General features: G+C 42.5%; 2 long non-coding RNA genes across 2 annotated transcripts in view; both read left to right on the forward strand.

Moving 5' to 3' along the window:
• Positions 1-32,751: 32,751 nt before the first annotated feature.
• LOC116560043 lies at positions 32,752-43,950 on the forward strand. Its single transcript, XR_004272758.1, has 3 exons — positions 32,752-32,764; positions 38,176-38,178; positions 43,848-43,950. It is a non-coding gene; the product is annotated as an uncharacterized LOC116560043 (long non-coding RNA).
• A 20,329-nt stretch (positions 43,951-64,279) lies between these two features.
• The window catches only part of LOC116560044, a 97,824-nt gene continuing 90,014 nt past the window's right edge, over positions 64,280-72,089 (forward strand). Inside the window, exon 1 of the long non-coding RNA XR_004272760.1 lies at positions 64,280-66,908. This is a non-coding gene — a long non-coding RNA (uncharacterized LOC116560044). The remainder of the gene's footprint in view (positions 66,909-72,089) is intronic.

Raw genomic sequence — 72,089 nt, forward strand, 5'->3', positions numbered from 1 at the left:
ACCATAGCTACCTGCTAAAATGCAAGATGCAGAGAGTCATAGATGGGCTTTGAGTTCATCCGAGCCGAAACTATTCCAGTGGATAGGTAAAACTCTGCCTGTCCTGAAGACCCATGAAAGAGGCATCAGTGCCTCCATTCTTTCACCACTGCTTATGTATACATGTCTGTATGTACACAGACCTGCATCCAAAAGGAGATTTGAAGTGACTTATTCAAAAGATAACATAAGCCAGAACTAGGTAAGATAAGAAGCGTTAGAGGGAAAGGGAAAGGAAGCACAGTGCTGGGCACAAGGTGGTGCCAGGAATGACGCAAACACAAAATGCACTGTCTTAGTCTGGGCTGCTGTGACAAATGAACCATAGGCTGATGTCTTGAACAACAGATGTTATTTCTCACGGTGTTGGAGTCACCGAGATCAAGGTGCTGGCAGATCTGGTGTCCAATGAGGGCTTGCTTCCTGCTGTGCACATGGCTGTCTTCTTGTATCCTCATGTGGCAGAGAGCAGAGAGACAGAGCAAGCTCACTCATGTCTCTTCTTGTATGGGCACGAATCCCATTTCACCTCCAAGTACCACCACACTGGGGATAAGATTTCAACATATTAATTTGGGGGACACAAACATTCATTCCCTAGCATGCAGGATCAGATCCCAGGCACTTAACGAAGTTGGGTCATAAACCTAGCCCTAAGCTTTTGAGCAGAGAATGAGAAAAGGAAATAGATTAAGATATACTGTTCACAAGAATCATAAAACAAACAGGACACTGTTGATTTAGAGTAGCTCAGATGTGTTTCCAAGTTCTAGCCACTTCCCACGTCACCTCCAATTCCTGCAGGTCCTTGCTGGCTCCTGAAGCCTTGTCGGCCAGCACCTCCCTGCTTCTCCATGGTGTTTCTCAGCCCCCATCTCCTTTATTGTTCCTGGAACATGCCAAACTGAGCCTGACTTGAGGCCTTTACACCATGTTTTGTCTCTCCCTGGAATGCTTGGTCCCCACGTCTTCACATGTCTAATCTGCCGTTCAGGTCTTGGCTGAAAGTCCCATCTTCAAAGAAGTTTCTGACTTCCCAGGCTGAGAAGCCCCCCTTTCCTTATCTCCACTCTTGTCTTGCTTCACCTTCCTCATTTTTGTTTTCATAACAGTTACTCACCACATAAAATTCTTTTACTCGCTTATTTAATCATTTGCTTGTTGTATATTTCTTCCATTATGTGAGGCCCATAAGCACAAAGACTTCCAGGGCACTCTCTGGCAAATAGCAGGATGCTCTGTAAATATGCACTGAATAATGAGCACTGAAAACTAAAACTAGGGAAAAGTTTTTCCAAAGGGTCCTCATTAAAAGGGATACTGAGCAATGTAGTGGATGTATCCTTAGCATCACCCCCACAGCAGACACAGCAAAGAGTCCCCAGTGATTCTTGTTTTGTTTTAATTTCTTTAGAGACAGGGTCTGTCTCTGTTGCCCAGGCTAAAGTGCAGTGTGGTGATCATAGCTTACTGCAACCTGGAATTCTTGGGCTCAGGCGATCTTCCCAACTTGGCCTCTTGGCCTGCTGAGTCACTGGGACTATAGGCGTGCACCACCACACCCAGATTTTTCTTTTTCTTTTCTTTCTTTTTTTTTTAGACAGAGTCTTGCTCCATCACTCAGGCTGCAATGCAGTAGCACGGTGTTGGCTCACTGCAACCTGAGCATCCCAGGCTCAAGCAATTCTCCTACCTCAGCCTCCTAAATAGGTAGGACTACAGGCAAACCGCTCTGCCTGGCTAATTTTTATATTTTTAATAGAGACAGGGTTTTGCCATGTTGGCCAGGCTAGTCTCCAACTCCTGACATCAAGTGATTACAGGCTCACACATGTAATAATCCCAGCCTTGGCATCCCAAAGTGCTGGGATTACAGGTGTGAGCCACCACACCCGGCCTAAGCCAAACATTTTTTTTTTTTTTTTTTTAGGGACAGGGGCTCCTTTTGTTGCCCAGGCTGGTTTTGAACTCCTGACTTGAAGTGATCCTCCCACCTTAGCCTCCCGAAGTTCTAGGATTACAGGCATGAGCCACTGCACTCAGCCCCCAATGACGCTTAATTAGTCTCAAGTCAGCTCAAAGCAGGAGGCAGCCAAGACTCACGAGAGTAGTTCTGTCTGCACTTTCTACTTTCCCTCTGTCTGTAATCTCTTGCTGCAACTATTCTATTATACCATCTCAATAGATTCAGACAACAGTAGGCTGCTATCACCTGACTAAAAGAGTTCATTTTATAGAGGTTAACAATGGCATCAATTTGCATTATTTGGACGGTTCACTGAATTAATAAAAAGGTGGCTTTTTGGAATATATTTGAAATAAGTATTTTTATTGAGTAGACAATAATTGATATAATTGCTAATACAAGCAGATCTCTTCTGATCTCATTCAAGTTATTCAAACAAAACATTATGAATTAACTCATAACCTTATGTGCAAATTTGTGTTTACTAAACTCACTGACTATACTATATGCTAGTAGGGATTAATATCTTTTTCATCCACTCTAAGATAGCACCAATTGTAAGCAACTCACATATTGATAAGAAAGAAAAACATCTAGCAGTTAATATTATAAGGCTCAGTTTTAGGATGTGTCTCAGTACCTATAAAAATGATAGGAGCTAACATTTATTAAACATCTATTATCACTCAGGCACTGTGAGCTAAGCATTTTACATAAACATTCTCTTTTATTCCCTGCAAAATACAAGGGGAAAGGCACCTTTATAATCTCCAGTTTACAGATGATGAAGCTGAGGGTAGTTATCGCAGTTCACAAAACTGGTACGTGACAGAGAACTAGAGTGAACTCAGAACTGCCTGACACTGGAGCCTGAGTTCCAAGCTACTGTGTTTAGAATACCTTCTGTCTTAGTCTGTTTTCTGTTGCTATAGCAGAATAACTGAGGCTGGATAATTTATAAAGGCAATATATGTATTGCTTAGAGTTCTGGAGGCTGGGAAGTCCAGGGTGTAGGGGCTGCATCTGGTGAGGGTAGATGGTGGGCACTCTTGCTGGTGGGCACTCTCTGTGGGGTCCTGAGGTGGCTCAGGGCATTGCATGGTGAGGGGGCTCATGAAAAATGTCCAAACTGGCTTTTACAACAGATCCACTCTTGTGGTAACTAACCCACCTCCTCCACAACCCATTAATCCATTAGCCCACGAGTGGATTCATCAATTTGTGAGGTTAGAGCATTTATAACCCAATCACATCCCCAAAATCCCATCTCTTAACACTGCTGACGTGAACTTTGAAGGTACACATTCAAACCATACACCTTCTACAATCTGATTTACTCTATTGCTTTTCTTAGGTGTATCACCTTGCATCAGGCATGTGGAACCTTCTAGGAAGGCTATTTGTCTACTGAAAGGGTTCATCAGTCAGTCTAATGGTGCATGCAAAATAAAAACAACCTAATTCAGTTTTTCCTCCTAAGTGTCAAATTTGTAAAGCCCTATACATTTTTTAAAATTAAGAACATAAAAATTTATTGAGTATGGCAGAGGCATTCTAGAAGGGCAGCTACTCTGAGTGATGGCACTGATTATTAGAGCAATATATCGAGAGAAACAAACCCAGTGAAGCCTTGGACCAACTTGCTCATTGTTTACAGACAGTACCAAGAAAATGTTTAGCTCCAGGTTTTTTAAATGATGCAAATTTCTGGAAGGTGATGTTCACTCCAATGAGAAGAAACTATATTTAAAGGCAGCCGATTGGCCTTCCTCTTTGTATTTCCTTGATTTATTTGTTTCCATTGCTCATAAATAGCTGGTGTAGGGATTCTCACATACTCCACTAACTTGTGCCTTACAGACATTAAAATTGATCAAGTATTCCATAGGTTTAGAGGTTTGCAATTGGTTCCTTGACGAGGGTCGCATATTAGAATTACCTGGGAGCTTTCTCAAAATATGTGTACACGGGCCCTCCCCTCAGCCTACTTACATGGAGTTCCTAAGAATAGGCTGAGGGATGTGCATTTTAAAATCTCTCTTCTGGATAATTTTGATGCTAGCTCCAAGTTAAGTGGTCTGGTATTAACTTTCATCAGAACCAAATTTCTAAAGAAAGTTGTGCCTAGAGATGCCACCAAGCTATCAGTCAAAAGACCTGGCTCTACCTTTCTGGTCACTCATGATCATTTTCTGCATCTGTTTCTCCACCTGCAAACTGTAGAAATTGCCAATAAATCAATCAACAAGCCTTCAACAAATTCTCACAGTATGCACAGAACCAAATTATAGTCTGGCAATTGCTGCATACACGCATTCTCTCTTCTGCTTAATGACCTTGCTCTCTGCTTAAAAGGAAGAATTCATTACCCTTAGACTGGGAAATTGTAGCCTGGATCCACTTCTCCTGCATCACTCCAGCTACAAGCCTCAAAAACTCACTCACATACACAATTTCCAATGGTATCTCCTCACTCCCCAGCATAGTAACAAAAAGTCTATGCCATGATCTACGTGATCTGCTCCCCTCCTATGACCTCCCTGATTTCATCTCCCGCTGAGTTCCTCCTCAGTCACTTGGCTCAAGCCACACTTTGCTGTGTTTAGATTATGCCAGGCTTGCTCCTGCCTCAGGACCTTTGTGCTTGTTCTTCTGTCAGAAGAGCTTGTTCCTAGATCACCACATGTCTCTCCCCATCACTTCCTCCCGTGCTTTACTCAAAGTGCTCTCCTGAGTGGGGCCTTCCTTGGCCATGCTATCTACAGTGTCAACCTCCAGCCTGGCAATTCACATACTTCTCACCGGTTTTAACTTTTCTCCCTATCCCTATCACCACCAGCCTTCAAATCCCTTTCAAAATGTGAAAAGAGAGAAGATGCCTAAGAAAATGCAATAAAAACAAAACAAAAAAATTAGGCAAAACCCTAACCAAAAACCCCGCAGGAGTTTGGCATTCAGTCGTATAATGAACAATAAGAGGGGATAAAATTCTGGCCACGGGCAGAGTAAATCCAATAAGCATGAGGAAGAAGATAACAGAAAGGATATTCATTTCTATGAATAAACAGGTTTTCTACTTTCTTTCTTTCTTTCTTTTTTTTTTTCGAGACAGAGTCTCACTCTGTTATCCAGGCTGGTGTACAGTGGCGTGATCCCAGCTTACTCCAACCTCCGCCTCCCGGGTTCAAGCAATTCTCCTGCCTCAGCCTCCCGGGTAGCTGGGATTATAGGCATGTGCCACCATGCCTGGCTAATTTTTGTATTTTTAGTAAAGACAGGGTTTTACCATGTTGGCCAGGCTGGTCTCGAACTCCTGGCCTCAAGTGATTCACCGGCCTTAGCCTCCCAAAGTGTTGGGATTACAGGCATAAGCCACCACGCCTGGCCAATTTATGTGAATAAGCAGGTTTTCTACTTTCAACACTGCTTTATTTTTTTGCTTAAATTATTCTAGCTTTGGCCATTGGGAGCTCTTTCACTTTCCTACTGTGTCCCTTTGACATGCATAGCCCTATTGATGTGGGTTTGTTTGGTTTATATGTTTGTTTGTTTTTGGTTTTGAGCACTTTCTTACTTTCCGGCACTACAAGATGTTTTAAGCTTGTCTTATATATATTCTGCCCCGGTCAAATTCTAGAATTTAAAGTATGGGAACACATCCCAAAATAAAAGCACAAAATCAGATTTTATGAAGACTGTTGGGAGTAGCAAAGAGACATCGCAGAAAATGGCCAACACAAGGGCAGACATAAGGGTTCAGTAGTGATACTAGGGTTTAAGTAACAAAATAAACAGCGACTTTCCGTATAAGAATGCAAATGCAATCTTGTGGATTTCCCAGAGACTTGGTGGACGATGTCTGGTGACTGCAACGTGGCTGTGGGAGGGCATGCTTTTGCAGATTTGCTGGGCCCAGCAGATACGGCAAGTCCTGGCTATCCATGAACTCAAGCATGGAAGCCCAAAGGGGACATTCAGGGGAAAGCTCAATACGAGAAAAACCAGTACAGGTAGTAACAACATGGCAGGACTGAGAATGATGCTACCTTAATGCAGCATAAAGATTACAGATGTGGCCAGGTGTGGTGGCTCACGCCTGGAATCCCAGCACTTTGGGAGGCTGAGCAGGTGGATTAGATAACTTTAAAAGTTATCTGGAACTGCTGTGGGAATCTCACCGCTGTCGTAGTCTCCGTAGGTCCTTGGCTCAGGGGTCATTTCAGAAGTGGCAAAGTCTCTTCAGGCTGACCACAGCTTTCTGGTCCCCTCTGTCCCTGGGGTGCATAAGCATTTGAGGTTTTGAGAAGAAGATACACCGGCCAGGGATCTTGTCATGGAATGTCAACCACCCTGCTCCTTGTGCAAGCTGCCTTTTTTTTTTTTTTTTTTTTAAAATCTGCCGTCAGGGGGTACAGGGAAAAAAAAAAAAGGTAAGCACTCAGCATGGGTATATGATTGGGGATGGTGCAGGGGAGATTCACTTATGGATTCATAAAGATAGTGAACAAAGAAAAGGGACAGAGATTATTCTATGGCAATAAAGTAATTTATATTTGTTTTGCTATAAAATAACTATTTTTCTCTAAATCTAATCTTGATGTCAGCCAAAAAGTCACCTCTATTTATTTATTCAATCCTCAAGATATATTTATAATCTCTTGAGTGCCAGTTTGGTACAAAGCACTTTTCTGGGCACTGGGATATATTCTTGAACATGACAAGCTTCTCAACCCTTCAGGACAGTTTGGGACATTGGCTGTGGTGACCACAGCCTGGCAATCTTTCTTCCCCCACTAAACCTAGTGATTTCCTCTTGAGTATAAGACAATACTACGCAAAGAACTGGATAGAGACTTCATGAAAGAGGAGCTAGGTGAATGCAGGGAAAGAACTGGAATATTGGTTTTGACAGGTGCAAACTTGTGCCATTTTAGTGTATGAGTGAAAGAGCTGCACACTCATGTGGCTAATTCCACAATGGCATGACCTCTTCCAACCCACTGTGAATACTCTTTGCAAATTTTACATGGGCTTACACATTAATTTTTCAAGCCATCACCTTGTTTTTCTATTACCTTTCCTCCAAAAAATCCCCCCAAACAAAGGAACAAAACCTCTAAAACAAGAAAGAGGAGGGTCTATTTCCTCTTCATGACTTTGCCTTTTCTTGCCCTTCACATTGGGCCTCTGCCGCAACTGGCAGCAGAAATGCTGACCTATCATGAGAAAGGCTTTTCTGTGGGTCGTGTGTCCCTGGTGGCAGTGACAGCAGCAGTAGGAAGTACAGGAAGCCTCATGAGATGGCCTGTTCTTGAACACTTGCCAGCCTGCTTCTGCAGACTCATGAGGTTACGAGAAACACGCAAGTTACCGGGGAGGTTGTTGGAGCAGAGCCCCAGTTCTTAATTGTGTGAGGTTCACCCACAACTGGCACAGGGCACAGCCGTGAGAGTTCCAGCCACAGCCTGTGGCCCTGGTGCTACGTGTTGAGATGCTTCTGGTCTGAAGCACCCAGGAAACCCAGGTTATTGTTGGCAGTGAAGGGCACTTAAGCGAGGCTGGCTCTGCTAGTGCTGTGACACGTGGGCTCATGTAAGATGCTGCTACTGAAGCCGTGCGAGGTCACGTGAGAGGGGAGGGATGATGACCCCTCCCTGTTTTTGTGAGGCAAGAAGGTGGCTGATTCTGAGGGGAAAGGGAAGAAGTCTGATTTATAGACCAGAGTTGACCTCTGTGGAAGACTCAGGATGGGGCCCTGTGACTACTGTTTTGCATTTCTGGGCAATTTTGCTAACTGCTGACATATGAATACAAGCTGTGAGATGAAGACGCTGGCCCCAAGTCACCAAACTGCCAAAAGTTTTGTCACTTATTATTTTTGAGATGGAGTCTTACTCTGTCACCAGGCTTGAGTGCAGTGGTCACGATCTTGGCTCACTGCAACCTCCACCTCCTGGGTTCAAGCAATTCTGCTGCCTCAGCCACCTGAGTAGCTTGGATTACAGACAAATTTTTGTATTTTTAGTAAAGATGGGGTTTCACTATGTTGGCCAGGCTGGTCTTGAACTCCTGACTTCAGGTGATCTACCCACCTTGGCCCTATGTGCTGGGATTATAGGCGTGAGCCACCATGCCCAACATTCATCACTTATTAAAAAATGGAAAGACAGAAAGAGAGGGAATAAAGGAAAGAAGGGAGGAAAGAAGAAGGGGAGGGTAAGAGGGAAGGAAGGAAGGGAGGGAGAGAGAGAGAGAAAGAAAGAAAAAGAAAGGAGAAAGAAAAAGAAGAAAGAAAGAAAATTCTTCTGTCAACTATTGTTTTCTGATACAGCAAGCTCCATTCTGAAAGTGTTGCATTAAAGGCAAACCAGAAGGACTGGACCCAGGCCTAATGCTCCACCCCATGTAACCCCTACCAGGTGTGTGCCCAACTACAGTACCCTTTGGTTTTCTGCCACATCTGGTCATCTGATTGCACACCTTGAGAGCTGGACCTCTGGGATGGTTTGGCTCTGCCTTTCGGACACAAAGGCACTAAGCCGGGCCGAGCATCTAATGTGCCCAGCAGATGCCTTCTTCCAGCAACACTGGTAGGTAGCCTAATTTGGAGGGAGAATGAGAGCCCGACCAATCTATGGCCAAAGACTAGAGATAGGCCTTGGGCCAGTCATGGCTCAGGCCTTGGATTCTGAAAACCCACTCTGCCACTCCTCTCTCCTGGAGGGGAACCCACCCCTGGGCTGGAAATTTGAAGAGCAGAGCTGGGGATTGTGAGGCTGGGTGGATGACAGCCCTGGAACTGGGCCTGTGAGTCAGGAGACTCAGAGTGGGGCCCAACATTGTTGTGCTCAGTTCAGAATGATCATCTGACTCCCATACTGGGGATGCTGATAAGGCCCTTAAACTGCTGGTGGGAGTGGCGAGAGGCTTCCTGGACAGCTGGTAATTTGGACAGAAGTATTAAATAATTGAATTTCAAAATGTATTTGATGATATAGATGCTAAAACACTTAATTTGTCTTTTTAAAGCAAGCTCCGACGTCATTATTAAGTGGATTCTCTTCTCTCTGCCCCCACCTTACACGGCTGGCTTGGGGATTTACTCATTTACACACTCCTTCTCAATCTGCAGTCAAGTTCTAACAGGGAGCCTTTCTTTAACAGACACCAATGCAGCTAATACTAAATTAGCTAAATTAAAGGTGTATTTTTAAAAAAGCCATTTTCTAAAGCCTGGGTGTGATCCATTTATTTAAGATAAGAGGAGGTGCTCAACTTCTGTTGGGTGTGGGTGGAAGATGCAGAGTTTATCAGCTGTCTCCACCGTCATCAACCAACAAAGACAAAAAAACACATAAGACACCCTGTCATGTAGATTGCTTACAGGCTGGCCAGGCAGATAGAGTCTTCTTTTTTTTTTTTTGTCTTTTCTTTTTTTTTTGAGACAGAGTTTCGCTCTTGTTACCCAGGCTGGAGTGCAATGGCGCGATCTCGGCTCACCGCAACCTCCGCCTCCCGGGTTCAGGCAATTCTCCTGCCTCAGCCTCCTGAGTCGCTGGGATTACAGGCACACGCCACCATGCCCAGCTAATTTTTTGTATTTTTAGTAGAGACGGGGTTTCACCATGTTGACCAGGATGGTCTCGATCTCTTGACCTCGTGATCCACCCGCCTCGGCCTCCCAAAGTGCTGGGATTACAGGCTTGAGCCACCGCGCCCGGCCCTTGTCTTTTCTTTTCTTTTCTTTTTTTTTTTTGAGATGGAGTCTCACCATGTCACCCAGGCTGGAGTGCGGTGGCACGATCTTCATCACCGCAACCTCTGCCTCCTGGGTTCAAGCGATTCTCCTGCCTCAGCCTCCTGAGTAGCTGGGATTACAGGAACATGCCACTGAGCCTGGTTAATTTTTGTATTTTTAGTAGAGACGTAGTTTCATCGTGTTGGTCAGGCTGTTCTCTAACTCCTGACCTCAGGATGCGCCCACCTTGGTCTCCCAAAGTGCTGGGATTACAGGTGTGAGCCACTACATCCAGCCTAGAGTCTAGGCAGTATCTTTAGGGCTGTTGTTAAAAGTTGCTTTTTTGTTTTCCTTGAGATAAAATCCTCTTATCAGTAATACCGTGGTCATGAAAAGGCTAGAATAAAAAAATTAAGTCCCTGCTCACCACGAATATATTTCCAAGCAATGGCCAAAGTCACAATCTTTTCTGCGATAATAATGTTGGGATGGTATAATACTTTCACCAGCTTTATCTACTCTGCTCCTTACGATGGCCCCCCGTGAGGTAAATTAACCCAGTTTTACTGTCCTCACTTTTTACTATCCTCACTTTCTGGCGTGGATCAAAACTCTGCAATATGCTGATGAATCATGTGCCTTTTGAAAAACAACGGCAGACATGGTACTGGACCAGAAGCTGTGATCGAAACAGAATGCCTGCCCATGTGACACCAAGTGACTGTCAGAACTACTCATTTTAAAAAAATTTGTTTTTCTGAGACGAGGGTCTCACTCTATCACCCAGGCTGAAGTGCAGTGGCGCAGTCACCATTCACTACAGCCATAACCTCCTGGGCTAAAGCGATCCTCCCACCTCAGCCTTCAGAGTAGCTGGGACTACAGGCACACAAAACCATGCCTGGCTAATTTTTTATTTTTTGTAGAGACAGAGTCTCACTCTGTTGCCCAGGCTGGTCTCTAGCTCCTGGGTTCAAGTGATCCTCCCGCCTCGGCCTCCCACAGTGCTGGGATTACAGGTGTGAACTACTGCACCCAGCCAGAGCTACTCTTCCTGAACTGGGTTCTGTCATATCTAATAGTCCTAAGGTCGGATGGGCCCAGCAAATTTCATTATACAATAGAAGTAAGTGGCATACTCTTGCAACTGAGCACAAGCAGGAGAGGGGACAGCAGACTACACAGCAAAGAGCTCAGAACCCTGGCACCCACCACTGTTACACCTGCACCCAACCTTCTTCTAACACCCGTGGCTATATGGGCAGTTCTCAACCAGCAGCTAAAGGAGAATCAAAAAGCCCAAGCTTGCTTTATGGATGGGTTGGCTTGGTATTTGTGTGCAAGTTAAATGTTGATGACAGCTGCACTTAGTGTCACTCAGGCCTGACCTTGAAGTAGACAGGGGCAAGAGAAAATCCTCCTGGTGAACAGAACTTTGAACAATGCACATGCCTATCCACTTTGTCTAGAGAGAGAAGTGTTTGAGGTTGGAATATATATAGACTTGTGTACTGGAGTATAACTCAGTCAGAGGTTTGGGGTTTTATTTTCCAGAAACCAAGCCTTGTGCCCTGGGGCAGGTTCCCTTAGCCCAGGACTGGCTTGGCCCCTCTCTGGGGCCCTTGCTGTACTCAGAGGGTCCCTCATAGGGTTAGGTGGCCCACTCTCTCTTTCTAGGGAGCTGATGGACCAGGTTGGTCTAGAGTCCATAGCTCATATAGAGAACATGTCACAGATACCTTCGGAAACTCTATCCCCAGCTCTGGGTTAGGGCACCTCCCCGCACAGACTTCTGAGAAGCCTGAACAAGGCCCTGTCATTTGCTATACTAGAATTAGCTAAGAACAATACAGATCTAATGCAAACATATTTAGGGGCATGTGGGAAGTAGGTTTAAATTTGCATTTATTTATTCATTTTTAATTTTTATTAGTTTTTTGAGATGGGGACTCAGTCTGGCTGGAGTGCCGTGGTGCAATCTCAGCTCACTGCAGCCTCTTCCTCCCGGGTTCAAGCAATCCTCCTGCCTCAGCCTCCCGAGTAGCTGGGACTACAGGTGCGTGCTACCACGTCCAGCTAATTGTTCTGTATTTTTGACAGAGACCAGGTTTCACCATGTTGACCAGGACGGTCTTAAACTCAAGTAATTCATCTGCTTCAGCCCCCAAAGTACTAGGATTACAGAGGTGAGCCATCGTACCTGGCCTAAACTTGCATTTAGCTTTGGAGGGAGGAGGAGAAGGAGATTTCCCAATTAGCCACTTGATTGGTGATATAACTTAAACATTTCAGATTGCAATTCAGCTCACGGTCAGATTAAGGGAGAATGAAAAACTTATGCTGAGATCGTCCAAGAAATGTATTTAACCAACAAGCACCATTTCTTTATCATGGAAAGACTGGCCTAGGAAAGCCCAGACCCTTTCGTCTGTGGTTCTGCAGCTGCCTCAACATTACCAAGCTACCAGGAAAGCATAAGAAAAAAAAGAGCTCATCCTGGAGGATGACGCCCTTGTTGCCATGAATTCTTATAAAATTAAACTGGCAAAGAAACATGCAAGAATCATGATCACGATGATAGTAGTAATATATAAAGCAATACTGTAAAGTAAAATCGCTGTCTGTGGTTGTCGGCCTTTACTTTATAGAAGAAACACTTGGGGAGATTTAAAAGGCAAAAACACATGGGCTCTATTCCCTGAGATTCAGATTCAAATGCTGGGGAGAGAGGAGCTAGGCATCTATGTTTTGTTTTTTAATTGATGAATAATAGTGTTAGCAGCAGTGAATCCCTACAAATCTGCAGCAACCTCAGTTCTTGCCTCCTCAGAAGAAAGAATTTGACCCAGGGGCATACGGCAGAGGGAGACACTCAGGCAAGTTTTACAGCAGGAATGCAAGTTTATTAAAAAGTTTTAGAGCAGGAATGAAGAAAATACAGTACACTTGGAAGAGGGCCAAGTGGGTGAGTTGAGAGATCAAGTGTGCAGTTTGACCTTCAACTTGGTGTTTTATATGTCGGCACACTTCCTGGTTTGTGTTACATCTCTTCTGATTCTTCCCGTGGGTTGGGCTGTTTGCACGTGCAGTGGCCTGCTGGCACCTGGGAGAAGCCACATGCACCGTGTGTTTACTGGAGTTGTACACATGTTTGCTTGAGGCTTTCTTCCCTTACCTGTTGGATATTCTAAAAGAAGGTCATATACCCGTTAAACTCTGCCATTTTGCCTCTGAGTGCGTATGCTTGAGCTCCTGAGATCTTATCAGGAAACTGCTGATCACCAGTTTCAGGTGTTTTCTACCTATTGGGAGACACTGGCTGCAAGCAATTGTTATTGGTTTAGCCACCATCTGACCGTCACCTGGTGGTCACCTGCCATTCCTGATGTGGGGGAAAGTGAGGGGGCGCCTTCTCCTGCCCTTTTCATGTCTGCATAATTACCTACTGCTATAACAATAGTTGAATAATTGTACCCGTAGTTTGGGGGACCATGTGATATTCTGATACATGTATGTAATGTGTCATGAGCAAATCAGGGTATTTGGAGGTCTATCACCTCAAATATTTATCTTTCCTTTGGGTTGGGACCATTATAATTCTTCGAGCTATGTTGAAATAGATAAGTTATAGTTAACTATAATCTCTCTACTGTACTATCAAATACCGGAAGTTATTCCCCCAATTGTATTTTTGTACTCCTTAACTGACTTCTCTTTACTTCCCTGCCCTGCTTTCCTTTCCAGCCTCTGGCAACCATCATTCTACCCTCTACCTCTATAAGATCCACTTTTTTAGTTCTTACATATGAATGAAAACATGCGATATTTGTCTTTCTGTGCCTGGCTTATTTCGCATAACATAATGACTTCCAGTTCCATCCGTGTTGCTGCAAGTGACAGGATTTCACTCTGTTTTTATGGCTGAGAGAGTGGTATATACACCATAGTTTCTTTATCCATTTACTCATTGATAGACACAGGTTGATTCCATATCTTGGCTCTTGTGCATAGTTCTGCAATAAATTTGGGAGTGCACATATGGCTTTGATATACTGATTTCCATCCTTTTGGATATATACCCAGCAGTGGGATTGCTAAATCATAGGGTAATTCTATTTTTAGTTTTTTGAGAAATCTCCATGCTGTTTTCTATATGGCTATATTACTTTACATTCCCACCAACAGCATGCAAGAGTTCCTCTTTCTCCACATCCTTACCAGCATTCATAATTTTTTATTTTATTTTTTAATTTTTAAATTAATATATTTTTTTTTTATTGTACTTTAGGTTCTGGGGTACATGTGCAGATCATGCAGGATTGTTGCATAGATACATGGCAATGTGGTTTGTTGCCTCCATCCCCCCATCACCTATATCTGGTATTTCTCCCCATGTTATCCCTCCCAACCCTTCCCCCCACTATCCCTCCCCTAGCCCCCCAACAACTGACCACAGTGTGTGATGCTCCCCTCCCTGTGTCCATGTGTTCTAATTGTTCAACACCTGCCTATGAGTGAGAACATGCAGTGTTTGGTTTTCTGTTCTTGTGTCAGTTTGCTGAGAATGATGGTTTCCAGATTCATCCATGTCCCTATGAAGGACACAAACCCATGGTTTTTTATGGCTGCATAGTATTCCATGGTGTATACCTGCCACATTTTCTTTAACCAGTCTATCATTGATGGACATTAGAGTTGGTTCCACGTCTTTGCTATTGTAAACAGTGCCACAATGAACATATGTGTGCATGTGTCTTTATAATAGAACAATTTATAATTCTTTCGGTGTATATCCAGTGATGGGATTGCTGGGTCAAATGGAATTTCTATTTCTAGGTCCTTGAGGAATCAGCACACTATCTTCCACAATGGTTGCACTAATTTACACTCCCACCAACAGTGTAAAAGTGTTCCTATTTCTCCACATCCTCTCCAGCATCTGTTGTCTCCTGATTTTTTAATGATCACCATTCCAACTGGTGTGAGATGGTATCTCAATGTGGTTTTGATTTGCTTTTCTCTAATGACGAGTGATGATGAGCATTTTTTCATATGTTTGTTGGCCTCATAGATGTCTTCTTTTGTAAAGTGTCTGTTCATATCCTTCGCCCACTTTTGAATGGGTTTGTTTGTTTTTTCTTGTAAATCTGTTTTAGTTGTTTGTAGATTCTGGGTATTAGCCCTTTGTGAGATGGGTAGACTGAAAATTTTTTTCCCATTCTGTTGGTTGCCGGTTTGCTCTAACGATTGTTTCCTTTTCTGTACAGAGCTCTGGAGTTTAATTAAATCTCATTTGTCTATTTTGGCTTTTGTTGCCAATGCTTTTGGTGTTTTAGCCATGAAGTCCTTGCCTATGCCTATGTCCTGAATGGTTTTGCCTAGGTTTTCTTCCAGGGTTTTTATGGTGTTAGGTCTTATGTTTAGATCTTTAGTCCATCTGGAGTTAATTTTAGTGTAAGATGTCCGGAAGGGGTCTAGTTTCTGTTTTATGCACATTGCTACCCAGTTTTCCCAATACCATTTATTAAACAGGTAATCCTTTCCCCATTGCTTATTTTTCTCAGGTTTGTCAAAGATCAGATGATTGCAGATGCGTGGTGTTGCTTCTGAGGCCTCTGTTCCATTGGTCTATGTCTCTGTTTTGATGCCAATACCATGCTGTTTTGACTACTGTGGCCTTGTAGTATAGTTTGAAGTCAGGCAGCATGATGCCTCCAGCTTTGTTCTTTTTGCTTAGGATTGTTTTGGCTGTGTGGGCTCTCGTTTGGTCCCATGTGAAGTTTGAAGTGTTTTTTTCCAGTTCTGCCCAAAGTTCTGAAGAAGGTCATTGGTAGCTTGATGGGGATAGCATTGAATCTATAAATTACTTTGGGCAGTATGGCCATTTTCATGATATTGATTCTTCCCAACAATGAGCATGGAATGTTTTTCCATCTGTTTGTGTCCTCTCTGATTTCATTGAACAGTGGTGTAGCTCTCCTTGAAGAGGTCCTTTACATCCTTTGTTAGTTGTATTCCTAAGTATTTTATTCTCTTTGTAGCAATTGTGAATGGGAGTTCACTTTTGATTTAGCTCTCTGTTTGTCTGTTATTGGTGTATAGAAATGCTTGTGATTTCTGCACATTAATTTTGTATCCTGAGACTTTGCTGAAGTTGCTTATCAGTTTCAGGAGATTTTGGGCTGAGATGATGGGATCTTCTAAGTATACAATCATGTCATCTGCAAATAGAGACAATTTGGCTTCCTCTTCTCCTAATTGAACACCATTTATTTCTTTTTCTTGCCTGATTGCTCTGGCTAGAACTTCCAATACTATATTGAATAGGAGTGGTGAGAGAGGGCATCCTTGTCTGGTGCCAGATTTCAAAGGGAATGCTTCCGGTTTTTGCCCTTTGATATTGGCTGTGGGTTTGCATGATATTGGCTGTGGGTTTGTTGTAAATAGCTTTTATTATTTTGTGATACATTCCATTAATACCTAGTTTATTGAGGGTTTTTAGCATAAAGCGCTGTTGAATTTTGTCGAAGGCCTTCTCTGCATCTATTGAGATAATCATGTGGTTTTTGTGTTTGGTTCTGTTTATGTGATGGATTACGTTTATAGACTTGTGTATGTTGAACCACCCTTGCATCCTTGGGATGAAACCTACTTGATCATGATGAATAAGCTTTTTGATTTGCTGTTGCATTCTGTTTGCCAGTATTTTGTTGAAGATTTTTGTGTTGATGTTCATCATGGTTATTGGCCTGAAGTTTTCTTTTTTAGTTGTGTCTCTGCCCGGTTTTGGTATTAGGATGATGTTGGTATCATAAAATGAGTTGGGGAGGATTACCTCTTTTTGTATTGTTTGGAATAGTTTCAGAAGGAATGGTACCAGCTCCTCTTTGTACATCTGGTAGAATTCGGCTGTAAACACATCTGGAGCTGGGCTTTTTTCGGTTGGTAGCCTATTAATTGCTGCCTCAACTTCAGCCCTTGTTATTGATCTATTCAGGGTTTCAACTTCTTCCTGGTTTAGTCTTGGGAGAGTGCAAGTGTCCAGGAATTTATCCATTTCTTCCAGATTTACTGGTTTGTGTGCATAGAGTTGTTTGTAGTAATCTCTGATGATAGTTTGTATTTCTGTGGAATCGGTGGTGATGCCCCCTTTATCATTTTTTATTCATCTATTTGATTCTTCTCTTTTCTTTTTTATTAGTTTGGCAAGCAGTCTATCTATTTTGTTGATCTTTTCAAAAAACCAGCTCTTGGATTTGTTGATTTTTTGAAGGGTTTTTTGTGCCTCTGTCTACTTCAGTTCTGCTCTGATCTTAGTTATTTCTTGTCTTCTGCTAGCTTTTGAGTTTTTTTGATCTTGCTCCTCTAACTCTTTCAATTTTGATTATAGGGTATCAATTTTAGACCTTTCTTTGCTCCTCATGTGGGCATTTATTGCTATGATTTTCCCTCTAGACACTGCTTTAAATGTGTCCCAGAGATTCTAGTATGTTGTGTCTTCATTCTTGCTGGTTTCAAAGAACATCTTCATTTCTGCCTTCATTTCATTGTTTATCCAGTCAACATTCAGGAGTTGTTCATTTTCCATGAAGTTGTGCAGTTTTGAGTTAGTTTCTTAATCCTAAGTTCTATTTTGATTGCACTGTGGTCTGGGAGACTGTTTGTTATGATTTCTGTTCTTTTGCATTTGCTGAGGAGTGATTTACTTCCAATTATGTGGTTGATTTTAGAGAAAGTAAGATGTGGTGCTGAGAAGAATGTATATTCTGTGGATTTGGGGTTGAGAGCTCTGTAAATGTCTATTAAGTTCGCTTGGTCCAGATCTATGTTCAAGTCCTGGATTTCCTTGTTGATTTTCTGTCTCATTGATCTGTCTAATATTGACAGTGGAGTGTTAAAGTCTCCCACTATTTTGTGTGGAAGTCTAAGGCTCTTTGTAGGTTGTTAAGAACTTGCTTTATGTATCTGGGTGCTCCTGTATTGGGTGCATATATATTTAGAATGGTTAGCTCTTCTTGTTGTATGGATCTTTTTACCATTATGTAACGCCCTTCTTTGTCTCTTTTGAATTTTGTTGGTTTAAAGCCTGTTTTATCAGAGACTAGGATTGCCACCCCTGCTTTTTTTTTGCTCTCCATTTGCTTGGTAAATCTTCTTCCATTCCTTCATTTTGAGTCTATGTGTGTCTTTGCACATGAGATGGGTCTCCTAAATACAGCACATCAATGGTTTTTGGCTTTTTATCCAATTTGCTAGTCTGTGTCTTTTGATTGGGGCATTTAGTCTGTTTACATTTAATGTTAATATTGTTATGTGTGAATTTGATGCTGCCATTTTATTACTGGTTGGTTGTTTTGCCCTTTGGTTGGCATAATTTCTTCATTGTGTCATTGGTCTTTACCATTTGGTTCTTTTTTGAAGTGGCTGGTACTGATTTTTCCTTTCTGTGTTTAGTGCTCCCTTCAGGAGCTCTTGTAGGGGAGGTCTGGTAGTGACGAAATCTCTCAGCAGTTGCTTGTCCATAAAGGATTTTATTCCTCCATCATGTATGAAGCTTAGTTTGGCTGGATATGAAATTCCGGGTTGAAAGTTATTTTCTTTAAGGGTGTTGAATATTGGCCCCCACTCTCTTCTGGCTTATAGGGTTTCTGCTGAGAGATCTGCTGTGAGTCTGATGTGCTTCCCTTTTTGGGTGACTCGACCTTTCTCTCTGGCTGCTCTTAGCATTTTTTCCTTTGTTTCAACCCTGTTGAATCTGACAATTATGTCCCTTGGGGTTACTCTTCTAGAGGAGTATCATTGTGGTGTTCTCTGTATTTCCTGTATTTGAATGTTGGCCTGCCTTGTAAATTTGGGGGAGTTCTCCCAGATAATACCCTGAAGAGTGTTTTCCAGCTTGGATTCATTCTCCCCGTCATCTTCTGGTACACTGATCAAACATAGTTTAGGTCTTTTCACATAATCCTATATTTCTTGAAGGCTTTGTTCATTTCGTTTGACTCTTTGTTCTCTTTTCTTGCCTTCTCATTTTATTTCATTGAGTTGATCTTCAATCTCTGATATCCTTTCTTCTGCTTGATCTATTCCACTATTGAAACTTGTGTATGCTTCATGAAGTTCTTGTGGTATGGTTTTCAGCTCCATCAAGTCATATATGTTCTTCTCTAAGCTGGTTATTCTAGTTAGCATTTTGTCTAACCTTTTTTCAAGATTTTTAGTTTCTTTGCATTGGGATAGGACATGTTCCTTTAACTCACAGTAGTTTGTTATTATCCACCTTCTGAAGCCTACTACTGTCAATTTGTCAAATTCATTCTCCATCCAGCTTTGTTCCCTTGCTGGTGAGGAGTTGTGGTCTCGTGGTGGAGTAGAGGCATTCTGGTTTTTGATGGTTTCATTCTTCTTGTGCTGGTTTCTTCCCATCTTCTTGGATTTATATAGCTTTGATTTCAGGTAGTTGCTTTGGGAGTCAGCCTTTTCTTTGTCTGCCTGCAGAGGTGCTGCTGGGCTGCCACGGATTCAGTAGAGCTGCTGCATCTTTTATTTACTCAGGAAAATTGGGCCGGCTTCTGCAATGGCTGCTGCCCTTCCCCTCGCTGAGCTAGATCATTCCTGGTCACTCTCTAACTGATGTTCTAGGTGAAAAACTCTGGAGTGAGAGTTTTTAGCCTGCTGGGCTTTGTGCAGGGGGGACCTGTCCTGCCGTATGGCCTGTTTCCCTGCTTTCAGTTCCCCTTCTTTCTGGGGGCCAGGTGGCTCCATCCAGCCGGCTTTCTGGCTTTTGTGTCAGCCAGTGCTTCTGTCTAGATCTATGCTGATGCCTCAACGCTGGCTGAAGTTGCTGTTCTGCCTTGTTCAGACAGCTTGCTGAGGGTTTTCAGCCCTGTGAAGATCTATTCTGTGGGTTGTAGAGGACTTCAGTGGAGCGCTGTATCCAAACCAAAGTCCCAGAGGGGGAGATCCCCCAGTCCTCTGGTCAGTTGCATGCACCTCCTGGGTGGGGCCATGCCCCACCTTGCCTCAACTTGCTCCATTTGGTTTATACCCACTGTCCAGTCAGACCCACACAATGAACCTAGTACCTCATTTGGAATTGTGGAGACCACTTGGCTTCTGCGTCTCTCACTGGGAGCTGCTTTCCGGAGCTGCCTCTTATTCAGCCATCTTGGGATACCCCCAGTATTAATTATTTTTATTTGACAGCTCTCACTCTGCAGCCCAGGATGGAGTGCAGTGGTGTGAAGATGGCTCACTGCAGCCTTGACCTCCCAGGCTCAACCCATTCTGCTGTTTCAGCCACCTGAGTAGCTGGGAATACAGGCAAACACCACCATGCCCAGCACATTTTTGTAGAGACAGGGTTTTGTCATATTGCCCACTGTGATCTCAAACTCCTGGGCTCAAGTGATCCACCCACCTCAGCCTCCCAAAGTGTTGGGATTACAGGCATGAGCCACCATACCTGGCATATTTTATTCTTTTAGAGACAGGGTCTACCTTTGTTGCAAGGGTGGAATGCAGTAATGCAATCCTAATTGACTGCAGCCTGAAACTCCTGGCCTCAAGTGATCCTCCTGCCTTGACTTCCCAAAGCACTGGGATTACAGATGTGAGATACTATGCCAGGCCTATTTTTTTGTTTTTGGTAATAGCCATTCTAACTGCAATAAAATTATATCTCAAATTATGCAAATTAATCAATATCAAATTGATTTGCATTTCCCTAATGATTGATGTAGGGCATTTTTAAATATACCTGTTGGCCATTTATATATCTTCTTTTGAGAAATGTCCATTCAGGTCTTTGCCCATTTTCAAATTGGATTATTTGTCTTTTGCTATTGAGTTGTTTGAGTTCCTTCTATTTTCTGGTTACAAATCCCTTGTCAGATGTATAGTTTGCAAATATTTTTCTCCCATTTTGTAGGTTGCCTTTTTGCTTTGTTGATTGTTTTCTTTGTTGTGCAGAAACTTTTTAGCTTGATGTAATCTCATTTGTCTATTTTTGCTTTTGTTGCATATGGTTCTGAGGCATTATGCAGATAAATCTTTGCTCAAATCAATGTCCCTTTGCTCAAACCATTGGGAAAATAGCATTTCCCCAATGTTTTCCTTTTAGTTGTTTTATAGTTTGAGGTCTTACACTTCAGTCTTTAATCCATTTTGAGTTAATTTTTGTATATGGTAAAAATGAGGATCCAATTTCATTCTTCTGCATATGGATATCCAGTTTTCCCAGAACAATTTATTAATGAGGCCATTCTTTCTCCAATGTATATTCTTGGTGTTTTTGTGAAAAATGAGTGCATGGATTTATTTCTGGGTTCTCTATTCTGTTCCATTGGTTCATGTGCCTGTTTTTATGCCAGGACCATGATGTTCTGGTTACTATAAAACATCTGTCTTTCTAAAAAAAAAAAAAAAAGAAAAAAAACCAGAAAATTTAAAGTGCAGTCTGGGTAGGAAAGCATTGAACCAGACTTTTACCTATTATGAGGTGATTCCTGTCCCCATAGAAGAAAATACACTGGTTGTGACTGGGGATGAGGTAGGAGGCAGAAATACAAAAACCATCAGAAAGAGGCTCTACAGAAACCAGATAAATGAAGGCATATTTTCAGTGACACTCTATGAGTCTCTATATTCAACAGACTCTGTATCTCTAGATCCGGTGAACTTTCAACACACACTATTGTATAAAATCCACATTTCAAGCATTAATGCCAAATTGTTTATTAATAGACTATAAAAGTAAGGCTATTGTTTCAAAAATTTCTTTGATTTGAGTTTCTTAAATGGGCAAGAACATTTCCTATTAGAGCTTTGTTCTGTTTCTTGCATCAATGAGTTAGTGAGTTATTTAACTGAAAATCTTTTTTATCTTTAAAACAAAGATAATGATTATTTTAATAACTTCAAAGGTAGCTGTGAGACTAAATTAGACAAAAGCACTTTTCAAAGAGCTAAACATTTATACGTAGTACTATTATTATTTACTATTATTGCATTACATTTTTATTCCACATATGACTTGGTCCAGTGGGCCTTAGTCTTGTTGTACAAAGGGAGAATTTGGGAAATTGCTCTTGTTATTACAATCCATCTTCCGAATGTCCTTACTTTTATTTTGGTTAGCATCCTTATCTCAGTAGCAAAAAACTAGCAGAAGTGCTAGCTAGGTGACCTTCACCACGTGACTCACAAAGGCAAAGTATTTTAAAGGGTTCTTCTCTCCTAGGTTATTTAATAGTACTTTTTCTGACCCCATCTCTACTCTCATACTATATAAATCCCCATTTAAAGGCCCAAGGAGAAGCCAGTGATTTTAGCACACATGAGCTGTCCACAGAGGTCTGTTGTCAGCACAGAGCGAGAAGGTGAATATGAAAACACTTTGTAAACTGTGAGGCGCTGGGCATGTTGGCGATGATGATGGTGGTGATAATGGAGTGATGGTGTTAATGTCAGTGGCACACACCAGTTTGCTAATCCTGCATAAATACGTGGAAACCTGAACTACTGGTCCTTACTAGACTAACAGATGTGCCAAGGAGATAAGATAGCCTCAGTAAAAAGGATAACTCCTGTGGAGCGAAGCCAGGGACTGACTGGCTATGACAATGATTTGCAGGTCTCCCCCCATCCCCCTCAAATCTAGGAAATGCCAAGCAACTTCCATAGCAGTCTCCACTGGGTTTTCTTCTGCATGTTTCTTTTTAGCTAGTTCACTTGAAGCTTCATTATACGTGTCTTTTGCTTAACTAAGCTCCTCCTCCTGTACCATCTGGGCAGGTTCCGCTCCGGAGACCTTAGGATGGGATGCAAACATTGTCAAAGGGTGGAGTGCAGGAAGGCAGGGGCGGCAGCGAAGGTCTGTTTACTGATCCTCAGGAAAGGTTCATGAATGACTTGTTCTTACCACCAACGAACTGCCCATTCTTTCACAGCTAAGTGCTCGTGAGAGAGCCGCACATTTGAGTGGAAGTCTGCGGGCTAAGACTAAAAGCCAAGGAGCCTTGTTCTGAGTCACAAACTAACTTTCAATGTGACTAAGAGCAGGTTAGTCTTAGGTTTCTTCTCTCTTGGTAAATGGGAATAACAGTACCTATCTTTCAGAAGTTATAACCTAGAAGTTTTTAGGTTGAAATTTTGCTTACAGTTGTATTTTGTTTTAAGATTTTTAAATAATTTAATGCTTTCAGCAGGACATATACTCAGACACAATCCTCATCATTCACTTCCTATTATTTTCTCAAAGTATTCTTCCAAGTCTAAGGTTTATTGAGGGGATATCTTGTAATAAATGGAATGCACAGGGGTTCATTCACTCCTTAAGCCAGCATTCACTGCTTACCAAATTCAGGAACCTAACCCAGCTAGGCCCTGGGGCTGTGGGGAGCAATGAGATGCCACGGCCACCCTGGGGGAGTTTCCTGTTTTGTGGGGAAGGCAGGCACAGTAAAGCACTGGAGATAGCAAACTGACGCAGGAACAGAAAACCAAATACCACATGTCCTCACTAGTAAGCGGGAGCTACGTGATGAGAATTCATGAGCACAAACAGGGGAACAACAGACACTGGGGTCTACTTGAGGGTGGAGGGTGGGGAGAAAGAGGAGCAGAAAAGATACGGTCGGGTACTGGGCTTAATACTGGGTGATGAAATAATCTGTACCACAAACTCCCATGGCACGAGCTTACTTATGTAACAAAGCTTCGCATGTACGTAACCCTGAGCCTAAAATGAAACTTAAGAAAAAAAGCACATGCGGGTCCCCCAAGTGCTCGGAGCAGGCAGCTGCAATTCCATTTTGGTTTGAAGATTTAAAAGATTTCACAGGGGAACAGGAATGGGAAAAATTGAAAAAATTGGGTTACAAAGTAAACCAATGTGAAAGATGTATTAACCTTTCAAAGAAGTTCACATGTATCTATATATTTTCAAATATGAGAAGTATCATTATCTCTATTTCAAATATGGGGAAAGATGGTATTAAAAGGATGTGAACTTTATATAAGGTCAACACAAAGAAAATCTTGGGAGCCTAACTCCTAGTGAATGCTCTTTACATTATACAGTGCTCCTCAGTTCTTGTACTTGCCTAAAAGCTTCCTTGACTTCTTCACTTCTCCTGTCTTTCACATTTGTAGATTACCCTTCCCTGGGAAGACTTTTTTTTTTTTTTTGGAGACAGAATCTTGTTCTGTCACCCAGGCTGGAGTACAGTGGCATGATCGTGGCTCACTGTAGCCTCAAACTCCTGGGCTCAAGTGATCCTCCCACCTCAGCCTCCTCGGTAGCTGGGACTACAGGTGAGTGCCACTATGTTCAGTTAATTTGTTTTGTTGTTTTGTAGAGATGGGGTCTCACTATGCTGCCCAGGCTGCTCTCAAGTGGTCTCAGCTCCTGGCTCAAGTGATCTTCCCACTTTGGCCTCCCAAAGTTTTGGGATTATAGGTATGAGCCTCTATGCCCAGCCTCCTCTCTTTTTTTCTCCCCATGCAGATGTGGCCCAAGTTCTGCCTTCTTTCTTTCAACTCCATCACCTTCCTCTGAGTATTCCTTTCAGGCTAAGCAGGGTGGCTGGCTGTGAAGTCAGGGAAAACAGTCACTCTCTGTAGCATCACAGCTTGTGGGGGCCTATGGCCATCCCCCGCCGGTCTTATCTCTGAGGATTCTTCTGAGAAGTTCCATAGCTTCAGCAGCAGGTTTGACTGACTCCGGGGATGATTCTTTTGTTTCTTTGGGTCTCAATGGCTCCTCCACTAAAAGAACTTACATTGGATGGAGAAAGCAAAATTATCTCCACTTTGAGTGACCATTCCCAACTCTAGAGTGTGATGACTTGATGTCATTCCTTCTTCTTCCTTTTCTTTTTTTGCTCACTGCAACCTCTGCCTCCCGGATTCAAGCAATTCTTGTGCCTCAGCCTCCAGAGTAGCTGTGATTACAGATACGTGTCACCATGCCCGACTAATTTTAGTATTTTTAATAGAGGTGGAGTTTCACTATGTGGACCAGGCTGGTCTCAAACTCCTGACCTGAAGTGATCCTCTCTCCTCAGCCTCCCAAAGTGCTAGGATTACAGGTGTGAGCCACTGTGCTTGGCCTCATTCCTGGTTCTTGAGGGAAACTTTCAATATACCCTGCACAAGCTTCCCATTCCTTTTTGCATGTCACTTCTGAAAATCGGCTCCTAAAAGAAGCCAGCCAGGCATGTTGCATGGTGCTTTTTCTGCATGGCCTAGCATGCCAAGTAGCAAGCTATACCCGCAGGCCAAATCTGACTCACTGCCTGCTATGATGCAGCCCATGAGCTTTGAATGGTTTTTACCTTTGAAATGGTTGAAAATAATCAAAAGAACTATAGCATTTCATGACTTGAAAATTATATGAATTCAAATTTCAGTGTTCATAAAGTTTTGAATGTCATCTATAAAAAGTTTGTGGAAATTTGTTTTCCCCCTTGCTATATAAGTATTTAAAGAATCTCTTTGATTTTGTTTCTTAGCCTTTAAGGCCTAAAATATTTATTATCTGATTTTTTTTTTTTTTTGAGATGGAGTTTCACTGTGTCTTGCCCAGGCTGGGGTGCAGTGGCATGATCTCGGCTCATTGCAGCCTCCACCTTCTGGATTCAAGTGATTCTCCTGTCTCAGCCTCCAGAGTAGCTGGGACAGCAGGCCTGTGCCACCACAGCTGGCTGATTTTGTATTTTCACAAAAAAACTGGAGAAGGGTTTCACCATGTTGGCCAGGCTGGTCTCGAACTCCTGACCTCAGGTGATCCACCCACCTCGGCTTCCCAAAGTGCTGGAATTTCAGGCCTGAGCCACTGTGCCCAGCTATTATCTGATTCTTTATAGACAATGTTTGTCAGCTTTGTCCTTTTTCTATGACAGCAAAGAGTTGAGCGTCAGCAGAAGAGATTTGTGAAACCTGCCTGAAAAGTCCCCATTCTCTTCATGTGCTCCTAAATCCAAAATGTCTTTCTTTAGAAGGCTGAATCAGATGTGAAGACTCTCTTTGACACTCTAGACCAGTGCTGCCCAAAAGAACCTTATGGAGTCATGGGAATGTTCTAGAATTGGTGCTGTCCAGTACGGCAGCCACTAGTCACATGAGGGTTTTATGCATTTGAAAAGTGGACAGTGTGACTGAGGAGCTGAATTTTCAATTCATTTAATTTTAATGAATTTAAATAGCCACATCTGTCTAGAAGCACTGACTCAATCTAGGCTCACTGCATGCAGTCTCCACATCCGGGGCTCAAGTGGTCCTCCCACTCAGCCTCCCAAGAAGCTGGGACCACAGGTGCATGCCACCATGCCCAACTAATTTTGTTTATGTTTTGTAGAGACAAGGTCTCACTATGTTCTCCAGGCTGGCCTCGAACTCCTGGACTCAAGCAATGCTCTTGCCTCAGCCTTCCAAAGTGCTGGGATTATATGCACACACCACTGCACCCAGCCAAGTCCCACAGGTTTCTTTTCAGTGGCTGTACTGTCTCTTCATAACGGCGGTCTTACCCCTTGCTTGAATCTTCACCTTCTCAATTCTGGAACCCTCTATGTTGCTCAGTGCTTCTTCCACATCGTGTAGATTCTTTGTTCTGGGCATTGAAAACTTCTTCCTCTAGATGTGGAGATTTTTTTCTCCAGAGAACCACTCTACCTCCCTGTTACTGGCTGACACATCTCTGACCAAAACAACTGTGTACAGGTCCAAACCTCAGTTCTTCAGGGTCAGGGTGGGAAGTCAGAGGGAAGAGATCCATAAATCTGTACTTCTCCCAAGCCACAGCTGCCTCTTTGGATTAGCAAAGAATAGCAAATGGCCACGGGGCATGTCCATTGACTGGATTAGTGACATAACTGTGTTAGGCCCTGCTGCGGACAGGGCCTCTCTTTGGAAGGACATGAGGTGATGCGAGAAGTCACACAGCTCGCTGTGAGACCACAGGGGCAGATAACAGCTCATCTGCCTTCATCACAAACCTCGAACCTTAATCATTTGATGATGGCTTTGCCACAGAACTTTTTAAAATCTCTGGAAATTTTTTCAAACTTTGTTGAATTTCATTTTGCTGACTTCTGTTCCAGGTACTGGTATCTGGTAATTCTATTATAGCAAACTTTCTCTTGAAGGTTTTGGGGAAAAGAATGAGACATTCTTCATATTGACTCTTTTTAGAGAGAGATAAGGCAGGAGTTCAGGAGCGCAAATGGATAGACATGCACAGAGAATGCTCTGTCTTTGAGCAGATCCCAGAATGTTATGGGCATTGGGTAGGGGATAGAGCTTGACCAGAAACCTAGTGAAGACTTATCCCCTTTCTAACCCCCACCCAGGGTCACTGCAGAATGAAATTCTGGCCCAGGGTCCGTCTCCCACATGGTCATCACGGCCACTGTGGCAGATTGCTCTGGCTTTGTAGGTACAAGGTTTCCTGTGAGGCCATGCTGGAGATCATCACCAGAAACAATTAAAAACGCCCTCAGCCTGTTGTCACGATCACTTGTGAAGCCAAATGGAGAAGGAATGTGAGGGGGTAAAGTGTGGAGGGGGCAGGGAGTGAGTGGGAAGAAACAATATGAAAGGTGGCATCTGGAAAAGTTTGGGCCCATTCACAAAAATGCCGCAAAGTGCAGAGAGTGGGTAGGGTGTCTGTGTGAACCTGAAATGGGCTCAGATGACTGTTAATTTATTCTAGGTCAGAATTTCCCCATCCATTCAGTGACCTTCCATAGGAAAAGCTATACTTTTGTTGAGTGAATTTTCGATGTATTGTGTATGTGGTTTTTAAAGTTAAATGTGTGTGTATTTTTAAAATCAAATTTTAAATGTAATATGAATCTTCGCTAAATCAGAAGACCTCTCCTGAGTGCTCCAGGAATAAATTTCGTAGGTTTTTTTAGTACAGTAATAAGGGTGAATAGCTAGAAATGAATACCCGAGGTTTGGAAGGCTGTATCCTCTCCTGAGTTTCTGGAGCATGCTATGACAAGAGAGTACCTTGGCTCTGGCTTCCTAAGAGCTCATGGTTGAAGAACTTGGGATGTTTCACCTGGGGCAGGCTAAGAGATGACTGAATTTCATGAATAAATATAAATGACAATAACACACGGCTTCAGATTTGCGTAGGCCAAGTCAAGACTAAGTGAGCTGAAATAGCAGCAGAGAGAATTCTGATTAAAACAAAACTCACACACACACAGTGTGTCTTTTTTACTGCCCCAGTCCTGGCAGACTCTGGGTGAATCCAGTGTTCAGCAAGGACAGGTGTCTGTGAAGATATGAGCAGAGGTAGCCAAGATCCAGCTGATACTATTTCTAGGAGGCTACTCCTTTTCCTTTCTGACCTTACCCAGCCAGAGTTGAAGCTGCACCTTCTTACAGTAAATACCAGCAAAGCTCCACCTAACAGGGCCTTCCCAAAAGAGTGCCCTGGACAGAATCCTCCCGCCCACAACCCAAGTTCCATTTGACTTAAGGTATCCTGGGCTTCCCTCAAATTAGTATATGCCTAGAAGACACTTTCTGTCCATGGACAACAGAAATCCTCAATGCCTTACAAACATGTGAAGAATGTCAGGAGTCCCTCATGTGTCATGGGCTGAGCCTCCGGATAACTAAGTTCTACCCTGGTTATGTTGTGAACTGGCCATCAAGCAAGGGTGAGTAGCCTATCCTCTTTGGGCCTTGCTAGCATCGCCTGTATCATGAGGGATATTTGACTAGATAACTGTTAAGATCTTTCACGGCACTGACATTTTATAATTCTCCTGTGACTTGTGCTTTCCCTGTTCTACACTGAGTCAAGGGTCCAAACAGGGTCACGTTAACCATGGCGATTCTGTCCATGGGCTCCTGCATCCTCCACCCTGTCTGTGAGATCTCTCCCCTACGTTTTATCAGGAAGCCTCAGGGGTCTTTTGCATGTGCTCATGTGATCCCACTGGACTCTGCCCCATGAGGGTGTTAATGTCTGCCAATGCTGCTGCCCCCATGTCCCCAAAGATATAGACAGTTATAGTCTCAGAAGAATTCGGGATCCCCCAAATGCCGCAATATTAGCACCGAAGCAGACAGAATGTTGCTCTTTCCCACTTGAGTTACCTTTTCTCTCTCTGGCATCAAATTGTGTTGTTCGCATCTCTTCTAGCTTCTGAAAACTGTCTATTGCCGCTTCAGTGTGCGGCTTCTTTTTACCTGGAGCCAAGGGAGGGGCCTGCTGATGTCCGAAGGACCCAAACCCATTCCACCCCAGGGTATAGACTCCAGCCCCCAAAATACCCTTCCAAAGTGACCCTTGCCCCGCCTTTCTGTGACACATACCCAGACAGATCTGAATTGCTGAAATGAATGCTATTTAGGCTAAACTGGGGGACCCTGATATGCTATTTAAAGAAAAAAGAAATGAAAAATCACAGGAATCTTGAAGCTATTCATCTTGAAGACCATTCACGGAAGCAGTGAAATTAAACACAGCATCCTTCAATATATTCCCTCCACGTAACCTTGGGCCATTGTTCCTTCATAATGCCAGTTTACCTCTGGGAGTTTGAGAGGCGGGTACTCATGTCTGCTCAGCACAGTCACCATAGCACTGCATCAGATCGGGAGGAAACGAGAAAACATCTATTGTCAGGAAGCCTGAGGGCTGACCCAAACACAGCAGAGCTACAGAACATTATTTCAGAAACGATTTCTTACATCGCTGCCTGCAATTGTTCAACCTGATTCTTAGACAGGACTGGAAGCGGAAAATCACCCATTCAGCCGAGAAGGCTTCATGTTGCTATTTTATTAAGGACAGAAACATGTAGAGAAAAAAACCCACGGATCTGCCTTACTTTCTGCTCCCCTCTGCCCTGTTCTCTCCAGATCTCAAGCACTCTTTATGTTCTATGGGGCAGTTGTCAGTGGGAGAAAAGGCTGTTTTGACTTAAACCCACACCTTCCTTTTAAGGAGCTCCTTTCTTCTCACCTGCTCATTCAATTAACTGGGGGCACAAAGAGGGGAGGAAATCCAACAAGCAGAAGAGGGACCCCCAAATGATGCATGCAGAATCTTTAGCGGTGAATTGTTGGGCTGGAAAAATTGTCAACGTGGAATCTAAAATGGGTTCCGTCATTCATAAGTTCCTTTAACTATCCTACTTCTCTTAATAACCACATGGGCTACCCCAAAACAGATTTCTGTGCCCTATTAGAAGACACAGAGGGTATCATGAATGTGTGTTTAAGCCACAGTTTGAGCAAGATTGCGCTTCTCTAGAATCTTTCTGGTTGAAATGTTCATGTTACTAGTAAATCAATTTTTTTTAAGAGAGTGTAGGAGAAGCTGTGGAGGAATTCTGCCAACAGCAAGAGTGAAGATGAAGCTCTATATGAAATAAGGAAAAGGGCAGACCTGCCACCACGGAGCGAGTCCACTCCTATGGATGAAAGCCAGCTTCTGGGCCTCATTCATTCATTCACTTTTCATTTATTTGCCCATCCATCCACTCCACACATATTTCTGAAGCCCCTACTAGATGCTAAGCACTGCAAGTCTTAGGGACAGATCAGTGAACAAAAGAGACAAGCTTTCTGCCTTCTTGGAACCTGCAGCCTAGAAAGGGAGACAGACTAATATGACACAAATAAATTATGTGATTGTGATCATGGTAAGTGCCGGGAAGGAAGAACATAGGGTGCTATAAAAGCAAATAGGAAGAGTGGTGAAGGGTCAGAAAAGTTTCCATGAGGAAAGCTGAAGGGTCAGCCAGATGAAGGGGAGGGGAGCCCGGGGAAATGATTTAGGCAGGAAATGATCCACGACTGAAGGGTCAGGCAGGCAAATATATGTGTTGTGTGCGTGCGTATGAATCTCAACAAAATGAAGTAAGAGGCAAGTAAGCACAACTCAATGAAGAGAAGGGAAAACAATAAAAATCAGCCCCAGTAGGGGAAGAATATGCTCCTAAAAGTTGCCAACTGTGGTGGCAGGGGAGTGAGGGCAGGGTGCCCTATATGCAGGCTAGCTTCTGCCCCTCCCACATTGAAAGCAAAAGGCATTTCGTGGAAGGATGACATTGTCTTTCACTACCGAATCTCCAAATGCTACTCTGAGTCAGATAGATGCTATGAATTCTTTGTATATTTGATGTGGTTATCAATGGTTACAATGGCAAAGTTGGAGGTGGATATAGGGCGGATCACAAGGTCAGGAGATCGAGACCATCCTGTTTAACACGATGAAACCCCGTCTCTACTAAAAATACAAAAAATTAGCTGGGCGTGGTGGCGGGGGGGCTGTAATCCCAGCTGCTCAGGAGGCTCAGGCAGGAGTATCACTTGAACCTGGGAGGTGGAGGTTGCAGTGAGCCGGGATTGCACCACTGCACTCCAGCCTGGGGTGACAGAGCGAGACTCTGCCTCAAAAAAAACCCTGAAAATTACTGAACATCAGTGATGCGCAGGGAATGGCTAGGCACTTTGTGGGCATTGTTTCATTTAACATGTAAGTAGTCCTGCCAGGTGGATAGTACACGTTTTATAATCAAGAGAGGAACTGCAGCTCTGGGAAGGTGATCAAAGACGAATGAAGATCAACCCACTCAAGTAGGTCTGGCTTCCCTGTCATGGAATTTCTGCATTGCCACTCTGCTTTGCAACCTTAGGAGACCCCTGCTATGGTTTGAATGATCATCCCCTCAAAATTCCTGTTGAAACTTAGTCCCCAGTTTAGCAGTATTGAGAGGTGAGGCCTTTAAGAGGTGATTGGGTAATGACGGCTCTCCCCTCAGGACTGAATTATTCCATGCATGGATTAATGGATTAATGCGTTATTATGAAAATTGCATTAGTGGCTGTATAAGAGGAGAAATAGGACAGGTGCTGTGGCTCACTCCTGTAATCCCAGTATTTTAGGAGGCTGAGGCAGGAGGATTGCTGAGGCCAGGAGGTTGATACCAGCCTGGGCAACATAGCAAGACCTTATCTCTACAAATACAAACTTAAGGAATAAAAAAGAGAGAAAGAGAGACCTGAGCAAGCACACTCAGCCCCCTCACCATATGATGCCCTATATCAGGTTGGGACTCTTTCGAGGGGTCCTCTTCAGCAAGAAGGCCCTCATGGAATGCTGAGACATGCCCTTGGACTTCTCAGCCTCCAGAATTATAAGAAATAAAGCTCGTTTCTTTATAAATAATCCAGTTTCAGGTATCCTGTTGTAAGCAACAGAAACAGATTAAGACAAGCCCACAGAACTCATTTGGTCCAGTCTTGTCTTGTTATTTTCTGGAGGAGGACATAGCAGCTCACAAAGGCTAAGGGATTCATGTAAGGCTGGAATTATGGCAAATGGAAAGTTGACCTCTGTTTCCCATTACTAATCCACACATCTTTCCTGTTTCTTGCTGTTTTATAAATCTAGTAAAAACACACACTTACTTGTGAATTATTAGGTTGCCAAAAGCACATATATACATTCATTATTTTTCTTGAGTTATACCAGTTTTTCCCTGAAAACGTCAGTGTTGAAATATGTATTTTTCAAAAAACCTACTGTATAATACTCATTGTAACGAGACAATCATACTTTTATTATGTTTGTATTTTGAACTTTCTTAAAGCCGGAGATGTTTGTGTTGGACAACCAACATGTGTTGTGCCTTTTCTATAATATATAATACTATATTATATAACATGATAGTAATATATTTTATATTATGTTATATAACATATGTTATATTATTTTATATGTTATATAACATGTTATTTTATATATAATATATTATGTTATATAATTTAATATATATTAATATGTATAAATGTATATTAATATACATTATGTAAATATATATAACATAATATATAATATAACAGCCAACTTGTGTTGTACCTTTTATATGATATTCTATATTATATTATATTATGTAAAAGGGACAGCTGTCCCACACAAACATCTCCTGCTTTAAAGAAAGTAGGAATGTAATATTCATCTAATAAAATGGAAAGTCCTAAATTAAGTATGTTTAATTGGTTAGCTTCTCTAATAAAATCTCATATCCAGAATAATAGCTTGGTCCATACATTGAGTCAGTAAAATAATACCACAGAGTCAAAAGATAGAAAATGGTAACCAGTGCTCCATTAGGGAAGAATTCTACGTTTGCGATCACAAAGTCACTTCCATTTGGTTTTGACTCTAGACATATCATTTCGCTCTTCTGGCCTCAGATTCCACATCTGGGAGATTAAGGGGTTATAGCTGGCGGTCTCTGTATGTTCCCCTCTAGCTTTCAAGTTCAGTCAGATAACAGGTCTTGAAGGTATATTCACAACCAGCCCATCCGTCCTTTCCTTCTTGGTCAATAATCCCCAACTGTCATTCTCACCTGCTGGTAATTTCTTAACTTCAATTTCCCACTATCCCTACAGGAACTTAGAAATACTGAAGGGAATATCTAATATTCTCAATTCCTGGGCCTGAGCGCCCCCTGGGCACACAGAGATAAACTGTTGTAGCCCTGGAAGAAATCAGGGCTCTGGAAAGCCGGGATCTAACTAAAGTCAGCACCAAATCCCTGAATTTCCCTGTTTGTACTATGAGACAAGAACTGTGGGACTTTCCGGACTTGGGCAGGAAAGGAGCTTGGAAGAATGAGAAGGACGGGGTGCCAAGCTCTATCATCAAACAGGTGCTGCAGGGGCGCCACAGGGCTGTTCCCCAGCAGGTACATTCAGAAGGGAGGAAGGTAATGTAGACACTTGGCAGATGCTGCTCAGTGGACGTAAATCAGTGGCCACATGGTGAGTGTACAGGGCCTAAAGGGAAGCCACTTGAAAAAATGTGCTGTTCAGCTGAATCAGCTCACAAGGAACAATCCAAAGATTACTAAATATCAGTTATTTGTGTTGCCTGCATTGTCCTCCAGTCCCAATAAGTACCATGCGTGCATTTCAACGGAGATTGTATCTTTGTGTAGTTGCCATTTTTGATGCTCTCTTTCATCCCTTCTACTGTTTCGTATACACACCTTCTGCATTCCTAGGCCACATAACCATTATTTTAAGACTTTTAGGATATGGCTATCCTGTAATGAGACACTTTTTGAGAAGTAGAGTATGTACATGAGCATGCGTATGTGTGTGGTGTGTACGCACTGCCTATGTTTGTGTCTGTGTGTATATGCATGTGTGGTGTACATGAGTGTCTTCATATGTACATGTATGGTGTATGTATTGCGTGTGAGGATGTATTGGGTGTGCACGTTTGTGTGTATGTGTGTATGGGGTGTGTATGTGTGGTATATGTGTTTCTCTGGGTCTGTGGGTGGTGTGTCTGTGTGTGTATTTGTTATGTATGTTTGTGGGTTTGTGGGTGTTTATTGGGTTGTGTATGTGTGTAGCTGCATGTTTACATGTGTTGTATGTGTGGTGTATGTCTCTCTCTGTGTTTGTGTGTGGTCTATTTGTAGTTTTGTGCTGTGTATGTTTGTGGCTCTGTGAGTGTTTATGTGGGCTATGCATGTGTGTAGTGTGCATGTTTGTGTCTGTGTGTCTGTGTCTGTATATGTGGTGTATGTGTCTGTGCGTGGTGTGTCTGTGTGTGTGTGTGTGTGCGTGTGTGTGTCTCTGTGGTGTTTATTGGGTTGTGTGTGTGTGCGCATGTGTGTGTCTCTGTGGCGTTTATTGGGTTGTGTGTGTCTGTGTCTCTGTGGTGTTTATTGGGTTGTGTGTGTGTGTGTGTGTGTGTGTGTCTGGTGTTTATTGGGTTGTGTGTGTGTGTGTCTCTGGTGTTTATTGGGTTGTGTGTGTGTGTGTGTGTGTGTGTGTATGTGTGTCTCTGTGGTGTTTATTGGGTTTTGTGTGTGTGTGTATGGCTCTGTCGTGTTTATTGGGTTTTGTGTGTGTGTGTGTGTGTGTGTGTGTGTGTGTGTGTGTGTCTGTGGTGTTTATTGGGTTTTGTGTGTGTGTGAGTTAACTCCTGTGTGCTGACCGCTGCCCCTCAGGCCTACACTCTGGGCTCTTTCCTCAGGCCTTAGCACCTATTCCAGGCAACACTCCTGGGAACTGTGCCTCATGTCCCAGAGACAGTGTGGAAAGCGCTTTCTGCAGCAGGTGTTTGAAAGCCTTCAGGGTCGCTATGTGCCTAGGGTGTGGCACGCAACAGCTCTGCAGAGGACGAGTGTCTAGTTATCGGCAGAGTCAGTGCACTGAAGAGGCCATTATCACAGGCACCAGAGTGCATGAATCATGGGGTATGTCATTTTCTATTTTAGAAAGAAAAGGAAAAAGAAAACATCTCTTGAGTGAATCAATCAATTCTCATTAGGCCCATTTATAGCCACATTGCCTGGTCCTCTTTCAGGAGCTGGAAGAGGTGGCCCACATCCAAATCCTCCATCCCATCCATAGGCCTTTGCCCCATATTCTGGCCCCATTTCTCTGCTTGATGTGTGCACACAGCTCTGCCTTGCGCTGTGAGTGGGCACACCTCTGTTATGGTGGCTCATTTCTATACTGCTCCGTGTCCCTCAGTCGGCCTCCTGCCTTCTGACCTGGATCACACTCAGGAGGTAAAGACACTTTCTCTAGGTCAGAGCATTCTGGGTTGGTATAATTTTTTGTTTAAACTCATGCCGAAGGAACCCCTCCAACATTCATTCAGTAGGTGTGGCCACACGCTGGGTTAGGTGTTCAAGATGCAGGGAGTGTTAGATAAAATGAGAGTTAAGAGCATAGGCTTAGAATAAGATAGAACCTGTTCACATTCCTTCTTCACCCCTTCCTCTGTGACCTGGGACAGACAAGGTAACTTCCTAAAGGCTCTGCTTCCTCATTTGTGAAATGAGCGCTTCTCTAGCTGTGGTGCTGTGTGGCCAATGACAGCTGGAAGGGACAGCTGTGCTGTGGAAGGTCACCCAACCTTCATTCCCACCTCTTGCTGAGTGAAGTTGCAGAGCTGAGCACCACGATTCCCAGGCTCCTTTGCAGTCAGGGCTCTAAATGCAAGCTGTCTTCTGCCAAGTAGAGGCACACAGGGCAAGACCTGCAAGGTGGAAGCTGCGCTCCTTCGTAGTCATTTTGCTGGTCAGCAAAGCTGGGGAAATGTGAGGTTTTTCTGCATCAGAGCTCCAGAGTCCATTCTCCAGCTTCTTGGGTATTGAGAGGCAGGAATTGTAGCAGAGGCAGCAGTCACTTCTGGATTCTACCATAGCTCCAGAGGTGCCCGAGAGGTGGCAACTTCCCTGGCGCTTCATTTCTTTCATTGTTTCTTTTTTTTTTTATGACACAGTTTTGCTCCTGTTGCCCAGGCTGGAGTGCAGTGGTGCGATCTCAGCTCACCACAACCTCTGCCTCCTGGGTTCAAGCAATTCTTTTGCCTCAGCCTCCTGAGTAGCTGGGATTATGGGCATGTGCCACCACGCCTGGCTAATTTTGTACTTTTAGTACAGATGGGGTTTCTCCATGTTGGTGAGGCTGGTCTTGATCTCCTGATCTCAGGAGATCTGCCCGCCTCAGCTTCCTAAAGTGTTGGGATTACAGGTGTGAGCCCCCATGCCTGGCCCTGGTGGTTCATTTCTGTACTGCTTTGTGAGCCCCGCCTAGAACCTGCTCCTTCAGCCCTTCTAACCGTTTTGCAAGCACCTATCTCTTGACTAAATCCCTTCCTACTCAATTTAAGTAAAGCAATTTGTTTCCTCCACTGAATCCTAACAGATAAAATCGATTATCACTTGTATACAGCAGAAGTTACAGTCATAGCAGCTGCCACATATTGGTTATACCATAAGTCCAGATTTTTATAAATGGTATCTAATTTCATTCTCCCAGAAAAATCACACAGCCCCCCGGGGCCTACTCAGGGTGTGAACTTAGGTTTCTCCGCCACCAAAGGTCGGGTGCCAAACCATTATGCTCCCCTATTCGTGCTCTGGAAGAGCTCACAGGTCAGGAAGGGTGCGTTCTGTTGAACAAATGGCTCCAGTGCTGTGAGAGAGATGCTGAAGAGGACTGCAGGCCCAGGCCTATGGGAGCCAAGATGAGAAAATGTCTAACCCTGCCTAGGCTGGAAAGTCCCAGATGGAGTCTGATTCCCACCTTGGCATGGAATCATGACCTCCAGGCTCCTTAAGATGGTGGGGACTTCTGCCTTGAAGCTCCAGTGGCCTGTTTCTCAAGAAATCCTGATTTAGGAGCTCTGCAGAAGGAAGAAAGGGAGAAAGGGGAGAGGGAAATTGGACAGTCAGGAGGCAGGGAGGGAGCCCTAACCTGCAGCAGCATTTGGATGCCTGGAGGGCTGAGCCCTTTGTATCCTGTTCTCACCTCTTTCCCCAGGCTTTCGGGTACCATGTTCTATTTACACACCTGGCCTTGCGGAGACGATACCACTCCTCACCATTTTCTAGCACCTGGAAAATAGGTTTGCCCTTATTTGGTGGTTCCTTTTAATGCCTATCTTTTCAGGAATTGAAATAATTTTTCCTTTGCTTTAATTTAAAGGCTTACGAGCAAATGTAAAAGCTTAGGACTTCCAATGTGTTTCTAAAAGGTCTTTTAATACTGGAAAACAAAACAAAACAAAACAAGACTTCTTCAGCTGCTTCTCTAAATGAAAGGTGCATCCCAGCAAACAATCATGGCTGGCCTTCCTTATTAAGGACCTGGGGACCCTAGGCTAAAGGAAATATATATCCTTTGCATTTGTATGCTTTAAATTTACAAAAGGATTTTTAGTTGTTTTTTTAAAAACTCTCAATTGTTTTTTTTAAAAAAAGGACACACCTGATTGTTTTATCTGCTGCCTGCAAGATATTAGAATAGGCACACTATTCCTGTTTCAGAGGAATAGGTTGAAGCCTGAGTCCCACATCTAGTAAGTGACTGACTTAATTGATGACTCTGAATTAGTGCTTGGAAGTAAACTTTTCCCCAGAGCTGCTGGAATAAAGGGCATGGGGGTCTCTTTTTGCTCTTCCGCTGCCTGCCTGAAGCATGTGTGAGGAGCTGGCTCTGTTTCCCTGCCTGGAACCTGGCGCAGGAAGCCCCAACCTGTGGCATCAGCCCTAAGTGGAGGCAGGTTCCTGTTGAGGAGGTGGTGCCAAATGTAGGGCCTCTGATTTCTTGGCTCTTAGCAACCTCGTTTTCAGGATTTGCTACCACGCCCTAATTTCCAGGTAATGGCCTTGTAAAATTTTATAAATTGGACTATCAGGACTGATACGGTTAGGTTTTGTGTCCCCATCCAAATCTCATCTTGGATTATAATCCCCACAATGCCCACGTGTCAATGGAGAGACCAGGTGGAGGTAATTGAATCATAGCGGTGGTTTCCCCCATGCTATTTTTGTGATAGTGATTGAGTTCTCACGAGATTTCATGGTTTTATAAGGGGTTCTTCCTCCTTGCCTCGCCTTTTTGCAGCCTCATGAAGAAGGTGCTTTTCTTCCCCTTCGCCTTCCACTATGATTGTGAGTTTTCTGTGAGGGCTCCGGAGCCATGATGAACTGTGAGTCAATTAAACCTCTTTTCTTTATAAATTACCCAGTCTTCAACAGTTCTTTAGAGCAGTATGAAAACAGACTAATACAAGGAGCCTAAACCTTGAGCTTATGTTCTAATTTCCAGCCCCTGGGTAACTGGCTCCTCTCTCTCCACATTTAGCCCCATGCCCATGGTCCGACCCTTAGCAGAGCCCTGGGCACCAGGCCAAGGAATTGCAGAAGATTCTGGTCCCAGGACAACTGTTAGGTGATGTCGGAGAGGTAAAGACCATCACATACGTGTGCCTCAAATACTTTCAGGTCGCACAGGACCTGAAATACCACAGTATTTTATAGAGGGCACAAAAAGGGGGCTTAAAAATTACTCAGCCTTCAGAAGAGAGAATATAGGATGGAAGTTACAGTGGAGGTAATGAAGCATTCGTAAGATGATGATATCAAAAAGTACATACAGGTAGTACTTGCTGATTTCAAAAGCTTTCTTACCTGTATTATTTCATGTAATTCTCAAAGTAATAGTCTAAAGCTGAGTGCTATGACATGCACCTAAAGTCCCAGCTACTTGAAAGGCTGAAGTAGGAAGATCATTTGAACCCAGGAGTTCTAGGCTGTGGTGGGCTATGACTAGCCATTGCACTCCAGTCTGGGCAACACAGCAAAACCCTGTATCTTTTTTTTTTTTGAGATGGAATTTTGCTGCTGTTGCCCAGGCTGGAGTGCAATGGTGCAATCTTGGCTCACCACAACCTCCGCTTCCCGGGTGCTACTGCCTCAGCCTCCCAAGGAGCTGGGATTACAGGCATGCGACACCATGCCTGTCTAATTTTGTATTTTTAGTAGAGACAGGGTTTCTTCATGTTAGGCAGAAACTGAACTCCCAACCTCAGGTGACCTGCCCACATCGGTCTCCCAAAGTGCTTGGATTACAGGTGTGAGCCACCATGCCCAGCCCAGGACCTGGTATCTTAAATAAATAAATAAAGCAACAGCCTTGTGATGTAGTCAGAGCAGACATTACTATGCCAGTATAAAAGACAAAAAGCCTGAAGCTTGGGGTTGAGGTCTTCTGATCCCAAATCTAGCTCTCGAGTGAAAATTAGGAACAATATTGTATATAGTAACACCAATTAAAAAAAAAAAATCTAAAGTCCCAATTACCTGATTCTGGTTTCCACCTGCTCAGTCTCCTGCAAATTCCCTCTCTCTTGATTGGTTCTGGGAGTCCCCAGGAGGTATTTCACATGTGTCTCAGGAACAAGGCCACTCATAAGTTTCCCTTCTGCTGGCTTCCCTGATTCTGGGGCCCTGGTGAGTGTCACACTGCCCTGGGCAGTTGCGCATACCCCACTGTGCTGCCACCTCCGTTCTCTTTCTTGTAGCCACAGGCCCCCCCCGGTCTCTGGTAGCATTTGCTCCCAGTCCCCAGGCTGTCAAGGATATTTGCTGGTCTATGGCAGAACAGGGGAGTGTCTCTCTCTCCATGGAATTACACGGTGTTAGAGGCTCCCAAAGCAGTGTTAACATGACTCCAGTGTGAGAGAGGTTAACTCAGACACCGAGGTCAGCTGTTATCTCTTAGGCGGGGAGGGCTTGGGATGGATGCATTTAATACCCATGCAAGTCTGTAAAGTTCCACTCAGTATCTTTGCTCTGGGCTTTTTTCTTATGCTCTCAGTCTCTGTCAGTCTCCTCAGTCAACTCAGGAACCAAATGGAGTCAAGGGCATATTTTGGATGAATTCTTTGTTGCTCAAAATTGAGGAATCAAGCAGAGTTGGACAACTCATTGTTCCTTAATCTCTTAATGCTACTACTTGGGTAGAGAGAAACTCTTGTCTCAAGCCCTGATATGTCAGTGCAGTTTGAGGCACTCCAGTGACAAAGAAGGGCACAGCTCCTGCTGCCTTGGACGTTACGGTCTGACAGGTCGATGTTACGGTGCCTGCTTTCTTCTTTGTCTAGGATGAATCTTTCATGGGAATCTTGTCTAGATTATTCATTCTCCTCCCACACCCCTACCTCTATCCTCCACCCACACTCCCAATTTACAAAAAAAATTTAAATTTTTATTTTTAGATAATTGCCAATTAATGTGCAGATGTAAGAAATATTATAGAGAGATCCTTTATATCACCCAGTTTTCTCCTGTGGTAACATCTTGCAAAATTATAGTATAATATCACAACCAGAATATTGACATTGACACAGTCAAGATACAGAACAGGCCAGGCACAGTGGCTCATGCCTGTCATCCTGGCACTGTGGGAGGCTGAGGTGGGAGGACAGCTTGAGCCCAGGAGGTCGAGGTACAGTGAGCTGTGATTGCACCACTGTACCCAGGCTGGGTGACATGGCAAGGCTTTGTTTCAAAAAAACAGAAGGAAGAAAAGGTACAGAGCATTTCAATCACCACAAAGATATCTCATATTGCCCTTTTACAGCCACCTCCACCTCCCTTCTCACCATCCCACCCTGACCCTGGCAACCACTAATCTGTTTTCTATTTTTATAATTTTGTTATTTGGGGGAATGTTGTATTAGTGGAATCATATACTGCGTGATGTAGAATTGACTTGTTTTACTCTGCATAATTTCCCAGTTCTCTGGAGAGTCACTGAAGTTGTTTTGTTTCTCACTGAGTAGTATTCCCTGGTCTGATTGTGCATGTGCCCTTCTTCAATTTGAATACCTTACTTGTATGAACACAGCCAAAGACTGCGAAGACCCTTTGGCAGGCCCTGTCCTTGATTCCTTGTTTCTCTGTGAGCAAATATTCCCAGGTTCTTTTCAGGTGAATACTGAAAGTCAAACCTCTCACGTCTTGTACTAGTCCAAATGATTTTCCAAAGCAAGAAATTTACATAGATATGCATCAAACTGTGTCTTGCTAGCCTCAGCCTACCAGATATTTCTGCCACTTGAGTCTGTCACTTAGCATATTAGGCACTCTCCCAGCTTTGTGTCATCTGTGAGTGTGATAACATGCCCTCTCAAAACAAATTTGATATGCAAGTATTGAAGAGGATGGAACACAGGCACGACCTGCCTTCAGACCAGCATAGTACACTTAAGCCTCTTTGTGCTTAGTTGTTTAGTGAGTTAGGAAGCCACCTGTGTTCCCACATCTTGCCTATGAGAGTTTTGTGAGAGCTCTGGAAAAACGTTTTGCTCAGATCCAGCTACACTACATTACCTGCTTGGTAATTCCATAAAAAAAGAAAATGGGAGCTTGATGGCAATTGCTCTTAATGTCTCCACTTGGCTTCTAGCACTGTGGTCCCTGTTTGTGATGCTACACCATCTGCCTCAAGCACTTAGCCTGGCCTTTTTCTTATTCTTCTTGCTCTGAACACAACTGAAACAATTATCTGGGTTGTCCTTAGGATTTTTACAAGTCTCAGCTTTTTCTGAGACTGTTATTATGAGGTCTTTGTTGTTTCTTTTGTGCTTTTAAAATCTGAGTGCCCCGGATAACCAAATTGTTAATTTCTCCGTACTGTTTTCTGCATGTACACATACACATGCGCAAAGAAGATTGAATTATTTATGTTTATATTAACAAAACATTAATTTTTACAACCTTCTGAGCCTCTTGAGATGTCCAGCCTTTTGGAGGTACTGGCCACAAGATCATTCTTTTTTGGTTAAGTTGAATATGTGACTAGTTCTTCCTGGAATTCTCTTTATTAACTACTAGATTGGTGCAAAAAAAAAAAAAAATCCACAATTACTTTAGGACCAGCCTAATATATGGTCTTTAAAACAGCATGGCTACCCTTCACCACTCTCAGGAGGCCTAGTTAAGAAGTGAGCTTTCGGGTCAGGTAAATCTAGGTTGGGCTTTGGGCTCTTTATTACAGCTACATAACCTCTTTAACCCTCAGTTTCCTCATCTGCAAAATGTGGATACTTTCATAGGATTGGGAGGATTACAGGAGGTAATTCTCTGTACATAGTGAGCACGCAATAAATATTAGCTTTTATAGTTAAAGTATTTCTTACTGTGAGCATGTTAAGTACTCAATAAATGTAAGCTGTTTTATTTATTTATTTATTTATTTATTTATTTATTTATCTTGAGACAGAGTCTCACTCTCTTCCCCAGGCTGGAGTGCAGTGGCATGATCTTGGCTCACTACAACCTCGGCCTCTCATGTTTAAGAGATCCTCCCACCTCAGCCTCCTGAATAGCTGGGACCACCGGCACATGCCACCACACCTGGCTAATCTTGGTATTTTTAGAAGAGATGGGGTTTCACCATGTTGCCCAGCCTGGTCTCAAATTCCTAAGCTCAAGAGATCTGCCTGCCTTGGCCTCCCAAAGTGCTGGGATTATAGGTCTGAGTCACTGTCCCCAGCCAAAATATTTTATTTTTATATGAAGTATCACATTCATTTCTTTATCCATGCTTAGCCCATATCTGAAATCATATGTTTTGCTACCAAACCTTTCTTACTTTCTCCAGAGATCAGCTGGAGACATTCACCATTGTTATTCCTTCTGTTTCAATGCCCAAGATTCTCCATCATAACTAGCTATGAGTTTTATCTAAATTTTTTTCTCTCTCCTCATCAAATATTAATGTAAAGCCCTCTTGATCAGTTGATGAGCCTCCTGTCAAACCCTCTCTCTCCCTGTTCTGTCTCTTGGCAACAGCCCATTTCTCTATTATTGTAAGGCAGAGTCCAGGAAAATCAAACCTGTTTTTCAACTTGTTTATGAAGTGTGCACTTCCCTTTCAGTATCAAGGTCATTACTTTGAACTGGAATATGAGATAAAATGACCCTCAGTGGATCGTAAGTAGATGGCTGTTTGGCATTTTGTTTATGATTTCACAGCTATCTGAGATACACTCCCGAATTTCTTTGTGCTGTACTGTCCCTCTCCATGAGGGTCAGTGGCGGTGAGTAGCGGTCAGCAGGCTTCAGGACTCCTGCCAGGCTCTTCCCACTCAACACCTTTTTCACCTTGCTGGGCTCCTTGCTGGCTCTTAAGTATGGGCGTGGTTCTGCCTGGGGGGGAGTGGTCTCTCAACAGATGTGCACCAGGCGTCCCCAAGACCTCATCTACATGCCCATGTCCTATGTTTCCATAAGGCCTCCCCTGACCACCCTAGTTACAATTACAACCTACAGTGCTCTGATCCCCCTGTACCATGTTCCCTATCTTCCTTTCCCATCTCAATTTTTTTCCCATAGCAAATATCACCCTCTAATATATTAAATCATTATTATAGTTATTAGTTATTGTCTAATACTCCCACATACAAATTGGAATGTAAGCTCCAGGAAGCAAAGGGTACCTCAGGGTACCTTTGTACCCTGAACACTTAGAACAGTGCCTAATATTTATAGATGTTCAGTAATTGTTTGCTGAATCACTCCCAGACACAGTCTAATGATAGATTAAATAAGACCCACAACCTGCCTTTTTTACTTCCTTCATTCCTTTATTATTTTTAAGTAAAATTAGATTTTTTCCTAAGTATAAAAATACTTGCTTGAAGTAAAAATTTGCAAAAAAGATTATAGTAAAAATAAACAGAATCCCACCACCCAGGGGTAAATATTGATAACCATTTAAGTACTCCTGAGCAAACAGAACAAAGCTGGAGGCATCATATTACCTGATTTCAAATTATAGTACAAAGCAAGAGTAACCAAAACCACACGGTACTGGCACAAAATGAGACACAGAGACCAATGGAACAAAACAGGGAATCCAGAAATAAATTATGCATCTATAATCAACTCGTTTTTGACAAAGGTGTCAAGAACATACATTGGTGAGAGGGCAGACTCGTCAATAAAAGGTGCTAGCAAAACTGGACATCCACGTGCAGAAGAATGAAACCAGACTCCTATCTCTTCCCATATACAAAAATAAACTCCAAATGGATTAAAGACTTAACCTTAAAACCTGAAACTATAAAACTGCTAGAAGAAAACATTGGGAAACACTCCAGGGCAAAGATCTTGACTAAGATCTGAAAAGCGCAGGAAACCAAAGCAAAAATGGACAAATAGGATTGCATCAAGCTAAAAAGTTTCTGCGTGTCAAAGGAAACAATGAACTATTGGCAAACTACCCATCTGACAAGGGAGTGATAACTAGAATATACTAGGAGCTCAAATAATAGCAAACAAACAATCCTATTAAAAACGGGCAAAAACAGCTAAATAGACATTTCTGAAAAGAAGGCATACAAATGGCCAACAGGTATATGAAGAAATTCTCAATATCACTAGTCGTCAAAATAACACAAATTAAAACTACAATGAGATATTATCTTACACCAGTTTAAAGAGCTTTTCTTGAAACAACAGGCAATAATGAATGCAGGAGAGGATGTGAGGAAAGGGGAACCCTCATACGCTGTTTGTGGGAATATAAAGTAGTACAGCTACTATAGAAAACAGTGTGATGGGCCAGGTGTGCCTGTAATCCAAGCACTTTGGGAGGCCGAGGCAGGCAGGAGTTTAAGACCAGCCTGGCAACATGGCGAAACCCCATCTCTACAAAAAATATTTTGAAAATGAGCTGATGTGATGGTGTGTGCCTGTAGTCCCAGCTACTCAAGAGGCTAAGGTGAAGGATCACTTGAGCCCAGAGGTTGAGTCTACAGCGAGCCAAGATCATGCCACTGCACTCCAGCTTAGGCAACAGAGTGAGACGCTGTATAAAAAAACAGAGAGAGAATAGAATGATGGTTACCAGAGACTGGAAAGGGTGGTAGGAAGGAGGGTTAAAGAGGGGTTGGCTAATGGGTACGAATATACAATTAGATAGAAGGAATAATATCTAGTGTTCATAGCATAATAGGGTGACTATAGTTAACAATCATCATTTATTTCAGAATAACTAAAAGAGTGAAGTTGGAATGTAATACAAATAATGTTTGAGGTGATTACCCTGATTTGATCATTATACATTGTATGCTTATGTCAAAATATCACATGTACCCCATAAATGTAGACAACTATTATGTATCCATAACAATTAAAAATAATTTTTTAAATTGAGAATTATTTTCCAGTCTTTGAAACAAGATATATTTGGCTGTGTGTTTATACATAATTGAAGCCTGGTTGAAATAATACTGTACATAGAGTTTGGCATTCTGCTTAATATTACAGAAAATGTGCATGTTTTTCTGTTTCCTTGGCAGCCAGCATGCTCTCAGAACAATGCCACTTCACTCCTCTGCCCTCAGTAAGGAAGAAGCTAAATTAACCCTGACCCTAACTCATAACTGCTCTCCTGAACTAGGGCTTCTTCCCACTGGGTCTTGGGAGGACATGAGATGCTAATAAAACTTTACTTAGTTTTGCTCCCTAAGAAATTTCTTCAAGGTCTAACATTTAAATGGCTCCATTACTTTTCATCATTCAGATTGCCATTTGCTACTCCCCCTCATTTTCCTCAAAACAAAATATAATTTAATGCTAGGCAGCAGTTTACTAAGTGAATGGACTATACTCCTCTGCCTTCCCTGCAGGTAGATATGGGCATTTTACTAAATCCTGGCCCATGACAAGTAAGCAGAGTGTTTCATGGGGCCTATGGGAAGGCAGCCATAAGCATTATGGTTGGCACTCCAATAGCCATCTTGGACTTTAAATTGACCTTGAGGACAGAAGTCCATTGCTTGGATGTTAAAGTAAAAAGCCCTGGGTTACCTACTTTTTTCTTTTCAAGAGAAAAGACTTCTATCACTATATATTTTCCTCTAGACACTGCTTTAAATGTGTCCCAGAGATTCTGGTATGTTGTGTCTTCATTCTCATTGGTTTCAAAGAACATGTTTATTTCTGTCTTCATTTTGTTGTTTATCCAGTCAACATTCAAGAGCCAGTTGTTCAGTTTCCATGAAGTTGTGTGGTTCTGAGTTAGTATCTGAGTTCTGAGTTCTAACTTGATTGCACTGTGGTCTGAGAGACTGTTTGTTATTATTTCCGTTCTTTTGCACTTGCTGAGAAGTGATTTACTTCCAATTATGTGGTCAATTTTAGAGTAGGTGTGATGTGGTGCTGAGAAGAATGTATATTCTGTGGATTTGGGGTAGAGAGTTCTGTAAATGTCTATTAGGTTAGCTTGGTCCAGGTCTGAGTTCAAGTCCTGGATATCCTTGTTAATTTTCTGTCTCATTGATCTGTCTAATATTGACAGTGGAGTGTTAAAGTATCCTACTATTATTGTGTGGGAGTCTAAGTCTCTTTGTAAGTCATTAAGAACTTGCTTTTTGTATCTGGGTGCTCCTGTATTGGGTGCGTATATATTTAGGATTGTTAGCTCTTCTAGTTGGATTGATCCCTTTACCATTATGTAATGTCCTTCTTTGTCTCTTTTGATCATTGTTGGTTTAAAGTCTATTTTATCAGAGACTAGGATTGCAAATCCTGTGTTTTTTTGCTCTCCATTTGCTTGGTAAATCTTCCTCCCTCCGTATATTTTGAACCTATGTGTATCCTTGCATATGAGATGGGTTTCCTGGATAGAGCAGACTGATGAGTTTTGATTTTTTTATCCAATTTGCCAGTCTGTGTCTTTTGATTGGGGCATTTAGCCCATTTACATTTAAGGTTAATATTGTTATGTGTGAATTTGATCCTGCCATTTTGATGCTAGCTGGTTATTTTGCCCGTTAGTTGGTACAGTTTCTTCATTGTGTCAATGCTCTTTACCATTTGGTACGTTTTTGGAGTGGCTGGTACCGGTTGTTCCTTTCTATGTTTAGTGCTTCTTTCAGGAGCTCTTGTAAAGCAGGCCTGGTGGTGATGAAATCTATGAGCAATTGCTTTTTTGTAAAGGATTTTATTTCTCCTTCACTTATGAAACTTAGTTTGGCTGGTTATGAAATTCTAGGTTAAAAGTTCTTTTCATTAAGGATGTTGAATATTGGTCCCCACTCTCCTATGGCTTGTAGGGTTTCTGCTGACAGATCCGCTGTGAGTCTGATGGGCTTCCTTTGTGTGTAACCCGACCTTTCTCTCTGGCTGCCCTTAGCATTTTTCTCCTTCATTTCAACCCTGGTGAATCTGATGATTATGATTATGTGCCTTGGGGTTGTTCTTCTTGAGGAATATCTTTGTGATGTTCTCTGTATTTCCTGGACTTGAATATTGGCCTGCCTTACAAGGTTGGGGAAGTTTTCCTGGATAATATCCTGAAGAGTGTTTTCCAGCTTGGATTCATTCTCTCCATCACATTCAGGTACACCTATCAAACGTAGATTAGGTCTTTTCACATAATTGAGAAGCAAGGAAAGATCTAAAATCGACACCCTATTATCAAAATTGAAAGAGCTAGAGGAGCAAGATCAAAAAAACTTAAAACCTAGCAGAAGACAAGAAATAACTAAGATCAGGCTAGGCGCGGTGGCTGAAGCCTGTAATCCCAGCACTTTGGGAGGCCGAGGCGGGTGGATCACGAGGTCAAGAGATCGAGACAATCCTGGTCAACATGGTGAAACCCCATCTTTACTAAAAATACAAAACATTAGCTGGGCATGGTGGCGCGTGCCTGTAATCCCAGCTACTCAGGAGGCTGAGGCAGGAGAATTGCCTGAACCCAGGAGGAGGAGGTTGCGGTGAGCCGAGATCGTGCCATTGCACTCCAGCCTGGGTAACATGAGTGAAACTCCGTCTCAAAAAAAAAAAAAAAAAAAAAAAGAAATAACTAAGATCAGAGCAGAACTGAAGGAGATAGAGACACACACACACACACACACAAAACCTTCAAAAATCAATAAATCCAGGAGCAGGTTTTTAAAAAAAAGATCAACAAAATAGACCACTATCTAGATTAATAAAAAAGAAAAGAGAGAATAATCAAATAGATGCAATAAAAAACAATAAAGGGGATATCACCACAGATTCCACAGAAATACAAACCACCACCAGAGATTACTACAAACAACCCTATGCACATAAACCAGTGAACATGAAAGAAATGGATAAATTCCTGGACCCTTGCATCCTCCAAAGACTAAACCAGGAAGTAGTTGAAACCCTGAACAGGCCAATAACAAGGGCTGAAGTTGAGGCAGCAATTAATAGCCCACCAACCAAAAAAACCGCAAGTCCGAATCCTACCAGACATACAAAGAGGAGCTGGTACCACTCGTTCTGAAACTATTCCAAACAATACAAAAAGAGGGAATCCTTCCCAAATCATTTTATGAGACCAATATCATCCTGATACCAAAACCTAGCAGAGACTCAACAAGAAAAGAAAACTTCAGGCCAATATCTATGATGAACATAAATGCAAAAATCTTCAATAAAATACTGGCAAACTGATTGCAAAAGCACATCAAATAGCTTATCCATCATGATCAAGTAGGCTTCATCCTGGGGATGCAAGGCTTGTTCAACATATGCAAGTCTATAAACGTAATTCACCACATAAACAGAACCAAACACGAAAACCACATGATTATCTCAATAGATACAGAGACAAAATTCAGTAGCACTTTATGCTGAAAACTCCCAATAAATCAGGTATTGACAGAACATATCTCAAAATAATAAAAGGTATTTATGACAAACCCACAGCCAATATCATACTGAATGGGCAAAAACTGGAAGCATTCCCTTTGAAATCTGGCATTAGACAAGGATGCCCTCTCTCACCACTCCTATTCAATATAGTATTGGAAATTCTAGCCAGACTAATCAGGCAAGAAAAAGAAATACAGCGTATTCAATTAGGAAAGGAGGAAGTCAAATTGTCTCTATTTGCAGACGACATGATTGTATATTTAGATGAACCCATTGTCTCAGCCCAAAATATCCTGAAACTAATAAGCAACTTCAGCAAAGTCTCGGGATACAAAATCAATGTGCAGAAATCACAAGCATTCCTATACAATAACAAACTTAAAGAGAGCCAAATCAAGAATGAACTGCCATTCACAATTGCTACAAAGAGAATAAAATACCTAGGAATACAACTAACAAGGATGTAAAGGACCTCTTCAAGGAGAACTACAAAGTACTGCTCAAGGAAATAAGAGAGGACACAAACACATGGAGGAACATTTCATGCTCATGGTTAGGAAGAATCAATATCGTGAAAATGGCCATACTGCCCAAAGTAATTTATAGATTCATGCCATCCCCATCAAGCTACCAATGTCCTTCTTCACAGATCTGGAAAAAAAACACCTAAAACTTCATAGGGAACCAAAAGAGAGCCCACATCACCAAGACAATTCTAAGCAAAAAGAACAATGCTGGAGGCATCATGCTACCTGACTTCAAACTATACTACAAGGCTACAGTAATCAAAACAGCATGGTACTGGTACTAAAACAGAGATATAGACCAATGGAACAGAACAGAAGCCTCAGAGGCAACACCACACATCTACAACCATCTGATCTTTGACAAACCTGACAAAAACAAGCAATGGGGAAAGGATTCCCTGTTTAATAAATGGCATTGGAAAAACTGGCTAGCCATGTGCAGAAAGCAGAAACTAGGCCCGTTCCTGACACCTTACACTACAGTTAACTCCAGATGGGTTAAAGACTTAAACATAAGACCTAATACCGTTAAAACCCTAGAAGAAAACCTAGGCAAAACCATTCAGGACATAGGCATAGGCAAGGACTTCATGACTAAAACACCAAAAGCATTGGCAACAAAGCCAAAATAGGCAAATGGGATCTAATTAAACTCCAGAGCTTCTGCAGAGCAAAAGAAACAATCATTAGAGTGAACTGGCAGTCAACAGAATGGGAAAAAACGTTTGCAATCTACCCATTTGACAAAGGGCTAATATGCAGATTCTACAAAGATCAAAAGCAGATTTACAAGAAAAACAAACCCATTCAAAAGTGGGTGAAGGATATGAACAGACACTTTTCAAGAGAAGACATATATGAGGCCAACAAACGTATGAAAAATGCTTATCATCACTGGTCATTAGAGAAATGCAAATCAAAACTACAGTGAGATACCATCTTACGTCAGTTAGAATGGCAATCATTAAAAAATCCGGAGACAACAGATGCTGGAGAGGATGTAGAGAAATAGGAACACTTTTACACTGTTAGTGGGAGTGTAAATTAGTTCAACCATTGTGAAAGACAGTGTGGTGATTCCTCAAGGACCTAGAAATAGATATTCCATTTGACCCAGCAATCCCATTACTGGGTATATATCCAAAGGTTTATAAATCATTCTATTATAAGGACACATGCACACGAATGTTCATTGCAGCACTGTTTACAATAGCAAAGACCTGGAACCAACCCAAATGCCCATTAGTAATAATAGACTGGACAGGGAAAATGTGGCACATAGACACCATGGAATACTAAGCAGCCATAAAAAATGATGAGTTCATGTCCTTTGTAGGGACATGGATGAGCCTGGAAACCATTATTCTCAGCAAACTGACACAAGAACAGAAAATCAAACACCACATGTTCTCACTCATAGGCAGGTGTTGAACAATGAGAACACATGGACACAGGGAGGGAAGCATCACACACTGAGGTCTGTGGGGGGAACTAGGGAAGGGAGAGCCGTGGGTGGAGTGTTGGGGAGGGATAACATGGGGAGAAATACCAGATATAGGTGATGGGGAGGAAGGCAGCAAACTGCATTGCCATGTATGTACCTATGCAATAATCCTGCATATTCTTCCAATGTACTGCAAAACCTAAAATGCAATAAAAGTATTTTTTTTTTTAAAAAAAGATGTCTTTTACACTGCCCAAGAAATCTCATTTAAATAACCACCATTTTGAGCTTTAGTGAAATTCAAATCAAAATAATAGGATTTATTTATTTGAGCTTTCCTACTGGGGAGATCTGTTGTTTTTACCTTTTGCCTTCTTCCTGCCTGCCCCCACTTCACCTTCTGCCATGATTTTAAGCTTCCTGAGGCCTCCCCAAAAGCAGATGCTGGTTTTATGCTTCCTGTACAGCCTGCAGAACCATGAGCCAGTTAAACCTCTTTTCTTATACATTACCCAGTCTCAGTGCTTTATAGCAATGTAAGAATGGCCTAATACAAGGTCCTAGCCTTGGAAAGGAAGAATTAGAACTTTTTATTCACAGATGATATGCTCATCTATGTAGAAAATCATGAGAAATCTACAAAAAAAAAAAAACCTGCTAGAACCAATAAATGAATTTTGCCAAGTTGCAGGACACGAAGTCATTTGGGATTTTTTGAAAATCAGGATTTTCAAAAAATCAATTGCATTTCTATATATTGGCAATGAAAAACTGAAAATTAAAAAATAGAAAAAGGTGAAAATTAGTTTCAATGCCATCACCTGAGGTAACTTCTGCTTACATTTTGGTATGCTGTGTCACACACGTATTGAATCGTGTATTCAGAATCATATGACACATATTCTTCAGTTGCTCTTTTCCCTGCGAATCAATAGATCGCAGCTACTTTTCTGAGGTAGAACATGGATACATCACAACAAAACCAATGAAATATCTCCCTATTCTAGCATTTTGAGTTTTAAATTTTTTTATTCCTATAGAAATGTGAGAAAACACCCTTATGCTGTATCTTTGTCTATAGTTATGATAACTCACAGGATAAATTCCCCAAAGTGAAACTGCTGTTCACACATGATGCATTTTTTTTTTTTTTTTTTTTTTATATAAGACACGGTCTTGCTCTGTCCTCCAGGCTGGAGTGAAGTGGCTTATTCTCAGCTCACTGCAACCTCTATCTCCCAGGTTCAAGTGATGCTCCTGCCTCAGCCTCCCCAGGTAACTGGGACTACAGGCATGTGCCACCACGCCCAACTAATTTTTGTATTTTTAGTAGAGACAGGGTTTCACCCTGTTAACCAGGCTGGTCTCACTCCTGATCTCAGGTGATCCACCCACCTCAGTCTCCCAAAGTGCTGGGTTTACAGGTGTGAGCCACTGCACCTGGCCCATAACATACATTTTTAAGGCTTTTGCTGTTTACTGCTCTCTTTCCTTTCAAATTTATATGGAGTTAAAATTACATAATCAGTGTATGAGAGTGTGTTCCCCGTACACTTTTTGAACTACATATTTCCACTGTAAGTCCTCCTTTTTACAGACTGTCTCAACTAGCGCACTCAGATCAATATTTGTCCAAGTCCTGCCCTTTCTTGTCCTATGTATACAGGACACACTGCTCCTAGCAAGAAAGTTCACACCCAAAAAAAGGAACAACAGAAGTTTTTCGTTTGTTTGTTTGAACCTAAAAATAAAATGCCAAGGGTGATTAATTCATGAAATCTTAATTTTATTCAAATTATCTTAGGTTATCCTAGAGGGAAAAAAGAAAAAAGGCAAAATGTTTTTACCTCAACCCATTGTCATGTGGATAGACTTCAACTTTTTTTTTCTTTAGTAGAGTCGGGGTTTCACCATGTTTGCATGCTGGTCTCGGACTCATGACCTCAAATGATCCACCCACGTCAGCCTCCCAAAGTGCTGGGATTACAGGTGTGAGCCACCATGCCCGACATAAATTTCAGCTTTCAGTATGTAGATCTACTTGTACGTTTGTGATTCGTCACAAATGAGACATGGCTGATACTTCACCTCTTTCAAAGAAATCTAAACTTCTTGAGGGTAGGAACCATTTTTCTGTACCTTTTATAGAATAAGTTAGAGAACCATAAGATGGTAGACCTGGAAATAGCCTCTGTATTTCTCTAGGCGGAATTTTTCTACAGATAAGAAAAATGGGTCCCAGAAAGGTGGAGGAACTTACCCATGGTCAGTAGCTATTTAGAGGCTATCAGGTAGTAGAACCCATGTAACCTGACTCCTCTTTCAGTGTTCTTAGCAGTGCCTACCCTCACAGGTAAATCTATGAAGAAGAGATTACACTGCCTGTCTTATTTAGAGTAGGTTAATAAGTGCTTCTCTGAATTATTCTGAATTCTATTAGCTAGACTCATAAAATGCTTGTATTGAGTGGAATGTCTATTTCTAAGTAGTGTGGCTTTCTTATGGGCCACTTGAAGGAATTAGCCATAAACGAACTTGGGAAACGGTATGGTTCGTATACCGCAAGGAGTTAATGAATATGAATTTATTAGATCTTGGAGTCTGTTCCATCCAAGGACGATCATTTTTGCTTTGTTGTGTTAGTGTTGTAGATGAAAACTTTTATCCTCACCTTCTGTTGTCTGGTATGTGCTCACAACTCACCATTTATCAAAAGAAGATAAATGCTTTGGAACATAAGAAAACCATATTTAATTTATTTGCATCCTCTTTTTAAATGGCTTTTTCATGAAATAGAAACATTCAGATTAATAAAGATTTTAAACGGAACTGTACAAGTAAGAGAAAGCTAATTTCTAACCACCATAAGAGGCAAAGCAGTAGCTGAGATTAAATATAACCTGACCAACACTTCGGTAGTCAGAAAAAGATTAAGAAAGGGAAAAGAAATAAAAAGGAAGAAAGAAAAAGAGAAAGAAGGATTAATATGGAATAATTCTCATTGTGAGGAGGAGGTATTAAGTGATAGAGGTTCTCTATATCAACCTCACAGTGGACAAAAAAGTTGAATTCATAAGGTCAGTTCTCATGACAATTTTTTGATAAAAGCCAAAAAAAAAAAAAAAAAACCCAGAAAAATGTAAATATAGTAAAGGCATTTCTTGGAAATGGTAAGGTGATAAGGTTCAAGTTCATAGATATTTGGTAGTCCAGGCTAATCTGACAATAAAAATTAAAATATTTGGAGGTATAGATAGATATGTTTCTCAGGCTCTTAACTAAATGCTTAATAAATATAATAATTTCAGCTAGATTTTTGATACGACTTGAGAGTTGAGGTTCGACTTCCAGGAAGCTGTTGTGTTCTGTTAATTAAAGACAGACGCATATGCTTGGGAAACTAGATTAACAGGTGGAAGGACAACATGTATTATAGCAATAAAGGAGGCTACCAATAATCTGATACGGAAAGAAGTCATGTTTCTTCTAAATACAGGTGACCCACTAGAATCTGTGCTTAATGAAGATTCCAAAATTTCCTGGGCTAGGATGGCATGAATATTTCAAGTTGAGCCATCACAGCTAGGGCAAAACATTTGTAAGACTTGGTGGAATGTCTACTTCCAAGTAGCATGACTTCCTCATGAGCCACTGTAATGAATTAGACATAAATGAACTCTCAGGAAACTGTATGATTCATTTACCATAAAGAGTTATTGGATATAAACCAATTAAATCTTGGAGTCTGTCCCATGCAAGGACAATCATTTTTGTTTTATCGTAGTTAGTGTTTAGCTCTTTTTCCTGGTTAGTGTAATAAAACCACGCTGTCTGCGTATGCACGTGGGCTGTCCCCTTAAAATTGGGGCCCGACATCTAAAAAACTGTTCCTACCTTGCTGATTTTGGCAGTGGAGTTAGAATGCAAATTTTGTAACTCTCTCTGGGGACCTACATCGAATTCTTCCACAGCCTAATTCACGACCAGTGGATGGGAGGGATGTATTCTTCCTATTAGCTAGACTTGTGAAATATTTTTAAAGAATGTTTTGATTGATTGGTTGCCTCATTATGTTTACTGGGGGGCTCCTCTCCAGAAACACTTGGTTCCCTGGGTGTCTTTTACAACATAAATCACAACGGGTCACTCTGCAGTCAAAAATCTTTCATGCCGGGCGCGGCGACTCACGCCTGTAATCCCAACACTTGGAGAAGTGGAGGTGAGCAGGTCACTTGAGGCCAGGAGTTCAAGATCAACCTGGCAAACATGGTGAAACCCCATCTCTACTAAAAATATAAAAATTAGCCAGGCGTGATGGCGGGCGCCTGTAATCCCAGCTCCTTGGGGGCTGAGGCAGGAGAATCACTTGAACCTGGGTGGTGGAGGTTGCAGTGAGCCAACATCACACTGCTGCATTCCACCTGGGCACAGATTGAGACTGTCTCAAAATATATGTGTGTGTGTGTGTGTGTGTGTGTGTGTGTGTGTGAATATAAATGTGTATGTACATATAAACACACACACATATACATATGTACATATATACACATTCACACACATTTATGTATATATACATAGATCAAACCTTTTATCCCAACCTCCTGTTATCTGGTATATACATGTATATATACACACACACATATTTCATATCCTTACCTCACTCTTAGGTGACATCTAAAGGCTTCAACATGGTCCATTAGGCCTATGTGGTCTGGCTCTGCCTCAGTCTCCAGCCACCCACCTTTGCTATACAGGTTAAGGATTCTTAATCTGAAAATCCAAAATCCAAAGTGCTTCAAAATTCAAAACTTTTTGAATGCTGACATGATGCCGTAAATAGAAAATTCCACACCTGACCTTATGTGATCGGTTGCAGTCAAAACACAGTCAAAAGTTTGTTTCATGCACAAAATTATTAAAAATATTGTATAAAATTGCCTTCAGTCTATGTGTATTAGATGTACTTGGAACATAAAGGAATTTTGTGTTTAGACTTACTATGTATATGCAAATATTCCAAAATTCAAGAAAAGCCCTAAATTTGAAACACTTCTGGTCCCAAACATGTTGTATAAGGGATAACCAACCTGTACTAGACTTTCTTATCTGCTTTCCCACCACGAGGCTTTTACCCCAGTTGTTCCTGCTGTCTGGAATGTTCAACATCTGGATAGTTCTTTCTTGTCTTTGACATCTCAAGTTAAATGTTCGTTCCTAACCCCCTCCAACCCCAAATTAGATTCTCTAGTTATTCTCTGTTACAGTGCCCTGCACTTTTTCTTTGTAGCGTCTACCACTGCTTTTAATTATGGCATTTACTTGAGTAGTTATGGCTGACCAGCAAAAGACAAGTTCTAGGATGTCAGAGATCCGTTTGTTCTCCATGCCGAATGCCCAGGTGACAGAAACTTAGCACTTAATGAATACAGGTTTATGGTGTCAGGGCCTTGGCTCCCTTGATTTTGGTCCAGTAGACACTGTGCTTAAAATAGTGTTCTGTTTTGTTTTGTGGAGTAGGTTCTTAGTCATCCGTTTAAGATGAACGTTATAGCAGACATTCTTTCCTTTCCAGCACTCCCTCTACCATGCCATCGTGGGGAAACATCTTCCATGGACAGTGGGAAGAAGGGGTGCTCTCTCTGCAGGGAGGACAGATGGGAGCCCAGGTGCATGACCCAGAGCAGCAGCATCTTAGCTCAGCAGAGCCGTTGAGCTGTCATAGAAGGCAGGGTAGAGTCTGGACCCAGTGAGCAAAATCCTGCATCCTCTGGGTGCCACCCACGCCAGAAGCCGTTAGCAGTAGCCACCTGCCCTTTCTCCCTTAGGGCAGCTATGGGCTGACACCTGAATTCTCCCTAGAGCCTCTAGGCCTGGGGCCACCCTCAAGAGCAGTGTCCCCTGAGGGGAAGAAGTGACCAAATGGTACAGAAGCCTGGTAATGGCCTGTAATCAGTTTTTACACTAAAGGGAAAAAGCAGTTTAACCTAAGGTCTTCCTACTTCTTCATCCACCAAGGCTGAAAACATATTATTTCCTTCTGGGTTTAAGTTGACCTAGGAGAAAGGAGAACCAAAAATGCTGTATCCTTGTGGGAGATGTTGTGTGTCCAGAAGGTGCTTGCTTTGTTTAGAGCCAGGGCAGGTGGTGTAATAAAACACAGGGCCAGAGAGCCAGGAGGCCTGTGTTTGAGCCTTTGGTTCGGGCCTCATCCGCTCAGTCACTTCCCCACTCTGGGGTCCTCAGTTTCCTCGTTTTGAAATGAAGGGCTTGAGTAAGATATCAACTAAGATCCATGCTGAGTTAACGCAATATCATTTTAAAAGAGAAGGGAGAATGAAGGGATGGAAGGAGAAAAAAATGGGAGGAAAGAAGGAAGAGAAGTCAGAAGAAAGGATGGAAGGAAGGTGAGATAACTTCTAATGTCAGAAAGTGGAGTCGTAGATAGAATTAATTTAACTGAAAGTGACAGGAAACTCTAAATAACAGGGACAGGCAAGTTTGGAGCTTATTTTTCTTTCACATGAAAGCCTAGAGATTGGCTAAAAGGGACTGTCAGGGACCCACATTTCTTCTGTCTTGTTACTCTGCCCAGCATGGCTTCCATTGCCAAGTTTCTATCATGATCCAAGATGGTGGCCAGCCATCTACTTACACTCCATTGATGAGAACTTAGTTTTATGTCCACACCTGCCTACAAGGGGATCTATCATGTGTAGTTTTTATTCTAGTTAGCCATGGGGCTCCTACTGCTGAGGAGTAGGAGGAGGACAGATATTAAAGGGTGTATAACAGGCCTTGCTAGAGTGGACTTCCCAAGAAGGGTCAGTTAGGGAGATGTCCACAAATGGTAGAGCAGAATATCAGTACTGGAAATGAAATCAAAACCATTTAGAATCTGCCTATTTAATAGTTTGGCCAAAATATAAGGCAAATGCAGCAATTAGCTTACTCCACATCTCAGAGAAAGGGAGAGACTTTGGTTTGGTACAGAAGGGAAGGGATGGTCAACAAAAGAAGAGAAAACAGACTCTTAGGGTCTTCTGTAGACTCAGGATGCAGGACAACATAGATTAGGCAAAGAAGTAAAAAAAAAATTTTAATAAAAATAAAATGAATGGATGAATAAGATTTCCACTATCCCTACATACTATCCAGTAAAGAAACAATTTTTTTTTAATTAAAAAAAAAATACTATGCAAGGAAACAATAAACTTTGGCTCTTTAACAGAGAGAATCCAGAATCAAAAACCTTTAAGCAAGATCAAGGGAAAATTAAAGTAGTCAAGCAGTACTCCCACTAAGCCAGATGCCTAGAATTTGCTTTCTTGTAGCTTATACCTGAGATTCCTTGTGTTATCATTTCTGCGTTTGAGGTTGCTGGGGACTCACAAAAGAGAAGGATAAAAGAGGCTAGAAAACCAAGGCTTTTAGTCTCATGGTTGTAGCCCAAAGAGGGCATCCTGCCTGCCTTCCCCCGCTTCCACAAGCTGTGAAAAAGAGCGGAGGAGCTGGTACTCAGAAAGCTAGGGGATGACAAGTGAAACTTGCAGCAGGGAAGGGGGGACCTGACACCTCCACAGGTGATCATCTGTTACAAAGCTTTGGATCCCTTACATATAGTTCTGCATTAGGAGGGAGACACCCAAACCAACATCCCAGGCAGAGGAAAGAGACTAAAGCCGCTTGAGAGAGGCCCATCTTCACCATTCAGCAATCTCTTCTGACCACGGTCACATCCTCACCCTCCTCTCTCAGTCCTTTATAACTTCAGAGAGGAAATCACAAAGAAAAAAAAAAAAAAAACAAGACGAAGACAGATAAATATGTTAGTTAAAATATGTGAGCTGCTGTAACAGCATCACACAATAAAAGTGTGTTTCTGTCTCACCCACCAGTCTAGTGCATGGGAAGGATGGGGGAAGCCAGGGAGCCATAGCTCTGCCACCTTCAACACATGGCTGCCAGCATTGCCCTGAGCATCGGCATCCTGCAGGCAGATGGGGAAAGAGCTCATGAGAATGCAAGTGGGAGGCTTTTATCACAAGCCTGGAAATGGCACACATCACTCCTGCTCAGATTCCATTCGTCAGAACTCAGGCGTGCGACCACATTTAACTCAAGGGAGACTAGAAGATGTGAAATATATGTTTGCCCAGGAAGAAAAGGGAATGCATTTGTGATCAGCCAGCAGCCTCAGCCTTAGGGGACATGAGAGGGCAGGTAGAAAACTCAAGAGTGCTCTGTACCCGTGCGGTCATGAGGGTGCAAATCTGATTTTCCCTAAAAAAATATTTCACTCCACAGACTCAATGAGCAAATAGAAGGTTAGACTGGTTAGTTCTCCTTCACAAATATTTGGTCTGGTTTGTTTCCCTGAGTCCATTGCCTCATGACCCCAGTGTTCAAATCAGATCCAATTATCTCAGAGAGTTAGTGTACTGTGCTAATCAGCCAGCGTCTTAGAGTTGCTGAGAATGCCCGTAATTATAAGGCACATCTAAAAGAGTCATGAAAACCTCTACAGTTGCTGCTAATACGTGAATACTTTCTGCTTGAAAACTTTCCATGCCAGATAACTTTTTACCCTAAAGGATGACCTAAGGCATTAGTTTACTAATTAAATATATATTTTTAATGCATTTTTAATGCATATTTAATGCATATTCCCTCCACCAGGCACTGGGAATACAGTCACCAAAAGCTAGATCCAATGCTTAAGAATGTCACAGTTTTGTACAGTTTCTCTGCTGTTTATGTTTGCTGTGTTGGGCCACAGTTCTGCTTCTGCTGATGGTACTTGTCATTACTCTCCATTCCAGAGGTTGCCCAGGTATCTGGGTGAATTATAAGCACAATTCTGTAATCCTCTCTCAGACCTCAGTCAAGCTCAGCCTAATTATCCCCAGAATCACCCTCATTATCCCTAGGAAAGTCAATCCTGACTCCCATGCGACATTTGAAAATTGCCTACATGGCATTTTCCCAACCCTCTTATCCTCAGAGGACTTTTTGGAATCAGCCATTTGTTTAGTTGCAAAATTGCTTGTCCTCTGCCTTTCCAGTTTGGGTTTCTAAATTCTGCCTCTGGTTCCATTTCAAAACCTGTAACTGGATCTTTTGGGGGCTGAGCCTGCTGTGGAGTGTCTCAGTGCCCTTGTCTGTATTTGTCTTGGAAAAAAATCCACCCATCAGAACTCACTTTATATTGCAAAACACGCCCATGCTTTCCATTTCAAAACCACTGCAGGGGCTGCATCTGCAGAATGGCCGCCCATCTCTCAGCCACCTCCAATTCAAAATATAATCTGTGCCTAGAAACCAGGGGGACTTTCAAAATTGTTTTAGAAGATATTCTAAAGGGGAGTTGCAAACCCTCAGGGTCCTTTTCCCTGATACCCACCTGCCACTCTCCCTCACTCTAGCTCAGCCTGCAGATGATCAGATAATCTCCCAGTCTTTGCTCTTGGCCCCGCCACTAGGAATTCTTCCCTGATCAGTCTACCAAACCTCTGCTTTCAAGTTGGCATTTGGGGATTGGTATGCAAAAGTTATTCCTAAACGTCCCTATTTCAACATTTAGGCAAATGTTTTAAAGCTATACTTCCTTCCTTCAACTGGGCTCTTCCTGTTCCAAGTGGTCCTGAAAGGTTTTAATGACACGAGAAAACCAGTAGCACCAGCAAGTGGCAGGTGCCCCTGGGCACCTGGTGTGCCTTACCCCACTTAGCCCTCCCCACCATCCTACGAGGCTGGCTCTAACATCCCAAGGCTGTACGTGATGAAGTGAAGCAGAAACAGGCCAAGTCACTTGTCTAATGTCACCAAGCTGGCAAGTGGAATTCAAATTCACATAGATCTGACTCCAAACCCAGAGCTCTTTCTACCACTCCAGCGAACTAACATCCTTATTTGAAGGTTGGAACTAGTAAGGCATATAAACATGGAGAAGGCAGTTAAGCACTTCTGAACCAGGAGTTTCTTCACAAATGAAGATGGACTAGATGAATGCTAAGGTCCCTCTCCCTAACGTTCTCTCTTTCTTTTGACCTCGGGCTGGTGCTGGAGGGAGAATGTATACCAATCTCAGGCAACAGCAGCAGATAGAGTATCAACAATAAACATTTAGTGCCCACCCTACATGAGACAAATTACAGCTTTATTTTAATTATTCTAACAAGTCTGTAAGGGCCTGATTATTATCCTCCTTTTTATAGATGAGACCACCAAGGCTCAAAGAAATTCAGAAACATACCCAAAGTCACACAGTTAATGAGAAGCAAACCCAGGAATGTCTGACTTTTAAGTCCACGCTCCTGGGTCCACCACTTTATATTGGTAGGGAAGGTGGGGTGAGGATGGAGGGCAGGTATTTAAGGTCAGAGAAATACCTTACAGAGCGGTCACCTGGCAGAGTGGTGAGAAGTCAGTGGGGATAAGAAGAGATGCTTAGAAAGAACAGGTAATTAAAACACTGTTCTAGTCTCCCTCACTAGATTTTACTCCCAGGTATGCCACTTACTTCCACACATGGGGTCCTTGCCCTGGAAGGAGCTTTGCCTGGGAGAGCTTGGCTTGGCATCCAGTCTCGTTCATGGAGACCACTTACTCCTAAGTCAGTAAACCTTTTGTGCACTGCCCCCCACACCCCCACCATCTCATACTTGTCTTGCCTCTCTGGACTTTAGCCTAGGCAACTTACAGAAGTGCCAGACTTCCAGCCCAAGCCCTACCATGCCCAGTACTTTTCTGGAGCTGCTTCAAGTCTTGGTGTATACTGGATAGGGCTTGCTGGAGTATAATATCACCAGCTGTAATGGAAAGGGACAATCAGTGGCAAAAAAAAAAAAAAAAAAGAGAGACTCTGAAAAATAAACGAGTCCACACCTGGTTATTCCAAGATCAAGCCAGGTTTGCAAAGAAGATGCCCAGGCTGACAGAGTACAAGCATGGACTTTGGGACAAGCTAGATCTGGGTTTGGGTAAGACTTGGCTATTCTCCCTTTCTGGCTTCAACTTAGAGTATCAGTCAGTAAAATGAGGAGGTCTGGAACCTTGCAGGGTGTCTGTAAACATGGAAAACATGCGTGATGCGTTAAGCACCTTGGAGAGACAGAGAGGAGGCAGGTCCTATCATCATGAGTGTTAAGGAAATGGCATGAGAAAAGCCTTTTTCCTGCTTTGAGTACTCAAGCAAGAATCACCATGTTTCACAGTTTTGCTTGTCCAGAAACTGGGATGTGACTATTTGGTAATACCAACGATACCCACTGGACACTGATGTTCAGAAGGTGGTCACTCTCTGGAATTGAAAACCAGCTCCCGGAGGCTGCGGTAACACACCACTCACACCCTTAATGCAAAGGTCTCACAGTTTTTTACATAGGAAGTTTTCAAAACCCACCTTTGTTTACTTCAAAATAGAGATGTGGTAACTGCCTGAATGTGATTGTTATGTAAGAAAATGAAGGAACATAGGCTAAAACCGGTAAAGGGAAAGGACAGATCAGACATAGTAAAAATGCATCATCTGCGAAGCAGGCCAGGCGGAGAAAGGCGGGAGGGACCTAGGGATGGTAAATGGGCCCCTCGTCATGCAGGCAGCCCTATGTCCTGGTCGATGTCTTTGTCCCGGAATTGTTTTCAAGAGCACTGCCTTTAATTCTTAGAGCTGTCCCAGGGTGGATGATAAAGTCTTGGGTCACCTAGACATACAGAATATAGGATATCACTCTCACATTTACGTGGGAGGTGCAAGTTATGTATGCTCTTTGGGTGGCAAAGCCCCAAGTTACCCCAGAGAGAGAGAGACTCGGGGAAGGAACTTCTAGAACTGTGCTGTCTGAGCCAGGCCACTCTTCCTTGTGTTTCTACTGAACCCCTCTCATCATCACGTAGGCTCATTTGCTGGCAGGTGGCATGGAAGTGGAGACAGAGGAGAAGACAGGAGGGTGCAGGGGTGAAGCAGGAGGGGCGGGATAACCAGAGGAGTCATAGGACCATCAGTCAGCTCTTCCGTGCCATGGCATCAAACGGGGAAATGGACTCAGTGACTGTCCTTGTCTGCTGCGGCTGCTTGTCTTTTTGGAAGGCAGAGGGATTGCTTAGAGAGGGGTGCCATTAGTCAGCGGCCTGCCTTGTCCTGAGTCACTGTCTCCTTACTTCACCCTTTGTGTTCCGAGCTTGCTAAGAAGGATCCTAAAGAGGTCGCCCGTTTCTGGCCATTCTGAGGCTAGAACATGAGTTTTTGGTATTTGTCCCAGCCCCACTGGAAGTGAATACGTGTATACGTGTGTCCAGTGGGCCCCGTGGGTGCGCCGTGCTGATCCAGGATGTGCATGAAGGCCTCCTAGTCCCCATGCCCCACCCTGCTAGGCCCCCTGTGTTCTATTTTGACAGCTCCAGGGTAGCCTGATCTGAGGTCCTTGCATCCCGTCCCCTCCTTGTTTACTGGAACATCGGGTCACCGCAGTGCAGCTGGAATGCGATCTCTGGGCGATTCAGTAAGGCCGAGGCGGGCCCTGCAAGGCGTCATGTCATTGCGTTGTTTTTCCTCCCCTCCCACTGAGTTTGCTTGGAAGCTCTGAGCCAGGCTCAGTGTGTGTCTCCAAAGATGCATTCCAAATTCCCAGCTGCTTGCAACTCAGCAAGTCTCACTGCCTCTCCTTTTAAAACCCAGGCACCCTGAAAGGTTAAAGATAAAAAAAGCCCACGCATAGGCAGAGGGGAGTGAAGCGCTATATGGGGCCCATAATGGGGGTGTCAAGCCTCTTGCGGTTTGTAACTGCCCACCGTCACATAGCATTCAACCACGATTTCCTCTCTGAAAAGCAAAGAGGAGAACAATCTCATTCTGAGATGCTTTTGTGGCTCCATTGAAATGAAAGGGGGCAAGCCTGCCTGCAGTCTGTGCATCAGATCCAGCTGAGGGGTCTGGGGGTGGCTGTGCTGCCCTTCTCCCTGAGCACAGGTTTTGCCTCATTCTTGACCGTCCTGGACTCTGGTGATCCATCTCTGTCTTTCTCCCTATTTACCGCCAGCTTTCCTGCCCTCATACTTTTTTTTTTTTTAATTTATTTATTTTACTTTAGGTGCATACTATATCTGGCATTTCTCCCCATGTTGTCCCTCCCCACTCTCCCCTCCCTTCCCACCCCCTGCTGTCTCTCTCCTACCCCCCACAACTGCCCCCAGTGTGTGATGCTCCTATCCCTGAGTCCATGTGTTCTCGTTGTTCAACACCCACCTATGAGTGAGAACATACGGTGTTTGGCTTTCTCTTCTTGTGTCAGTTTGCTGAGAATGATGGTTTCCAGGTTCAATCCAAGTCCCTACAAAGGACACGAACTCATCATTTTTTATGGCTGCGTAGTATTCCATGGTGTATATGTGCCACATTTTCCTTGTCCAGTCTATCATCGATGGGCATTTGGGTTGGTTCCAGGTGTTTGCTATTGTACACAGGGTTGCAATGAACATACATGTGCATGTATCTTTATAGTATAATGATTTATGGTTCTTTGGGTATATACCCAGTAATGAGATTGCTGGGTCAAATGGAATTTCTATTTCTAGATCCTTTTTCCCTTTCATCTTTGTCTCTCCATTATGATTACTTGCTTCCTCCCTGGACTAGAGGAAATAATGGAGGGCAGGGGAGAAATAGCCAAACACATCAACTATTTAAAAATCACATTTATTTTTAACAAGAGTGAAAAAGGCACTGTGCTTTTCTTAGGTTTGTTCTTGCTGTTGAGTGATATATTGATAACTTAAGGATGAGCCTTGGGTTCTCAATGTGTGGTCATCCTCTGATCTCTAGCATCAACATCCTTGGAACTTGCTACAAACGTACATTCCCCGGCCCCACCTCAGATCTCTTGGGGGTAAGACACAGAATCAGAGTTTTAACAAGTCCTCCAGATGATGCTGCTGTGCATAAAAGTTCGAGAACTCCTGGGATAGAGGATTCTCCAAGGGGCGGGGGGTGAAAGGAGGTGCTGAGGTTTCTCTCTGCCCTCTGGATGTGAGGAACATGGGATCTGTCCTACGCTCATTAGGCCTGGCTCATGTATCTTGCCTTTCAAACAGGGGTAGGGGTGAGAGTGACAGTGAGGAGAGGAAGGACCGGGAGGGAGTTAATGGTGGCTCTGCTGGTGTTCCTTGTGAGCTGGATTCATGAGCCACCCTCTGGTCAGGGATCTGGAGCTTTCTGATCTTCATACTGTGCTCAGCACCCCTCTAAGAGCATGCCAACACCTGACACGTGTTATGTAATGATGTGGATTCCATCACTCTGCTTCTCATCTGACCTTCAGCAACTAAGCTGACTACTGGTTGTAGATGGAAGTTGTGAAATCTATTGTTTATTTCTTTTCTTTTCTTGGACTGAAGCAAATAACTTAAAGTATGCTCTGTCTTGTCAATTCTGTTCCTGTCTTCTGAAAGACTTTCAAGAAGAGCTCCACAGATTATGAGGAGGGTTGGGATTATGAACCTAGACTCGTGATGTTTGGTTTGGTAGCTACTGGCCACATGTGGCTATTAAGCAATTGAAATGTGGACAGTTGGAACTGAGACAGGCTGTAAGTGAATAACACACACCAGATTGCAAAGGCTTAGTCCACTTAGAAAGTGGAAGTTATTTCATAGATAATTTTTATGTTGACTTCATGTTGAAATAATACTTTAGATATATTGGGTTAAATACAATATTTAATTTCGCTCATTTCTTTTTATATTTAAAAATGTGGCTACCAGAAAATTTAAAATTTCAAATGTGACCCATATTTATGACTCACATTATATTTCCATTAGATGGTGCTGGTCTGGTATTCTGGGGTTCTGGGGAAGACTGCCAGAAACAAATACAAGCAGTGAGTGTAAATTACAGCATGAGTGTTCAGGTGAGGCAATGTAGCATAAGGCATAGTAGCTAATCTCTTGGTCTTTAGAGAAAAATATGCCAGGGTTAAATCTAGATTCTGCCACTTATTTGGACAAGTAACTTAACTTCTGTGAACTTCAGCTTTCTCATCTGTTAAATGGAGTTGTCTGAGTTCCTAAATCAGAGGGCTTTTGTGAGCATTAGTTAAGACAATGAATGTAAAATATTCCTGGCTGTTAATAAGTTCTCAATAATACTAACTCCCCTTAAGTAAGAAGAAATTCTGTTACAAGCTGGTATTCGGCATTAATTGTGGAATCTTTATTTCTGGGGGCTTTTAACATATACCTGATTCTCCTGTATCTGGAATGGCTTCTGTATCATCCTGCCCCCAACATATTGGATACTTACGGTACCTTCTCAGTGCTGCTTCAGCTGGAAATCCACAGCTGGCTATGCCTCACTCTCAACACCCCTTACCATGTACTAAAGGATTTTTTGGTGACAAAATTATATGGTAGACTGTTCCTGAACAGAGACCTGTCGGGTATATTACGCTTATAAAACTTGACAGTGTATATGGCGACAGTGGATGGGCTCTGCCAAGGACAAAAGCCGTGTGTTTTCTGAATGAGGAAAGCAGACTCTATTCATTTGCAAATATTCCAGTTGAGCAGTCAGGACTGAACGGAAAACCTGGAGGAAACTGTGATCCTGGCTGAGATTATTTACTAGCCACCAAAGAAGAGTTTAGCCCTTCTGTCCTTATGGTAGCACAAATGTCTGAGGTAGATTCTTCCAAAGAGAAAACAGTTCTCTTGTGAAGTTTATGTGTAGACTGGAATGAAAGAAAAGGATTATAAGTTTGATGAAGGGTGGGGAAAATATAAACAAAAAGGTGACAGGCCAGGTTCCATTCTGAAAGACACTGAATATTGCATCATAGTAGCGTATCTCCAGATGCAAAGTCTCTGAGTTGGCAGAATGCTTACACCATGAGAAAGCCTGTAGCAATTTGTTAGCCACCAACAGAAATGGTCCTGAGATTTCTTCCATGAATACTGTTTAAAACAATTAAAGGAATGAAGAAGCAGAGATTCTACAAGCTGTTTCCACCCAAAAGTAGGCGTCTCACGTCATCTGCTCTGGGGAATATCTGACCTTGAGAAAAGAAGAGGTAAACTGTAGAGACCACGTACTTGCCAGAGCGATGGATTGGAATCTTTGGTTTCTCTCTGAATGATGCTACTGAATTTATCCTCATCACGATCATCATTGTCATCGTCGTCATCATCATGAAAACAGGTACCTTTGTTTAGTGCTGCTTACATGCCAGAAATGTTGCTAAGTGCTGTTTATGGTTGATCTCAATTTATTCTCTTGACAGCTCTTAACTATTAGTAGGCTATTTTTTTAGATGAGGAAGCTAAGGCATAGAGACATGAAGTAACTTGCTCAGAATTAACGCCCCTGGCATTGGGCTTGCTGGAATTTTCATGCTCATTTAACAAAAATGCAAGCTAAGAGGGCTTGTGTATTACAGATCACAAAAGAAATCCCCAGATTAGAATTCCTTAACCTAATATCAATGTAAGCTACCTTTTTATAAGAAATATTCCATAATACCACATTTATTATTCAGAAATGAAATTCAGATTATATATTCCACCTAAATGCACAATATTTGAGAATCAGTATTTTGTCATAAAGAGACATGAAATAGATATATTTTACAATGAAGTAAATACATTTCAATAAGTAAACATCTGGGCACAATGAGATCATCGGATATTGGCACTTGTACACAGAATCACCATGAAAACTGCATCTACAGATGCTGACTAGTCAAATACCAAAAGTGGTGTTGACATAGTGATATGACTATCTAAAAAGGTAAGCAACTCAGTAAAGTTTTAAGTAGAATAAAGTATAATTCTACCCTAATTTATGTGTTGGTTCCATTCTGGGAAAATTCAATGTACATGAATTAAAACCATGCAAAAAATGCTTTGTGTTTATATGGAAGGTAAAGTTCCAGATCCTATAAGTTTTTCAAGTTTATCAATTATCCAGTAGGACATTCAAAAGATTTTTCGCTGTGAGGGAACTGTCCCAGACACTGTAACAACATTGAACCCATATCCCTGCCCAGAAAATGCCAGTGACACTTTTGCCTCAATTACTGGGATACCAGGGACACTTTGCAAATTTCCACAACACCTTTGGACAAAGGTTCTCTGCCAGCCTTGGCTGCACATTAAAATGAGCTGAGGAACTTTGATTCAAATACCAGTTGTTGCCTGGGTACCATCTGCAGAGACTCTGATGTAATTGGTCAGGCACGGCTGCCACCTTGCCTCAGGGTTTTTTAAGCTCTTCTGTTGAGTTTATTTAGTATCCAAGGTTGAGAACCATGCCTTAGGGTTGGTTCTGCCCCTTTGAGTACAATTGCCCTTGGCTGATCAGATCATCAGATCATTAGATCATTGACCTGGTAGGTTTTTGCCTTTTCTGCCTCAGAGTTATTTTCTGGTCAGAGAGAGTCCAAGTCCCTCTTAACCTAAGGAAAAACATCTCTAATGTTTATAAGGTAGGGCAGGGGGTTTGTGACTCCAGGATCTGAGAAGCTAAGAACCTGCTTTCAAGAAATCCCACAAGTCAAGTACTTGCAAATGTAGAACAAACAGAAAAAGAGTTAAACTAAATAAAAAACAAACTGATTATTTGAAAAATAAACTTGTACTATAGTGTGACTAAGCCCCTTCTAAAACCCCTAGTCATCCCTCCTTAGGCTAGACTTGGGCCTTTATCTTTGTAGGAAAGATAAACTTACAATCAGTCTTCCTGGTCTGGAGGGAATGTCCATTGAAGCCTTAAATCATAATGGCAGATACTTCTTATCTCCACCAACAACCGTATATGGAACACATGTTGCTGCCTGGAGAGGAATTTGGAGCTCAGTCCAGGCTAATTGAAGAATGCCAGGGTGGTCTGGTTAGTGATACCTGTCATGGGCACAGAATGGGGAAAGGAGAGGAGGGAAGGATGCACATTTCTCAAGAAGAACAAGTAAGCTGCCTAGTCCTGGTCAACTTTCAGAAACTGATTGGATTTTATCATCACCACCATCATCATCCAATGATAGTTTCCATTTACTGAGGTCCCGTTAAGTGCCTTGCACTTTACGCTTTGTTCATTACCTCATTGATTCTTACAACTACTCTATAAAACACATTTTAATCAGAGTCTCAGATCCCATAGGTGGTAGAAAAACTAATTTTCAAATGTGGTCCTTCCTGACTCTAAAGTCCTATAGTGAAATAATAAAGAGTGAAATGTGATCTCAGGCTATCCTCCAAAGCACTAATATTCTTTATGCTGCATCTGCATTGCTAAGATTCTTGCTCAACTAGTATGAAAGTAAACAAATACCAACTTTCAGGCTTATTGTACACACACACACACACACACACACACACACACATACACACACATACATATATATATATATATTTTTGAGAAAGAGCCTCTCTCTGTCATCCAGGCTGGAGTGCAGTGGTTCGATCTCAGCTCACTGCAACCTCTGCCTCCCAGGTTCATGTGATTCTCCTGCCTCAGCCTTCCAAGTAGCTGGGATTACAAGCGCCCGCCATCTGGCTGTTTTGTATTTTTAATAGAGATGGGGTTTTGCCATGTTATCCAGACTGGTCTTGAACTCCTGACCTTCAGTGATCCGCCAGCCTCAGCCTCTCAAAATACTGGGATTATAGGCATGACTCACTGTGCTTGGCTTCTAATGGTACACATTCATATTTCTCAGCATTTTCCATCATTTCCCAGTATTTGATCCTGTCCATGAGTTTAAATGGAAAATTACTTTAAATAATAGGGATGTTTTTCTTATTGGAAATCTTTCTAAAATGTATTTTCCTGCTCCAGTCCAGTATAATAGAGTGAATGCAATTCATTGCCACGGTACAAGAGCTAGGGGGTACTGTCACATAATATATAATAAATACTTGAGTGAATTAATATAATTAACATTTTTAAGAGAGAAGTTTTTAATTTTTGTCAAGTCCAATTGATCCATTTTTTCTTTTATGGCCTATTCATTTTGTGCTGAATCTAAGAAATCTTGGCCTAACCCATTGTCATGAAGATTTTCTTCTATGCTTTTTTTCTAGAAGTTTTATTGTATTAGCTCTTATATTTAGCTCTCTCATTCATTTAATAGGCATCATTTTTTATTAAGATTCTCATAGACATCAGGGTTTGCTCTATGAACACACCTTAATCTGCTTTGCAGACATACATGAAGCACTTTAAGAGTATACATGTGATTTTCCTCTCTTGAAACATGGCCTAAAAGTTGTTTTTCCAGAAAAAATCTCTCACAGCATTCTCGTCTTTATCATTTGACTCTTTCTCCTCCCCTCCAAAGTCTCAAGAAATAGAAGACTCTAGATAAAAACATCTAGAAAAATCTGATATTTTCCTGTTTCAGAAAAACTCTGTCCAAAAAAAGAGGCGTTGCTCAATACTTTCCATCCTTCATCCACTTAATCACCTAACAGCACTGAGCACCACTCTCTGAAGTAATCTCCACTTTGTCAACAAAATAATCTCAACCCAAGAGTCAAGAAACGGACCACTGATGGGCACGTGAGGCCTGTGTGGGGGAGCTGCATTTACAAAGGCCAAAGGCCCTCCATGCTGGTTAACCTCCAGCTGTTCCTGCCTCATGCTGTGAATACCCCTTGAACCAGACCTCACTATTTTGGGACTTTTTGTGAGGAGTTGCGGGTGGAGTATGTGATGAGAAGGATCTTGTCCTGTGAATTTGTACAGCCTCTCAGAAGACTTGATTTCATAGCTGGAATGGCAGCCACGATTTCTGTCCACTTATGCAGTTACATTTTGTTTGTTTTTGAGACACGGTTTCAGTCTGACACCCAGGCTGGAATGCAGTGATGCCATCATGGCTCACCCATTGGCCAGGACCCAACCCAGGTCTTTTTCTGTGAATCCAACTCCTCAGGTATTCTTAGTGATCTCCCACTTCCCTATCCTTAAAAAAAAGGAACTAATATGCCCAAAGGGCCAGTAGATAGGAGAGATGCTTTAGTACATAGAAAAAGAAGACACAGCTCACAGCCATCAGGGAGCCTAGCGAAGGGGCCAGACACCGAGAGCTTCTTATAATAAAGTACTGGGATAAGAGATGTCCATCAAACGCAATGGGAACACAAAGGCTTGGCACTTAATACAGAGCAGGCTAGACCAGAGGGTAGCATGGAGTCAGGGAGTGTTTTATGGTGGAGGCAATAGCTTTTGCTGCATTTTGAGATTAACTTAGAGAGTAGCCGTGGGGTGGTTGCAGATAAAACTGTCAAAAGCATAGAGCATGGGAAATCCAGAGAACACAGGTGATTCAGTAAGCCATGGCCAGCCCACTGTCAGCTGGCTAATAATTGGGTACTTTTAACCAGTTTAATTTTGTTTAGAGAAGAAGCTAGATGTTACAACGCTGGATAAAGAGGGCTCTCTGACGGCAGTATGCAATTGTTCTTCTCTGTTTTCCCAAGCAAGTCCACTCCTTGGTCCCTGACTCAATCAAACAAAACTCTGGTATCAGGTGAACCTACTTTCCGTAGAAAGCGGTTTGGATTTTTTTTTTCTTTTTAAATGTTACTTAAGCATGCCCCTGGAGGACATCACTTCCCACCCCTAGCAGTTTATTAGAGGATCTCACAAGAAGCCCTCTCTGACGATCGTCTTCTCTGTGGCTTGCTAGATTTCATGTGTCAGAAAGCCTTAGTGATTGTGCTCCTCCCTTAAGGGCCTATCCTTAAGCTAGTTTCAAAAGCTGTGGAAATATGGAAAGCAGGACAGAAGTGGGAAGAAATGTGGCTGAGTGGGAAGTGGGTGGGAAACCAGATTATAAACACCTTTGAATGCCAGATTAAGGAGTTTGGGCTTGCTCCTGGGGGAGCCATTGACACATAACCTGAACCATACAGATGAAGAATTACTTTAAGGTACAAACCAGTCTCTTCTACTGAACGACATATACATTTTCTGAGGGCAAAATTCCTGCCTAACATTTCCTTGGTGTCCTCTTTTTTTCCTTTTCTTTTTAAAAATAGAGGCAGGGTCTTGCTATATTGCTCAGGCTGGTTTCAAACTCCTGAACTCAAGGAACTTTCCCATCTTGGCCTCCCAAAGTGCTGGGACGGCAGGCACGAGTCACCATGCCCAGTTGCTGGCTGTCCTCTTTAATTCCAGGCACATGTTTGAACACATAGGAAGTTGTCAAAAAGATGTTGATTGGTAGGTTTGAACAGCTACCAAGAGAGCCTGTATAGACCCTCAGAAAGAGATCTTGAGCCCTGTGTAGCAGAGAGTGAGTAGAGTCTGCATTCTTACCTAGGATCTGAGGACCCTCTCCAATTCCTCCAGCCTGTTCTAAATGGCCATTTCTCTCAA

Source organism: Sapajus apella, unplaced genomic scaffold (genome assembly GCF_009761245.1).
Source record: "Sapajus apella isolate SASKATOON/1434 unplaced genomic scaffold, GSC_monkey_1.0 scaffold25, whole genome shotgun sequence".
NCBI classification, from domain to species: Eukaryota; Metazoa; Chordata; class Mammalia; order Primates; family Cebidae; genus Sapajus; species Sapajus apella.